This window comes from Protopterus annectens, chromosome 7.part0 (genome assembly GCF_019279795.1).
Source record: "Protopterus annectens isolate FY-2018-M chromosome 7.part0, PAN1.0, whole genome shotgun sequence".
NCBI classification, from domain to species: Eukaryota; Metazoa; Chordata; order Ceratodontiformes; family Protopteridae; genus Protopterus; species Protopterus annectens.
The window spans coordinates 1535236947-1535309035 of NC_056739.1; positions in this window are offsets into that span (position 1 = coordinate 1535236947).

Sequence of the window (72089 nt, forward strand, 5' to 3'; positions counted from 1 at the left end):
CCTTTAATAGCAAAATATGGTTGGATTTGCTAATAGATTAAATCCCGCAGCCCCACAGTCATCCTTAGATGGGCGCATGCAGCATTTAGCACCAACCAGACATGTACTGTATTGTTACTGTACCACCTATGCTTGCCATTTAGGCTGTGAAATCTTTAATTGCACTTCATATCATCTATCTTTCTGACTGGTATCTGTTGCAGCTACATTTATAAGCTGGTACACCGTGATTTGTGAAGATCTAGATTTTTGGTCTTCAGTTGTTTGAGACCTGTTTGCTTTAATTATCGTTTCCTCGGTGACTTCTTGCTCTCTGCTTATTGCTGCGATGTGTACAAGACTTGAATATCTGTTATGCCATTTTCTATGTAACCTAGAGGCCAAATCTGATCTGTAATGCAGTGATGCACAAAGATGACATAGGGGAAACTCTATCAACAATTATTTATTTTAACCCAAAAAGTAATAGCTGATAGAAAGTGAAGGGAAACCAAAAAAACTTAATCAGAATTAAACCAACTTGTATCACTTTCTTTTTATAGCCATCTGGATCAGCAACTATTCCAGTTCAGTGTTTGAGAACAGTGTACTGGTGAAGTCCCATGTATTATAGGAATGGAAGTGCTTAACTATCAACTATTTTTATGATCAATTTCTATAGTCTTTCATTTCAATAAATTTGCTGTGTTGAAGATTTTGTGTTCTGGTGCTGCCTCTGTACAGGAAACACTTCAGTACCATTTATGTATATATGTATTTATTTATGTATGTATGTTTGCTAACCGAGTCACTGAGGTTCACTGAGGTAAAAGGTTATTCTACAAAGGACTCAATTCAGTCACAGCTAAAGGCAATGCAAGGAGCTAGTACAATGGTGATAAGTAAGCATACACTGGATATAGTGAACATTAAGTAAGGAGACCATTAAACAAGCAAACTGTGGAGATACATAGCACATACAAATATATACTGACCATTATGGTGTCTAAGCTTACCTTATACAAATATACATTGACCATTATGGTATGTAAGCTTACGTTATACACATATACATTGACCATTATGGTGTCTAAGCTTACCTTATACATATTGACAATTATGGTGTCTAAGCCTACCTTATACAAATATACATTGACCATTATGGTGTCTAAGCTTACCTTATATAAAAAGAGTAGCATTTAGTTAAAAAAGGAGTAGTTAATGTTAGCGAAGTTTTAGCATTAAGGGTTGAGTAGCAGATGGGTTAGGGAAAATGTGAGGAAGAGGTTCAGAAGAAAACAGTTAGTGAAGACTGGTAGTAAATAATGGGCGGGACTGGAAATAGTGGTTTATGGAGAACTGTTACCTTAATGCCATATGGTTAAAGTAGTACTCCAACATGTGGGTCTTCGGCCAAGTGTGGGGGAGCCAATTGAGAGAGTCAACTGGATCATTACATTGTTTGGTTTGGGTAGGCGTTGACAGAAGCATTTACACACATACCTTTTTTTTTCTGAAGACAATTATATGGGGTCTGAACTGGCTGCAATCAGTAAAGTTGTGCATATCAATGGCCTTGGAAAAAGTACTTAGACTTCATTGGTTTATGACTGAGGTAGGTTTTTAAAAGTCTCTAAATTGTTAGTCTGTGATTAGGATTCACTGTAAAGTGGTTTATGGATCAGGCAGAGGATCATTTATGGGGGAGTAAGTTGGCACATTTAAGTACGTCACACTGGTGTTCATTTCTTGGGAGAGAAACATGAATTAGCAAATTTGTTTGAGAGCGCTTGTATACCACTGAGTTTTTTGTAGACACAGGCACGTAAAGGCTCTGCATATTCTTGTAGGGATCGTAGGACATTTTTAAATATTGCTTTCCCCATCTCTGGGGTGAAAATGCGAACTGTGGATACTGACATAGAAAGTGTGGCTGATGTTAGTATTTACGTTGTCAACTTGTAACTGTCTTTAAGGAAGGACACTGTAGATGGAGCGACAACTCTGACAGAACAAACTTTAAAGCAGTTTTGCAGAGTCTTTCTATTTTTGTCATTACAGAAGACAATTTAGTCAGAAATAAATGTGGAGTTGGTATGATTTAGTGACCTTAAAAACTCTATATCATTTGGCAAAATAAATAAGGAGTTGAGTGTATTTCCATATGGGCTTAGTGCTGTCTACATACTACCAGAGCTGCCATGTGCATTCATGCAGTAAATAAGGTACACAACTTATAGTTCTTTAAGTAGAAATTGGTTTAAATTAGTCTCTGTAACCACTTCAGGCATGGGAGATTAGTTCATCCTGAAACTCATTCTTTAAGAAAGAACAAGTAAAGGGAATTATGAATGGGGAAGCATTGTGGTTCAGTGGCTAGGATTGTTTCTTCAGAGTTCTAGTGTACAATGTTCAGTTCTGGTCTTCAGTTACTGTTTTTATGTATTCTGCGTGTTTTTCCAAAGTCTGCATGGGTTTTCTCCTAAAAGTGGGCTTTTTAATTGGCATCTCTAAAAAAAAAAAAAAAAAAGTGTCTGTGCATCTAATGCTGTTCTTATGGCCTAGTGTTTAGTGGTATAATTTTTATATGTACACTTTTCTGAGTCAAGGGGGGCGGGTTTGGACTGTGTACTTTGTAACCTCACTACTTCAATATCAGTTTTGCCATAGAGAGGCTTAGTGACCAACTTGGAAAGTGTCATTATGCACATGATGAAAAACGAAGGATATGCAGTGGAGAACAAGCCAGAAAAAACAAGAGCTAAACAAAACAACTCCAACTTAAAAGCACCAAGTTCTTTTTATTAAATCAAAAGAGAACAAAGCTTTCAGTAACAACCCTTCCTCAGGGTTAACATTCTATGAATAGTATCACAATTTAAGGAAGTGTGTAACAACCACATGGTTGGGGGTGGGTCACTGAACCTTTTTCGATTTATCTTCAAGCCATTATAAGTAAATTTCTTGTTCATTGTCAAAGTTTGTACAAGATACGGGTGATTTTTTAAATAAGCTTTATGAATGGTATAGTACTAATTCTGAAGGTGATTTTCTACTTGCTACTTTAGACATACATTCATTGTTCACAGTAATACCAAATGATTATGGCATTAATGCCAAACGTAATTGTTTTCCTTTACTATATGGATGCAGGCTAGGAAAGTTGAAAGCATTTGCCAGCTGTTAGATGTTCTGTCTAAGAATATTTTTATTTTTGATAATCAACCATATTTGCAGGTTGCTAGTGTTGCCATGGGCACCCCCATGGCTAACACCTATGCAAATTTAGTCCTTAATGTGAATGTGAGTTTATATACAGTGATAAGAACAATTTAAGGAATAATATTTTAATGTTTAAGTGATTTGTAGATTGTTTTTTAATTTGGAAATATGGATGAACAAAAGTCTTAATGAGTATGTTAGGTATTTAAACAATACAAGTTTTTTATACTTTAAGATGACCTAATCATCGGAAAGTATTACTTTTTAGATGTTAAGAAAACCTAAGGATTTGAGTTTAATGAGGACTAGTGTTCATAGAAAAGAAGTACATACTAAGAAAGACACCTTCACGAAAAAAATCTCAATAAACATAAGATGTCACCATCAAAAACAGGAACACCACTCCAAGGATGAGTATTTTATTCATACAAAATGTTCTGGTACCTCGGCTTCTTGCCTTCTAATGGAACACTTCTGAACACCACTCTCGTCCTTAAAAACACACACCACAATCATAATTACATCAATTAATCTATCAATGTTCCAATTAATTAATTAGCTAGCCAGTTAAACAGAAAATTATCATTTTAAATAGGTTCTAAATGTTTCTTAAAAGGGACATATACCCATCATATATAATACAAATCACACCATTATTTTTCATATGAAAACATATACACAAAATTTAATTTCAAGAGCTTTATATTCTAATTTATCACATAAGGCAACCTTACATTAAAAAAAAAAATACATATATATATATATATATATATATATATATATATATGTGTGTGTGTGTTATATGCAAAATTCACATTTCACCGATATCAGATATAATTTCATAAACATCAAATTCTAATTACTAAATCAGGCAACCTTATATGTTATATAGAAAATAGTTCTGATGCAAAATTCATTTTCCAATGTGCATATATAAAAAGAAAAACCTATACCTAAATTATATACAAATATATGGGGATATGTACATACATCCTTTCTAAATTTCAGAATGGGAAATAGTAATATCCCATATTCTATAGAATTAAATAATTCCATAGGCATCAAATTCTAATTACTAAATCAAGCAACCTTACGTATTATATAAAAAATAATTCTGATGCAATATCCATTTTCCAATGTGCATATATATACACACAAATAAAAGAACTCATACCTAAAATACATATAAATATATGTATATATGTACACATATGCATACATCCTTTCTAAATTTCAAAGCAGGAAATAGTGATATCCCATATTCTATAGAATTTAATTATTTTCCATATTCATTCTGTTTGGATGCAAAGTGTGAAAATTGATAATTAATCTACTCTCAAGTCTAGATAGCTCTGTTCTACAATTACATGTCATGCCATTAGGTCGTGCCAAAACAATGAAAAATAAGCTATCATCCATACCCTTGTGCTTGGACAAAAAATGTATAGCCACTGGGCTTTCAACTTTCTTTCTCCTAACATCCCCCAAGTGCTCTAAGATCCGAACCCTAACCCTCCTAGTAGTTTGACCAATGTACAATTGAACTGGAACATACTAACTTGTATTATTTTTTAAAAACTGTACAATTATTGTTCTTAAAATGTTTTGTAATACTTTGTAGCTTTTCTTCTCTGGCCTTCACTGAAAATGGGCTCCTACCCCACTTAGACTTTCCTAGTAATCAGTTGCAAGTAACTAAATAAATAAGTCCTTACTTTATCACTTACCCTCAAAAATGTGCATGCAAACACTAACTGTTGTAACACGGTCTTGAACATCTTCACACCAGCAACTCTTTGGCCATTTATCTTCCTGCATACTTTCTTTCCCTTACCATTTACAACATAAATTCAATCATATTATACTCAAACAATGTAGCATTCTCCTATATATGCAGTCATTCTTCTTTTACACTCACACCAACTGTTCAACTAAATCAGTATTAAACCATTTGTCTCTCTCTCTCGCTCTGTCTCTCTCAAAGCCAGAGTTTGAATTTGGTAACATGGCTACAGCATTGATCACAACTGACCCATTTATATATATATATATATATATATATATATATATATATATATATATGTGTGTGTGTGTATGTATGTATGTATGTGTATATATATATATATATATATATATATATATATATATATATATATATATCTTTGTATGTGTTGTGGTATTTTGATGACATTTTCTACAGACATAACTGAAAAACCTGTTTGTCAACTCAAATTATTTTGTCTAAGTTTACATAGCATATTTTGAAAAAAAACATATATATAAACTCTGACCAACAGAGCATGTCCATATACAGGTTCATAAGTACTAGGCTAGCTGCTCTCGAAGGCCATGTTAAGCTTAGCCAATTTCTCCTCACAGGTTAAAAAAAAAATGTGTACCTTGTGTCTGTGAGGTAAACATCTTAACCTTTATGTCATCCCCTCCCCTAGCAGTAGCACAGAGCACAGCATTCTCCAAAAGGAGAAGGATAGTCCTTTACTGATACAAGAGGCTGCAAAGGACCATACCTTCTCTCTTTGAGGTAAAAACATTAACCATTATGCCAATCCCAGAGTTCTTTATCTTTCAAGTAGAAAGTATAAATATAAATCCAGCTTTGTCTCCAGCTAATATGAATTTGTTGCAGGCTACATATGAACCTTGTCCTACTCAGGCAGTTGGGAATACTTTTCCTTCAAAGAATTCTTCTCCAGATATGAGGACTCGCCTTCAACTGTGGTGCAGTGACTGCTCCTGTTCAAACTCCAGTGCAGGACAATAAATCTCCCTCTGGAGACTCAAATGAATCTACTATACTGGAATATACCCCCCCCCCCCCCCATTGAAACTGTAGAAATGTCTGTGGCTTTAGAAAAGACTTTCTTTTGTACAAAAACATATGTAATCAGTTTCATAATGACTCATTAATCCCGTATCTAGGACTTTTTCCTCTGATACATGACTGCTTTTAAAGAATTTGTTCTATATATACCTTATGTGCACAACACAATGGCATTAAGAATATTTACAGCCAAACTACTCAGAATTATAAAATAAATGTCCATTAATATTCAAACACATGCACACAATGATGGGGCATCCGATCAGCATGCCTATTTTAAATCAAATATATCCCAACAGAATGAATTCTGGCTGTTGAAACCATTGAGCAGCCACCTTTCTAATGGCATATGCTGTATCGGGAAAGTAATGAAACATTTTACATTGTACAGCTCAAATATACGAGGAATATAAAGGCCAGTCTGCAAAACACTGGACAATGACGATTACTGGCAATACAATTGCTAGTATAATTGGTAACTATTCCTTTCAATTGCCCAAACTTTTAAAGAATGTCCCAGATTTTCCTCATTGTTAGCATTTCTACTTTATAGTTCGTGATTCTCCATTTTCATTCCCCACTGGAGTGCCTTCATTGCAGATATCTTTCCTTTGCTAAAACTGACATTCATAAGTTAGGATCTCTGCTTCAGAGCTCTACGTTCCAGTGCTGGGTGCTTCATTTCCCTGCTACATCCGACAGACATGCATCAGATTAATTGGCAATCTGTAGATTACCCCGAGCTGTGTGTATTGCTAGTGAGCGAGTTATGTAATATAATGGTGTCTTGTCCAGTACTTGTACTGCTGACAGCCCGGAACTGGATAAACTGTATTTCAGAGAATAAATTTAATTCACAAAGCATAACTCTTTACATCACTGCTTGATTTTCATGTTTTCATTCCATGACTGCCGTGAAAGTATTCAACTAAAACTCTCCAGGCTCTGGTGATGATAAAACCAATGGTTTATTGTAACTATTAAAATTATAAAACGTAGTTGAATGTGATGAGCGTTTTCATCTGAATTACTATAGACCTCTTCAGATCTTTGAATTAAACCACATGATCCTTATATAAATTATCAAAAGCACATGACTTTGCAAATTAAAGATACAGTGTTTCAATTTGTTACTGCAACATTGCAGTGATGACTGCTTAATCATAAACATTCTCCAAATAAGGAATATATCTTTAATACATGACCCACATGCATTTAAATACATATACTAAAGTAATGCTAATTATTTCTTTTCATCTTTCAAATGCCTTCATTTTTAGAAGGCTAGCAGTAGCATTTAAATAAACTTGCCACTATAGCTCTCTCTGCTCTAGAATGATTGTCCATGGTCAACCTTCATGACAAGTGTATTTAAACACCATGGCATCTCCAGGGCTAAATGACATTAAAGTGGGCTGATCTTCATTGAAACTTGAGAGGGAAGAGGAGACTTTGAATGGAGATAACTTAGGTGATGGATCCTGTGCTGAAACAGGAGCATTTGTCTTGGATGAAGAAGTGCTGTTTGAGTTGCATTCTGAATGAGCAATATTATACTGACTAGATCCTCTTATCCATGTGAGAATCACACCGTGCAGCAGGAACTTGTTCAATAAGAAACTATTCAGCTGCTGAAAATTATTTATAAGGTAAATTGTGGTAATATAGTAGAATAACATGTCTACTGTGAAATTATGAACATATGTCCATTGTACATGGTTATTGTATGTATGTATATGTCTTCTCAGTTCAAGCCTGATGCACACAATTTCGTTTAGACTGTTACTTGTGTAGCTAAATGACAATAACGTTTATTTTTATTTTTTTGACTTTTGAAAATTTCAGTTAATTTGCTTTGAAGAAGACAGAGGTCAGTGAGGTCAAATGCCTTTATCAAGTCTATATATAGGACACATGTAAGGAGACCACTGTCAAAGTTTAGCATGATGTCATCAATTAGGGACTAAAGTGCTGTCATAGTACTTCATCCAGGCTAGAATCCATGCTGTGGTGATGCTGGGTATGGAGGCAGAGTTTGTCCAAAACTGGGAGGATGGATATTGGATAGAAGTGAGAGGTATCTTTTGAGTTGGTTTGCTTTGGGGGTGGGGGTTAACTAGAGCAGTTTTCCAAATTTGTGGCATGATGTTTTGTGTGAGACATAGATTGTATATGTGATTGAGAGGAAGACATAAATGATCTCTGCTGTGCTATATAAAACAGGAGATTATGTTGTCAGGTTCAGGAGGGGTGCCAGTGGAAATATATTCAAGTAGAATAGAGACTTCTTTGGGATGTTTGTATTTTACATGGAAGAGGGGGATGCATAGTCTGTGGGGTGTGAGTTTATTGATGGGAGATTGCTAAATTCTTTTAAGAAATAATCTGAAGAAAACATCATATGGCTATAGCACTGTACATCTGCAATGATATTTACATTTTGTGCCAGATTAATTATGCAAATATACATATGCCCCATTTGCATAACATAGTTTATGGCCCCAATGACTTGATGGGCTATCTGGGTGAAGAGAAGTGATATCACACTTACATGTCTGCAGCAGTACTTACAGTAGATAGTTGCATTTTCTTCACAAATTTCATAAATTTGTTTTCACTATAACTGAATTAAAACAGACATAAGCATATCTTTTCCAAACATTTTACTTCATTAGCCTAGTCAACCTACAGGTAAGAAATGAGGCATGACCCAAATAGATGCACTATAACTGAGATATTGTAATTCAGTTTCATACAAAATTATGACTCATGAAAGAATGCACACAGTAGTCTGAAGCATATGCCCTCCCAGGCACAACTCCTCCCTACCAGCAAAAAAAAAAAAAAAAAAAAAAAAAAACACTCTGACATAGCATTCTGAAGTACATGCCCCTCCCTACTGGCAACAACACAAAAAAGTGGCATTCTTTACTGGCATTTCTGAAATGTCAGTATAGAATGAATGCTGGCATGGCAGTCAGATTGCGCCCTCTAAGAGGTTGCTCCTGTATACTACATAGTCTAGAATCTGATGAAATTAACATTCCGTTTATATACAGGTAACATAAGCATATAATATTATATTTCTTTGTACTTGTTCTTTCTATTTTAATCCACAATAGTTAATCTATCCATTCTTAATTAAGTTATATATAATATTTTCACTGTATTTCTGCAATATATACCTGTTCTAGAGCACCAATCATTTCCCAAATTCTAAATTGCCCCCCCCCCATATTTTTCTGTTTGTAATCTTTCTCCATTTAAGAATGTTGTATCTTCTAGTACAGTTACATCTGCATCGCATGTATTCCAAAACCCTTATTCTTCTCACTATGTTCTTATTCACATTTATAGAAAGTACTCTGAAATTATCACTTTTCCTTAACATTCTAGATATTATAATTTTATTTCTCATCTGTTTTCATTTGCTTTTCTTTTATACTCATCCCTTGAGTTTTCTTTTCCTGTCTTTTACCAACTAAATTATTTTCTTCTTTTACTAATTTACATTTTTTTTCTTCCTCATTACTTATGTCAGAACCTTTCTATATTTCTTCCTTTGTATTTTTTATCTTTTTATCTGATTTAACTTCTACTTTCTCACCTCAATTTACTTTTCCTCTCTCTGATCATTTCTTCTCTTTTACGCACTTTCATTATTAGTTTTAATTTTACAATCCATCTATAAATACCCAATTTTATTACATTTATAACATTTAAGTTCACATTTTTGCATCATGACTCTGTTCCCCACAGATATAACATTTCTTTGTCACGGTTATTTATCAGATGTCTCTTTTTTTCTTAGAACAAACATTTTTTGGGTTGCCTTCAGTATTTTATCACACTCTTATTTCCTTCAACATTCATCGTACTTAGAAAAGAACAGCATCATATATATTCCACCTTTAACACACCATTACAACCCCAACTACCAGTACGTACACCCCTTTTATCATAAACCGTTGCAATCCTCAGCTCTTCTTTACATAAGAATTTCAAATGTCCTTTTAAAGTTTCACTTTTTACTTCTGTTCATTATTGTACATGAATCTTTTTGTCTCCCTGTTAAATGCTTTTATTACATATAAATTCCAAGGTTTACAATTCTGTTCATATTCACCAAGAAAATGTTCTATTACATAAACAGTCCTAAATAATAAATCACAAAGTGTCTGTTTACAGGAATAAATACTCTTGCCTCTTGGACTTTTGCACTTAATGAACCATTAAGTTGTCCCAAGCTTCATATCTATCCAGTTATCATCTTCATTGTTTTGAATCTTCACCACATACTTCCACTTTGTATCTTCTGCCTTTTTCTTTTACTTCCACTTTTCGACATAAGATTTCCTTTCCACCTTACCATCGCCCTTTAGGCTGGACTCTGTTCTTCTTCTTCTTGTATTTTATCCATAATGTCTTCCCAGGAAACCTCTCCTTTATTCAGTGGTCACTATGCATTGCCATTTTCTTCAATAAATCCTCCCAGAACTTTACAATCTGGAGGGTTGTAGTAACACAAGCTGTTGATTCTTTTTTTGCAGCTTCAGAAAACACATTTTGCTGCAAAATTACGTCTGAATTATATATAAGCTCATTACTACTCTCCACGGCACTGCATTCATCTCTGTGCTTTCTGCCATCCACATCGTACATCATCCTCCAATCCATCTCTGCACTAGAAATGGGGAGGAGGTTCCCGATGCCCTGACCGGGTCTATATTAGATAATTGAACTATCAAAAGTTCAACTGTGATCTGGTCTACACCATATGATCGAACTTTTGAAAGTTCAAAAATCTAATTTAAAAAAAAACTAGACAAATAACCTACCTGAACATTTTAAGCAGGGGGGGGGGCAAGCCCCCTGCACCCCCACACCCACTGCTCTTTAAATATACCAACTCCGAGATCGCACTACAGTGCAGAAAAGGGAAATCTTCCCATTCTGCGCTGTATGGAGATCTCTGTTAAAACATTCGAACATTCAAAAATTTGATCATATGGTGTCGACAATATGACAGTCGAACTTAGGAAAGTTCGGTCATATATAGACCTGCCCTGGCAAAATATCCCATAGTAGCATAAATACCACCTTGGGTCTCTATTGAAAGGAGACCAATAGACTAGTGAAACTAACATGATCAACATAAATAAAAAAATAAAATAAAAAATTGCTTAGTACTAGAGCCAATCTTAACAGCACTTAGTTGTGCTTAAGAAAAAGCTTAAGGACATCTAAGTGCTGATAAGATCAGATATGCTGGGGACTAGCTGTGGACAGTGCCCACTGGCAAAGAACTGTGACAGAAGGTAAAACAGCTTTTAAAAGTTATGAAACCCTCTCTGTGCCATGTGTATAAACATGTGTAGAAGTGGTGCTGAATGAAATATCTAGCAGCTTTTAAATATGTTAGTTCTTCGGGGGGGGACTTTAGTTCTACTTAATAAATGCTAAATGCTTTGCTAGATTTCAAAGGCTTTGTAAGTCAACAATACACTTATTTTTTCTTGCATTTTTTCTGCAGCTAATAGTACATGCTATATATAGAATTATGATTGGATCTCTGACCATAACTAATTTCATGTTTTTTATATGGATGCTAAGTTTCACCTCTTGTGCTTCACATAAGAGATTAATTTCTTACCATACCTGTCTTGAACAAATAATAAGATGGTTTTGATCAGAGACCCAGTCATATTCCTCTTTATCTATACAGTCTCTTAGAAAAAAGATTATAACACATTTCCTTCTGTTTGACTGCCCATAGCAGTAGCAGTGCCATTTCACTAATCCACTGTATGAGAAAATGAAATATCTTTGATTTGTTTTCTTCTGGTAATGAATGATCATTTTGATCCTACAAAAGGATACTTTGCAGCAATCATAGTAGATTCTATGCTTATGTTTAAAAGAAAACAGTCCCTTTCCCAACATATGGTCGTGCTGTGATGTTTCAGGTTAAACATCCACATACAGCAGCTGTCTCCTATTAACAGGAAACATGATAGGCTTGAGCATAAAAAGGGAGGGGAAATTAATGCAGATTTTTTTTGACAAAATGTGCAGTTAGTACAATATATATTTATGTTGAACTGTAATATGCATCCAGTTACTGAATAAAAAAAAATAATTAACAAAGCAAACTGTCCCCCTGCAGAAATGGCTCCACTACACAGGTAAATGACTTTTAGTACTTAAAACGTTTATAAATTATATAAAACTACAAAAAGACCACGCATCAGTTGGTAAAATAAATTCAACAAAACTGCAAGGTTTTAAGGACTGCATAGTGCTCAAACTTGCTAATGCATACGTAAATTACTGTAGTCAGCAATTTAAAGGCAATTATATGTCAGCTTATATGAAATTTTTAAATCAACTGCATTTAAGAGATTGTTGTCATACTTAAAACACATATACAGCTTTAAGTGACATGTTATAGTGTCTTTCATGCTTTAAACTCATTATTCCTTTTGAATTTTAACAGAATGCTATAAAATATGATAATTTAAATCTATAGCAGCCATGCATTTGAAATGCAGTGGTCAGCTAGACTTTTCTAATAGTAACTGATTCTTAAAATCCTATCTCATGCACATGATTGGAAACCATTTGCTACATATTTAAGCAATGCATTAGTCCAATTACTTTTTTTAATTATTGCAATGTGCATACATAAATATCTTTCTGTTTACCAACATAAGTAATAAACATAAAGTCATCTATTATTTCAGTGTTTTGTCCTTGTCCCTGTTTATAGTCTTTCTTGTTGTGATAGAGGAATTTATAATCCCACCCTACATCATCAATTTATATGGGAGTATAGTTTACAGATCCAAACAGCAGCTGCCAATTAATATGACAGGAGTTGGCCTTCAGTGTGTGCAGAAAATGTTCATTGATTCCCTGAGTTATGACCAGCTCCTACTATGCCAATATAAGCATTACACAGAAAGGCAGTAGAGCAGAGTCATAATCCCTGAGCTGACAGGATTTCAAAAACTTCAGTCTGAGTCTAGTGCCTTCCAAGGCAGTCTCACTGGCCAAAAGTACCTTGCAATCACAGGAACGCAACCAATTTTTTTTAAAGAAGGTCTAACGATACTTTTCTAATTCCAACCACCCTACCCTGTCTTTGTAGAACCTCACTGCTACCAGCTAGACCAGTCTAACACACAAAGAACACAGTTGTTTACCCTTATAATAGAGCCATAATATAATTATTTGGTAGCTATAGCTAGAACAGTTAGTCATAAAGTGATGCAGAATTAAATACAAAATAAAAGTTTTGCATATATAGGAGGCCTTTAAAAATGGTAGCTATCAGCTATTGTCTTACAACTACAACTAGGTGAAGTGGTTATTATACTCTATCCATTTCTGGCACTTGAGTCATTAATAATTATAGAAAACTCACTAGCAGTAAATGGCAGAAATGAGCTGACTGTACAAAAGGAAAGTCCACTGCACAGTTCAGAAGCAATTTTAAGAGAAAAACTGCTTCAGGTTCTATCAGTTGCAGATACTTGCAAAATATCCAAAAGACCATCCTGGAATGAGGCTACATCTGGAAAATATAGTTAATGCAATACTGTATAGTCATCTCATCCTTTGTAAGAGTTCTAATGGTCTTATTTCCTTTCAAGTTCAGAATCCATAAGTAAGCATCCTGTTGTAACACTGTTCACCAATAAACAAAGCTCTACTCTGTTTATTGCAATCTTGAAAAAAAAGCTGTTGTAGTAAACATAATTGCTGGAGAACTGTTTTATTTGCAAATGCTTACATCATTTCTATTGATAAATTACTGCACAATTCTTTCTTAGCATTATACATATTGAGACTGCAAATTTACTGGATAGACAATTATGTTTATTTAACTTTGTATATTTTTGAAAAATAAACAAACCTAATTTAACTCCGTACACATTCTTCACATATATAATGGGAATGATTAGCAAAATCTGTTCAGAATCAAAAAAGATGCCTGAAGGGAGGAATTAAAGTCACAGCAAAAAAATTGCAATGTGTCTACAGATTGACTAAAAAGAAATATTGCAATTTTTCTATATAGCCTGAATGTTCTGTGTTCACCTCTGACTATTAATACCCACAAATAGCCAGGTCTTTGAAATAGCTTGGTTGAATATAGAGACAAATCTTAGATCTCCTCATTAGAAAAGTCAACTGTGATAACGAGAAGAAGCCTTGAAACTCTTGCTATATTCATACAATTAAATCTAGCACCAGACTTAAATGAATAAGAGGGAAATGCATGTGAGTTCTTGAGAATAAATATGGAAAACAGATAATAGAAGAGAGAGAAACTGGAAAAATGAGAAAAAGGTTAATACTCGCTGACTATATGAGATGTGACATTTCCTTCAAATTTAAGAAGTATAAAACAATAAATGATATCTTGATGGCTGCTGTTAAAATATAATAAAATAAATCACTATGTTGAAACAAAGGCACCATTTGGATGTCTAAAATGATTTCATGCCATAAAGTCCCACAAAGCTAACCACTGCTGACCATTTACAGAGGTCTTATTCAGAACAAATGTTATAAAAAAAACAAGACCGATATATTTAAACTTCCTAAAAACAATCAGCCAATAGAAAACAACCAATAAATAAGGCAAATTAACTTTTAAGGAAACCAATAACCTGTGCCCATCCATAGAGGTTCTACATGTATTAATATCCATAAATATATATTAAATACAAAGAAAACAATTTTTATATGCATTTTTCATGGTGAAACCTATTATGTAATACCTCCATGCTGCTATTTAACCATGAATATTATAAGCATTAAATAATAACTTCTACTTTAACTCTCTAAAATTCAACTCCCCTTCTCTGTCCCCTTTAAAATCATGTGGTGCATGATCTATAACAGAGAAGTAAAAGTTTTAATGATTTTACATAGTGAAATGTGTTTAGCAAATGCATTATCCATATTTTTACTTTTAATGGAATGTAGAGTAAGTGTTCATATATCCTTTTTTTTTTAACTGTCTACTCATTTTTCTTATGTAAAATGTGTTGCAGGATGAACACTTAACTAAATGTACCACAAAGATTGACTCACATTTGAACTTCCCTGGTACTTGCCATGTCTTATTACTTACACTTGCATTCAAAAAATGGTCCTTCTCCTATATACCTACAAAAGTTACAATTAAAACATTTAAATGTTCCTTTGATTCCCACTTTATTTCCATAATTGTCATTCTCTAATAGCTCTTTAAAAGTTTTTGCTCTTTTGTTAATAAATGAAGGGGTGGACCCTAAAACTAACTTTAAATCACTGTTTGGTTCCAGAATCCTCTAGTTGTTTTTAATAATACCTTTGATAGCACCACTGTCCACAGTAAAAACTAAAGGCATGGAGGTACACGAATCCTGTAACTTGTGATGGTTTAAGATGTTACTATTGCTGGCCATCTCACTTTGCAGTATAATTTTTACTAAAGTTGAAGGATACCCATTTTGCCTAAATCTATCATGAAATTCTCCCACAAATGTATCCAAATGTGTAAGGTCAGTGGTGAGTCTTTTTAATCTAACCAACTGACCCTTGATGATGATATATTTTACATAGATGGGGCGCATACTAGAATAATGCAATAATGTATTACTAGCTACGTTTTTGTAACTAATAACAGAACCCAATGTAAAACTTTAAACAATTTTAATCACCTCTGAATTAAAAAAAAAACAAATATTAGAATTGTCCTAGGTATGAGAAACCCCAAAAAGAAGTACTGCTATTCATACTATCCAAACAATTCTTTAAATCCACTACATCCCCTTTCCAAACAAAAACAAATTGTCAATAAAATGATGATTATAAATACATTTTGTTCCTATCCTGTAAACTTGAAAAAAATGAATGTTTCCCAATATGCCCTAAGTTTTTCCCCACCCACTCCAACCCCATTTCATGCGGGATGGAGGCATATAAAGGTCTTACATCTACTGTTACTAATAAATTATCAGGTCCTACCACTTTTTCTTTTATTTTTTTAAAAAGTAATGGGAATCCTTGATAAATGAATCACATTGTTGGACTAACTTTAGTAAAGCTCTATCTATGAACTTAAAGAGTGGCCCTAACTTAGATGCTTGTACAGAAACAATGGATCTATATGGAGGCTTCCTTTCATCCTTATCTACCTTCGGTATTGCAAACAGACACCCTATCCTTGGTTTGGAAACCTGAAAATAAGCAAACATAGATTCAGAGATAACACCTTCAACTAAACATTCATTCAACCATGAATCGATGTTCCTATATGCTTTAAACACTTCACCATTTAGATCTTGATGACTGCTGTTAAAATATGTAAATAGCTAAGAAAAAAGAGACGCACTTAGGTGAATAGAGATTCTGGAAAGCACATTCTTACCAGAACATCCATGAGAAAGGCCTTTGCTAGCATAATGAGCATGAACATAAAGGGATATCTTCACCATAAACCACCAAATAAAACATATTGAGGGTGTCATGCAATAAAGCAAGTAGTACAAATGTGTGCTTACACAGTGTCAGAGTATACAAAAATTTTATAATGTAAAAATGACAGTTAATACCAGAATACATAATGCAAGACTTTGCAATTTTAGATAGAATGTGTACTGTAACATTTACAGTTACTACATTAGATTTTTGCATGTATTATTATTATTATTCTGTTTTGACATTTTGACCCCAGCTACCTGTCAGTTGTTAGCCTTTTCTTGGACAAAAAGTTTAATTGTTTGCCATCACTGATGTGAAGATTGACTGAGAAGGGTCATCATGTAGGAAGCCAAGTTTACTGCTCACTCCTGAAAAGGTACTGTGTGTCCAGTGGGCCTGTCTGGTTAACAGGTGTGTATTATTACAAGTGTACTTTTAAAAGTAGCAAGCAGGCTTGTATTGGTGTAGAAAGCTTGTATGAAGTAAAATGTAAAGCTTAAACTAGCTATTTGTCTTGTCCTTCCTGGCACAAATAACACACCCAATTTGACAATCTGCAATAAAACTGAATACTTATTTAGCATATAGGTATATACATTACACACTTAAATAATTTTGTCTGAACCTTCTTATATTATATAGAATCTTCTCAGAAGTGCAATTATAGTCATATTTCAGTCTGCTTACCTCAAATATCAGTTATGACAAAACTTTGTTAATTACAAGATCACTGTGTTAATCAGCATTGATTATTCCATTCAGTTGCTTAGCCCAATCACTTACATAATTGCTGTTGTGCAGATCTAATGACTTTAGTTATATTGCTTGATAGCCTATCTTAGGGTACATTGACTGCTTGCCTTAGTCCCAGTCTCTGCTGGCTGTTCCATCTTAAGGCCATTCTCTACCAAATTAGCTACCTTCACCAGCTGTCCCTCACATCAAAAACGTATGAGACAATCATTCCATAGGCTTGGAGTGGGGGACTGAAAGGTCAGACACCTCAGAATCCTTTTCATAGGAATATGATAGCATATCCCATTCAATTTATTTTGTAAAGGCATCCAGTTGTTGAAAACAACCAATAATTCCAATGGAAGTATCCAACCTACCTGCACTTTAATGTGCTTCTAGGAGGTGTCAGCTGCTGCCCCCTGTATATCCCATTTGAACTTGCAACCTATCCAACAATATTTCTATTCACCAGGCCATATTATTATAGAACTGTAAATTGTTTTCTCGATATCTGAAGCCCTATTCTTCCATTCCTACTCAACCCATTCACCTTTCTTTTTTTAACTCCATATCATCAAAATAAAACAATGCTAACCACTGTAGTTTCGTTAGAAGTAACTTCCTGAAGTGGAATGGATGATCTACCTCCGTTAAGTGGACTCCACCCAGCCTATATCTGACCAGATCTTTACCCAACAAATTACAGGGGTGCAAGACTATAAAAGACAACATTTCTATTTTCCTAGACATTACCTTATCCATATTCTTGCTTACTTTCTCCATTTCTTTACTTACTTTATCCCTTTATAACTGGAAGCTTCAGACTAGTCTAGTGATGATTCTGGAGCAAATGATTACTACAGAAGTGAAAACAAGCTCTTTAAGTAACACATGCCATTCAGCATTACTTGCTCCATATGTCTTTTTGCCACTTAGCTTAGTCATTTTCACCTGGATGTATAAAAACTATGTGAAGTCTCTAATGTTCTTTCTCAAGATGCTGCATCATTGCCATTAGCTGACTCTAATGCATGCTCTTGCAGCCTTGCCATATGTTTTTTTAAACCTAGTACTTTTAAAACTAAGAGCTCAATACATGGTCCCTACAAAACCCTCTTCTAGTCCCAGCAAATGTAGGAATATGCCATCAATCACAATATCTTTGGATCTGAAATAGGGGACAGAGCTATTATACTTAATTGCAAGTGGTATCTATAACATTCTCATGCCCCTAACTTTTAGTATAACTCCCTCAGTGATATTTATGAAGTTCTTTCTGATATTACTCCCTTTGTTTCTATTTGTATATTTATGAAGTGCAATTCATATAATCTATTGAATCCTATCTCCATCTGGTCTTTGTAAATTCCACTGTAGAACTGTCCCGGTCCAAATCAGATGTCCTACCTGTTCTGAATCAACAGTATAAAAACCTGCCTGCATAAATACCCATTTGCCTCATGGCTTTATGAAGCTGCTGAGAATTCAAGACCAAACTTTAATTCTTTTGTGACTGGCCTATTGATTCATGTAATAAATCAGGCTCTGAGATTGGAATGCAAAGTTAAGTGGACCTTAAAGATCATGTGCAAAAGTTTATACATTTCTTTTTTGGTATAATTATGCCCTCATCATGAAAAGTGGGCTTTCTAATTTTAAAATGTATAGTTTTTACTTTAGTTACTTCATTGGACATATATTTATCAAGTTTGATAAACCTGTTTTTATGTTTTACTGTACGCTGAGTAACTGTCCAATTACTTCTTGATTCCATGTAATCAAGTCCAGCCTTCTGATGACGATGCAGTAGTGGGTAGAAACAGTTTGTAGTGGATAGGCATGTTTTCTGCAGTGAATTTTACTGAAAAGTAACCAGAATGCAAATAATATTAAAATAATAAATAAACACAGGTGTATTCAAGTGAAAGGGTAAATGTAAGAGGAACAGGATAGGATTCTTAATGAGGTGCATAGTGCATGGCTACCATGTAATACAACAGATGCAAAACTGTAATAAATAGTTGTCTAACAATGGCTTGATCATTTGGGATGTGTGAATCACCTCAGTGATACCTCTACTGTACAGTGAGTTTATGTGTTATAGTGCCAATGGATTAGAGCTGGACTGAAAATATTTGAAATAATTAGTACATCTGTAAAAATGAATAGATGGTAACATGATCATTCTATAGTAGACGGTTTACTTCAATGTGGTAGGAAGCTGTTTACTAAAGTGTGACTACCGTGTGACATTTAAGATTTTACACTCTGTGGCAAGACAATGCACTTTATTAAAAATGTAGTTGTAGTGCATGGAACATCACAGTTACCCCATTAACAAAAAAAAAACATATGTGCTTCCCTAGAGCAAGACTCAAACTTAATGGTGCTTAAGCAATGCTTAACAAAAGCTTGTTCATGAGACCTAAGTGCTATTAAGATCAGGTCTCATGCTAGGGACTACAGTGGACAGTGTTGCCCTGAGGCAAAAGGTTAAACAGCATTTAAAATCTGTTAGAACTTAAATTTTGCCAGATTTACAAACATGAAGTGTTAAAGTCACGAGTTCTACAGAGGAGTGTTTCATCTTGCCTCTGCTTATACCTCTCAGCTGTCCCTCATTTTGAAGCAAGTCACTAATTTAGCTTCTTCTGCTTGTTCTATCCCTCATAAAAGTTTTACAGTCAGTCAACAATGTCAGATATTAGAGGTTCATACTTATTGTTCAGAAAATGCATGTTGATTTAAAACCTGTTTTTTTTTTTTTTTTTTTTTTTTTTTTTTAATTAATGTTTTAAGTGAATTACAGCAGCATCTGAAAACTGATTCCTGACTTGGTCCTTTATCATCCCATATCTCCAGATGTGTCCAGAATTCATAATTTAAAAAGTTGAGAGGTATGCTGCTGTCTGTTCAACAGTGCTTAGTGCTTTACCAGCCTTCAAGGCTGGTAAAACACTTAATTCTCCCACAGTTTTTCTTTCTTTTTGCTCTTCCCTTTTTGTGGCCTGTAACTTGTAGAACATGGACCAGATAAAGCTCTATGTACTTCAAGAATTTTGATCAGGTCACTAGGCATAATTTTTCATTGTGTGTTTTTGTCATAGATGGCAAGATTCACCTCTTCAGCTTTTCTCTTGAGATGAATTTCTTGGCATTAATGTTCCAGACACATAATAAACTGGCTATAATTGGAGAAGCAATCATAATCCCCTACGCCGAATATGTATGGCTTAGTGGTAAGTCATGTTGTCTATGGTGTGTAGGGTCCTGGGTTTGAGCCTTGCAGAGGCTGTTTATTTGGGCAGTGAAAGGTGACATACTCTGGCTAGGCTTATAAATGCCTTTGGGCAGATAGCCTAGTACCTACCTATATTTATTTTATTTATATTTGCATACCAGGTAGTACATTGATCAAAACTGACCAATTATAAGCACAGCCTAGGAGAAAATAGTTTCACAGTTGATGCAAAAATGCAGAATGTTATTAGGATAAGTGCACAAATCCAGACAGTACAAGAAGTTAATGTAACAGAGGATAAGTTTTGCAGCATACGACTAAGATTCAGTCAAAATGAACAGTATTAGCATTAGATTGATATATTTCACAAGTCAGTGGGAAAACGGAGTAGAAGAAAAGGAATGCTGTAGAAATTAAGTGACATGGCCATTGGTGAAGCAAGTATCCAGGGTTTGTTTTAACAAGTATATTGTAAGTTTTCATCTGAAATTGGAGTGGGTATTTTGCTCTAGGTGTGCTGTGAGAAACTGACAAATTGTGCCAGCAATGGAAAAGATGAATGTTAAGTAGAGTGGAAATTAGCTCTAGGAGTTGTCAGTGGGAGCTCTTTGAGAATAGCACAGTTACAGAAAGAGTGTTTTTCATGGAGTTTAGCTCTCAGAGGTGAAAAAGTTTTGAGATTTAGTAGTTTAAAGTGCAGAGATCCTTTATTTATTTATTTGTTGTCTGAGTGAGTGACTGTGCTACGTTCTGCTGCAATTTGTTTTGAAATTTGCTGCAGAGCACAGAAAACATTCCTACTCACTGTTACATCATCAAAAGGTAGGGCCGTATGACACACATTCAGGAAGTTAGCTGTTTTGCATACAGAAAATACAAATGACTTTATTAAACTAAAGAAATATAGTTCCACTAAAGTAAATCAGCAATGGAACCCTAGCCCCAAATAAATGAATATATAAATAAAAGGAATGCCTTAAATGGGCTTGAACTAATAACCAATAAGAAACTCTGTTGAACAGTACAGAAATCATTGTTTGGTGGACAGAGTCACATAGTATTTTCATGTTTTCTAAGCCCCTGGCCCCAAGACCATGGCACCAGCAGATTAGCATCAGTTTTAACAAAACATCCTTTAATGACACACTCTCCTTTCAAGAACTTGGCCAGAAACGGGGCAAAACCTTCTGAGCTAGAAATAATTCCATTCCTACAACACACTTTCCACTTTCACTTTCAAGTCATTGTTAGGTATCTAGGCATCCTGACAGAATGATACACTATTGAAATCAACTAAAATCCTTCCATGTGAACAAATTCTTCCAACCAAGCTTGTCGCTCTAACTCTGTGGTAATTTAGGGACTAATCTTTTAGTAAAGTAACTCTCTCTCACAGACTCTCCCCGGGTCTACTAAGGCTCTTGTGAAATTTCTGCTTCGGACTACATACCAAGGAGGGATAAATTGTCCTCTCTCGACTTTAATTTTCTATGCATGGCATCAGCTTTGCTCTTCAGTAGCCTAAGTCTGTTCTGTGAAAGTATAAAGGAACTGTTAAAAATATCTACCAAGAAACCTAGTGAGTTTTTTTTTTGTTTGTTTTTTGCAAGACCCTCCAAGTTGTCTTCTACTTATGAGATAGTCTTCTCTCAATAAATTACATGAACAGCTTTCTCTCTTCATTCCGCTTTCTGTCCTTTTCCAATAATTAAAAAAATCATCTATGCAGTGGACAGCTTTCCTCCTTGGGTGAGGAAAGTCTACTGTAAGGCAGTGATGAATTTCTGAATAGTGAAACAGGCCACTAAACAACTCATAGTCATTGTCTTATCCTGCTAAAAGTTGCCATCTAGCCTCTTACCCAATTATTGCCACTTATGCTGCTGAATGGACAATCTAAATGTTTATTCTATGGCCAGCTTTGCAATCCCTGTGATCTGACATCACTTGTATTAAGTTGACAGCATAATACAAAGAAACAGGAGTAAGAGTCCTACTTATCAGTGATATCATGAGTCCCATTTTAGGAAAGAGAAGTGATGTATTGGTCAAAAGTCACCCAGACATTTCCTGGAAATGAAACCAAGAGTGTTAAACTTTAGCAAGCTTTATCAAATTATATTATATATTCAATAATCCCAATAAAGCACAATATCTGTCTACCTACTTGCATATTTACTATGTGCAGGTCTAATGACCTAATTGCTTTCATCAGGCATTGTTCATTCACTCCACTATATTACAGACCTCAGGACTTAACTCCTTACATCAAGGCCTACTTATTCTTTCACTTGTAGGTTCATAGGTGTTGACTAGGCTAATGACCACAAGGGCCTTTTTAAGCCTAGCCATGTATCCTAAATTTCTGATAAGTTCTGATACCCTTGATAAGTGTAAGCATGAGCCTGGGAGATGAACCATTTACAGGTTACTTGTTTGCTTCAGAGACATAGGTGCCAAACCAAGGATGAATTTCAGGTTTCCCATCCAATTGTCCAAGTTGCACTTGAATTGGATTAGGAAGGAACTCTGCTTCACATGGATGGGAAGCTTGTTCCATAGACAGGGTAGTCTCTGGGATACATACCTATCTCTCCAGCAGGTTCTATTTATATACAGGCAAGGTTTAAGTCTTTAGAATGGGTCATTCTGGTACTGTTTGTTTTGTGGATATGCAGGAGGTCCATCAGAGTGGGATCTGACAATGCCCTGTATGCCAGGCATAGATCTCCCATCAAAAGACTGTAGGGGGAGAGAATACAGGGACATGGCCTTGAGGTGGTCTGTATAGGACATATTACTTGCACCCTGTATTCTTTTAGTGAGGAACCTCTGTGGTCTGACATCACTTGTATTAAGGTGATAAATTCAAATTCATCAACTGTCATATTTTTACCTTGTCTCTGTTGATTTTTTGCCAGTAAAGACCTTATGTCCATCTCAGAAATACGTTTGAATATGGCAAGAGACTCATTAATAGGAAGGTTGAAAACACTAGATATACGCAAATCATTTGGTATAGCGGACTCATTCCCGAACAAAACTGCTAAGTTCATTTTACATATGTATAACTTTGTCAGTGATAGTTCTTGCTATATCAGCTCTCTTATCTGGTATGAATGTTATTCCTTTAGCCAGTAGCTCTACTATTTCGCTGCTGATGTACATAGAGGAGAAATTATACACTTATTAGTAATAATGTGTGGTACTTTATTTATCTCCTCTTGTGATTCTGCTTCTTCCATTGATATCCCCCATTCTTCCCTTGTTGTTGTGAATTCTGTTGGTTGCTTCTGACCACCTGAAAATCCTGGCTAGTAGAAGGACTATTATTCTGGCATTCATTTAAGTATTGTCCGTTGACTCTTTGCTTATTTTCTCTAGCCCGTTCACTGTGGGTTAAATGCAGTTACATCTCTTTTAATTTTCTTCTTTTTAACTTCAGCCGCTCTGTTTATTGTGTGATCTATGCTTGTAAAAATGCAAGCATAGTCATACCTGTATTGCTGGAAATCAGTATCTGATATTATTTGATGCTCCAAAATCTCTAAATCACTTCGCAAAGTGTCAGTTTGTGAAATGTATTGTGTGATGAGTATTTCTAAAAAATCAAAGCCTTGCTTATGAAATAAGCCAAGTAGCTCCAAATGGAAGGGTGATTTATTAATGAGACCAACTGGATAGCGCCATTGGCAAAGTCCCTTAGGTGCAATTTTCTTTGCTATACACTCCTGGAAGTAAGAAACTTCCAATTGTAGTTTCCGATCAAAACATTTCAAATTATTACAGATGGATATAAGCCGGGGCTCTTCTGCAGCATCAGAAATTGCATTAGTGTCGCTGGAGCTGAAAAATGGTGGAGCCCTTAAATAGTCAGACATTGTAGGAATTGAATTAGATGCCAGTTGTGTGGAGTGTACATTATGCATTGTACTCAATGTATTAGTGGCCCCTTCACCTTGAGAAGTGGGGGTGGTAGTCCATTATTAATATAATTAGTTAGATGTGATGCAGAAACTGCTGCATAAGTCAAAATGTTACTGCTTACATTTTGGTTGTTAGAACCAGACCCAGGTACTATTCCACTAATGGTTGTATTTGATGAATCCAGTCTCCTGGAAAGGTTATCCACTCGCTGGAGTAGTTGCTGTACTAGGAGGGTTAAATTCCCTACTGCATTTGCCTCAGTGTTCGACCCTCCTGGTGTACTAGCTCCATCTTGGGAAAAAAGTGGCTGAGAATTAGATGCAGCTTCACTTGCCATACCAAACTGAATGAACACAAAACAAAAAATAAACTTGTAACCAAAAACAAAACATTGCACCAATCTGTAGAATTCCAACCAGTTTATTGTTAGCGCTTTCATTCAGAAAATACATGAACTTCTTCAGACAAAGTAACTCCAAGTATCCTCAGTTAAAATCACACTATCAATTAAGATGAGATAATTAATTATAAAACAAATTAACATAACTTAAGCTAACAATAAACTGGCTCTTGAATTTGATGGAGAGTGCAATTTTTTGACAGTAGATATAAAGGATTTGTATACCATCATACCTCAACAGGTTGGCATTAAATGGGTTAGTGAATTCCTATTTTTGAAAGGGATGGACCAGCAAGAGATAAATGTAGTTGCATCCTTGTTAGATCTAGTTTTGAATAACAACTTTATGTTTTTTGCAAAAAAACGGGGTAGCCATGGGCTCCCTATGTGGAGACCGTTTTGTAAATTCAGTCGTGGCATTTTGGGAAAGACATTTCCTATTTCAGAACCCCATTTTTAAGGAAAATGTAAAATGGTACACAAGATATCAGGATGACATGTTTTTTATGTGGAAAGGAAGTATAGATTTAGTAACAACTTTTATTAATGAAATCTCCAAATTCACAGACTTCCTTGATTTCTCTTTTGAGTTTAACACAGACTCCATTAATTTTCTGGACATGTCACTATCTAAAGATAGATCCAACAAAAGATTTAATGCTAGTATTTTCAGGAAACCTACTTACTCAAACACTTTTCTACACCTTAGTAGTAGCCACCCTTTCCACCAGAAAAGGGCAGTTATTAAGGGTCAACTGGTTAGGGCAGCCAGAATGGTTTCATCAGAGACTGACTTTCTGTTTGAATGTAACACATTGAAAGTCATGTTTTGTGAAAGGGGCTACCCAGAACAGCTTTTTCAACAATTGTTTGATGAAGTTGCTACTAAAAGGACTACTGACCATTTTAAACCTATTCTATGCAGGGGTTATGGAGAAACAATAAGTGATACTCCCCCTGATGAGCATAGGGAGAATAGTATTAGGAATTATGATGTCAGCAGAATAAGCTTTCTGACTACTTTCTCTACCAATGCATATGCTATTAGGAATATTATGAATAAAAATTGGGCTATAATATCATAGGGCAGTGCTATTAATATGAAATTGGGAGATAGACCACATATTACCTATAGAAGAGGCCTAAATATTAAAGATTTGTTGGAAAGGAACAATCAAAAATGCCCCAACAACTGGGGGATGAGAAAGTGTGGGAGATGTCAGCAGTGCCAGCACATTATGGTAACTAATAAAGTTTGCATACATAATAAAATCGACATCATTAATGGAAAATTTAACTGTGAAACAGCAGGAGTAGTATATGCTGCTTTATGCCAATGTTGCCAAAGCTACTATATTGGTAAAACTGAAAGAATGTTTAAGCACAGAATTTATGAACGTCAATTCCAAATTAGTAGGGGTAATACCACAAATGCTTTGGCTAGACACATTCTAGAATACCCCACACATAAATTGCAGTTTACAATATTACAACAAATAGTTTGGAACATTAGAGGTGGGCCCTGAGAATTAAAACTTGAAGAACAGGAACTTGTTTGGCAAATTAAAACTTATGCACATGTTCCATCAGAGCTTAATGAATACTGCTCGATAAAATGTATTTCGAAACTGAAAGCTCTTCAAAGATGAAATTTGGTTGTATAACAACTTTTCTATTAGTTGAATGAATTTATAAATATTTATTTATACATATTTGTCTTTATACATTCATACAAATTTTATATTTCCACTTGTTTGAGCTGTTTAAGTTATCTAGCATTTAGCATTATTTAGATTAACTTATCCACATAAGAAAATTAAGTAATAAGACTGATGTGTTGCTGATTTAAAAATATATATATATTTATTCACATATATATTTTCCCTTGTATAACACTGTCTCTTTAAATTTCTTAAGTTATGTTAACTGGTTGTATAATTAATTATCTCATCTTAATTGATAGTGTGATTTTAACTGAGGACACTTGGAGTTTTTTTGTCTGAAGAAGTTCATGTATTTCCTGAACGAAAATGCTAACAATGAACTGGTTGGAATTCTACAGCTTGCTGCCTAGTTTTGTTTTTTGGTTACATGTTTTAGTGGAGAGCCAGTATTTTTAAAAGAATGAGAAAGATTGAAAGGGGGTGGGCACATGTTCATCGTGTTTCACTGCTGCAGTCATTACACATGGGTTATCCTGCTGGCAGGCTACCTGCAGTCAGCCTGAATTCCAAAGTCCTGGTCCAGCGTCGGTTGCCATCACCTCTTCCCTGACGTCTGTGCATCATGGGTATATAAGACGCAGTCAACGCCATTTTCTTCAGTCTTTCTTGCCGTGCGGTGCCCGAAGCAAAAGCATTTCACAAATGCCAGTTGGCCGACTCCTGAGATTTTCGAAATTGAATTTCAGATCCGAAGTCTTCAATAAAGCTAAGTACCCCATTGGGGAATCTTTTTCTTGCTCCAGACCGCTGTCAGTAAAAGTTAACAATTGTATTTCTTGTGAGAAACAAATACCTCATAAGGATTTTCATTCTTACCGTATTCCTTGCCTAGGCCCTGACCACGTTGTTGCTAGTTGTCTGTTTTGTGCTAGTTTCAAACAATGCACTATTAAGCATCGGTTCGATTTTGCTTTACATTACTTTGGCCGAAGGTTTAACTATATAATGACGTCGGAACAACCGATGACTGGAATCCATAAAATGCGCAAGGACAATGAAAAAGACAGGCATCCAAGGTCCAAAACCAACAACGAAGCCTCTTCTAGGCCAGTCTCCAGTTCGCCTGTTTTCAGTGAGGTGCTTTTGCAGCCCCTGACACCCGCTACCTCAGAGCCTCAGGCCACCTCCGACTCCCACGTGGAGACAGCTAGGCCTTTGGAAACTCAAGGTATTGGGCCTACGGAAACAATTCCCTCAGATGGGTCCAGAGCTGCTGAGCAGGCATTGGCTTCTGAGGGTGTTTTCAGACCTACACAGCTTACTATAAAGACTACTTCTGCAGCCAAGGCAAAGTCTAAAACACCTTTAAAGGCAAAGAAACAAGTACAGCATTCTCCTGGACAGTCATCCATGCCAAAGAAACAGATGCTCAAAATGGCCGAGGACCTAATTACTTTGATCAGGGGTTCCCATCCCCCTCCTGATAAAAGGCCTAGGCAAGACACTGATTGTGACTCCTCTGACCAGGTTTCTATTTCTTCTGATTCCTCTTCAGAACAGGGATATTCTCTTCCTCCCTATGAGGACTCTGATGCTGAGGAATCTATCCCTTCAGCCTCTCCTCCTGAGAACTACTCTTTTGGGGAAACCCTGCACTCCATGAGGGAACATTTCCATTGGGATTGCCAGGATTATTCAGAATCCAAGAAAAGGCTCAGACACTTTCTTTTATTGCCTCAGCACAGGCCTCTTGCTATCCCCCCTGTACTAGATATTGTTGTTGTTTTTTTCTGAATCCAGTTTGACTCCTGATTCTTTACCCCCTGCACCAGTTAAGCCAGATAGGTACTACAGGCTTCCAGATTCACATAAATTTCTTTATAAAAACCCTGCTGCTGATCCAGAAACAATTTATCAGGGTCCCAAAGGGGTCAAGGCTTCCACTGCAAAAAACCCTGTTCCCTCTGATAGGGATTTTAGAGCACTGGACAGATGGGGGAAGAAAGTTTACACCTCTGCTACTTTAGCTGTAAGGGCTTTAAACTGCCAGTTTCACATGCTTAAATATCAACAATACTTAATGTCTTTGCTAAAACAGAAAATGCTTACAAGCTCTGAATGTCCTGAGAACAAGGAAATGCTGGATTTATTGCATGCAGCTGAACAAGTGGGAAAGCATACTTTGCAATGTGGTTTTGATTCATTAGAGGCATCTTGCAGAGCCGCAGTTACAGGTTCTGTCATTCGAAGGCATGCTTGGTTAAAAGAACAGAGTTTACCTGATCATGTTAAAGCAAAATTATTGAATGCTCCACTACAGCATGATACTTTGTTTGGTGCTAAGGCAGATGAGGTATTAAAGAAAATGGAGGATAAAGCAAAATCAATGCAGACAGTAAAGGATTTCTTACAGGTTCAGCCACCTAGATTTAGCAGGAACTGGCCTTCTAAAAATTAGGTAAAAAACTTTCTTACACTGTGAAGGACACCAATGAGGAAGAGAAAAGGCAAGCACTACTAAAAACTCCTGATGTCCACCACAGCAGTAAAACTTAATAGCAAAATCAAAACTTTAATGAAAAGAATATAACATAAAATAAGCAGTCCTCAGCCTTCCGATAAGCTCTTTCGGCAAATAAGCCTTCCTCAGATCGTATATACGATATTCTTTTCATTAAAGTTTTGATTTTACTATTATGTTTTACTGCTGTGGTGGACATCAGGAGTTTTTAGTAGTGTTGGCCTTCTAAAAATTGGTTCTTTCCAGTGTCAGACAGGCCACAAAGAGGCAGAGATGCCCAAGAGGCAGATCTCAGCCCCAAGCCTCCTACAGACCTAAACAATGGGGTGCTTCAGCCCCCAAAGGCAGAGAAGACAAATCACAACCTTATAGGAAACAGTCCGAATGACTTTCCTCTACAAATACCAAGCACTTAACTTTTGGCAGCACCCTTGGGGGGAAAACTAGCAATTTTCTCACAAAACTGTACATGATCACCCAGGACAAATGGGTTCTGAATATTGTTTCTCAGGGTTACATGTTCCACTTTCACACCCTACCAAGGTCAAAAGGTATGCCAGACCTGCCACACAATCAATGGGCAAAGGCACAAAAACAAATTTCTGCTCTCATGGACATGCGGGATATGCAAAAAGTCTCACAGCAAGAGCAGTGGCAAGGATTTTACTCAAGACTTTTCTTGGTACCCAGAAAGGACAAAGCCTGGAGGCTAATACTGGACCTCTCTATTCTAAATACTTTCCTAGACATTCCAAAATTCAAAATGTTGACACTGCAGCAACTTCTACCCATGCTGGGCAAGAAGGCGTGGCTAGTTACCTTGGACCTCAAAGAGGCATATCTGCATGTCCCAATCAGACAATCTTGCAGAAGATACCTCAGATTCATAGCTGGCTCGATGCATTACCAATTCTCTGCACTGCCCTTTGGCTTATCTACTGTGCCCAGGGTCTTCACAAAATGCCTGGCACCAGTAATTGCATTTTGCAGACAAAAAGGAATTCAAATATATCCCTACTTGGACGACTGCCTTATTCAAGCAGAGAGCAAGGACATTCTACTAAAGCATCTGGCGTTTGTAAAATGATTACTAATTTGCTTAGGGTACACAGTAAACAAAAAGAAATCAAAACTAGTGCCCTCTAAAGAGATAATATTCCTGGGTGCAAGCTTAAATACAACTTATCTCATGCCAGACAAGCAAAGGCAACTGACTCAATACGTTCAAATGATGGCAACAAAGACCCAGTTACCTGTAAGAAAAATTCTGCAGGCTTTGGGCTTCATGGCATCCTGCATCCTGCTAATTTCATATGCAAGACTGCATATGAGAAAGCTACAATGGTATCTAAAAAGTGTTTGGACTCAACATTGCCACAGCCTGGAAGCAATAATAACTCTTACCCCTGCCTGCAACAGGAGTTTCGATGGTGGGCACTAGCCTGTCATCACAACAAGGGACAACCCTTCACTTTACCACAGCAAGGCAGACACTAACAACAGATGCATTGGATTATGCCTGGGGGGCACACATGGCAGGAAAATGTATTCAGTTCACGTGGCCAGCAGACCAAATGCATCTTCATATCAATCAAAAAGAGATGCTAGCTGTACAGGATGCCCTGGCAGCCTTCAAGGATCTACTACGTCCAGGACAACTATTGCTAAAGATGGACAATACTACAGTTATGTGGTACATAAACAAGCAAGGGGGCACGCATTCCTACCCCCTCTGCAGGCAAGCCATGACTTTATGGAACACAGCACTGACCTATCAATTACATCTGCTGGCACAATTCCTGCCAGGAAAGAAAAATATTCTGGCAGACAAACTAAGCAGAAACCTCATGGACCCTCATGAGTGGAAACTAGATCCACAGGTCTTCAGCATAACAAGGACATGGGGATGCCCAGACATAGATCTTTTTGCCTCCCCTCACAACTGCCAACTACAGAGATTCTGCACAAGGACTTATCACTCACAAGCATGGAAAGTGGGTGCTCTATCATTCAGCTGGAAAACCCTAACAGTTTATACTTTTCCACCACTGCCTCTCCTCCCCAAGGTACTCCTAAAAGTCAGACAAGAGAAGCCAAAAATGATTCTGATTGCCCCAGACTGACCACACCAGCACTGGTACCCAATCCTAAAGAGCTTGTCTCAAGGTCCAGCCTGGACTTTACCTCAAATTCCTCATCGTCTTACTCAACAAAACAATCAGATCCTACACAGCCAACTCAAAACCTTAAATCTGGCTGCATGGCAAATAATATAGCCACTCAGAACATGCCTCTATCTAAGGCTGTTATGGATGTCATTTTAGAAGCCAGGAGGCCCAGCACCAGGAAATCTTATGCAGAAAAATGGAAGAGATTCTGTGCTTGGAACCAGGCACAAGGACTTGAACCACTTGTTCCAAATATTCCTCAGATTTTACAATACCTAACTGAGATGCTGAACAAAGGCCTATCCTTCTCATCAATTAAAATCCATGCCTCTGCTATTTCAGCTCATTACAATACGGAACCTCCTATTTTCTCACATCCACTGCTAAGACAATACCTCAGAGGGGCAAAAAACATAAGACCCCCAAGGAGAGCACCGATACCTACATGGGACCTCAACTTTGTCTTGGAAAAGCTCACACTGCCTCCTTTTGAGCCAGCCAATACAGCTGATATAAAATTCTTATCATGGAAAACTGCTCTGCTCCTAGCAATAACTTCAGCAAGAAGAGTCTCAGAGTTACAGGCATTAATGGCAGTGGAACCTTTTATCATTTTTCATCCGGACAGGGTTTCTCTAAGGACAAACACAACATTTATGCCAAAGGTAGTATCCATTGTGGCTCTTAATCAAACCATTCATTTGCCAACATTTTATCCAAATCCCCAGAATAAAGGGGAGAGACTACTGCACTCTTTGGACATACACAGGCAACTACGCTTCTACTTGGACAAAAAAAAAGCTTTCAGAAAAACTGAGCAACTGTTTGTAGCATATGCTGCAGGATCACAAGGAAAGGCTATTTCAAAGCAGACTATTTCAAAATGGATAGGGCACTGCATTTGTTTCTGCTATGCACAGCATGGCAAATCAGTGCCTAAGAATATTAGGCCACATTCTACCAGGGCAGCAGCCAGTTCAGCAGCCTTTCTCAGAGGAGTACCAACCAAGGAAATTTTGGAGGCTGCAACTTGGAGTTCAGTGCACACTTTTACCAAGCATTATCACTTACCTCTTTACTCTAAATCCAGAGGAGGCTTTTCCACTTCAGTTCTGCAGGACCTCATAGCCACTCCGAATTCTATTTAGACCCAGCCGCCCTACCTCAGTTTTGGGATTCAATCCAAGTGTAATGACTGCAACAGTGAAACACGATGAACATAGTACAGTTGTGTACCTACCATAAATGTAGATGTTTGAGTGTATTCACTGTTGCAGTCCCGGTTACCCTCCCACCACCCCCCTTTCTTTGCTCGGACTTATCTGTATTTCTCTATCATATACAACCTATGTGGTGTATTTGCTTGTAGATGAAGCAATTGTTTTATTTTGGTGTATGTTTTTATAAACAATATGTATTGCCTACCTTCTTGGGGGCACCTAACATCTGGAGCAAGAAAAACTGAAGAAAATGGTGTCGGCTGTGTCTTATATACCCCTGACGCACTGACGTCAGAGAAGAGGCGACAGCAACCGACGCTGGACCAGGACTTTGGAATTCAGGCTGACAGCGGGTAGCCTGCCAGCAGGATAACCCAAGTGTAATGACTGCAACAGTGAATACACTCAAACATCTACATTTATGGTAGGTACATAACTGTACTTTTTGTATTCTGGTACTATGGAAAACAGAAGGATGGGCAATAAATTTAAATATTTGAAGGGGAGTGATTTCACAAAATGATAATTTTGTGCTTCCTCACCCCAGCCAGTAAAATCTGAGATGTAATGAGATATATGGCTAGATTAACATAAGGGCAGACAACTAGAAATACAGTGGTGTTTAAGAACACAACGGTAACAGGGTGGAAGGGTGGGAAAATTTCTGTCTGGCTGACAAGAGACAGAGCTGTGGTCTCTTTTCAAGTTTTAATGTGCAGTTAAAAACAGAATACAAGTAAAACACAGTGTAAAGAAAAATCACAGTATAGAAAATAGAAAAAGGCAACAAAGTAATACAAAATGCAAAAAATAGAAAGCAAACTAACCTTTCCCATACAGCAAACTGTGGCAGAGTCTGGGTGAGCCATTCCAATATAGCTGGAGTGATGCAAACACTAGTTGCAATGTGTGAAATTTAAGTGGAAGACAGAAAAATAACTTGTCAACATCTCTGTTTGTCCTGTGCTGGAGATACTGCTAGTTTGATAGAATTTGTGAAGATATGCAATATTTATATGCATGTTAATATTTCAAAAACTAATGTTTGGGAATAAACCAATTTTTCCAGAGACACTTTAAGTTGTTAGATGGAGGAAAGGTGAGGAAAGGGGGTCTAATGATTTGGTGCAGGGGAAGATGTTAGGGCTGAGTGGGAAATGGAAAGAGTTTGGGTAGCAGGGTTGAATTTGGATGGATGAGTGCTGTGGCAGAAGTGAGGTAAGTGTAAGGAGGAGCTAAGTGGGTTTTATGCAAGTGTAGCTGAGTTAGCAGGTCAGATTTAGGCATGGTTGGTAGAGAAGAGGGCCAGACTTGTTCTTCTGTTCCCCCTCTGCTGTTGTGTGTTGGACTCAAAGAGAATGGTTGGGGATGAAAGGGAATGGTGGTACCCTGCTTTGAGTGAGAGTAGGTGAGCTGTTGAGTCAACACTGCTTATTTTGGGACAGGGTGAGTGGGATACATGCCCTGGTAAATTGTTATGTGGATGTTCATGCTGGGATTAATTAATTTAATAACATTGTTCAATAAAGCTGCAATTAAGAAAGTTTTAATGAAGGTCGACAAATGGTGTGGTGTAAATTATTTGAAGGGGATCGGGACAAACTACCTTACACATTGTAGTTTAACACCAGTGGAGGCCTTAGACGGATTGTAGAAAATTGTCATTGACACTTGCATTGTAAGCTGTACAGCTTGAGAGATGTTCTCTGTTATGTAGTATTAATTATGCAGGGGAGCATTTTTTTCATATTTCCTTAACTATTGTAGTAAAGAAGTAAGGAATTTCTTGCTATTGTGTAAACTCTGATATCATAAATAAATCTGGTGCTGACACCATATGTCTAGGTTGCAAATTTTTAACATATGAAAGTTGTTTGTGGAACATTAGAAATATATAATTCTGGATTTTTCTGAATTATAATATATTATAGCATTTTTTGTAAAAAATGTAAATGCAGTGACTTCTGTGGGTACAGGCTGAGTAATCTTCAAATGTCTGAGAAGTGCAGAACAGATTGTCAAACTGCTATGCCATGTAGTTATGGTTTCCCACACAATATATAGTTGTGGTATGTTTTTCAATGTTATATATCAGTTTTTTTCTTTATCATTTTTATTTTTTTGCAAAACAAAACATTTTGAACTAATGAGATAAGCTCCTTGAGCATTGTTTTATCCAATAAATTAAGATTATTTTACATTAGTCTGACAAATTAAGAAACAATTTGAGAAACTATATCAATGACTTGGAATTATAATTTATCTATCAGTCTGTCTAGGTCAGTGGCCTCTTTTCAGCGGAGACCCAAGGTGATATTCGTACTGACTATAATGGAAATTGGGTGAGAGCACCAGGTAACTTCCTCAACTCATTTTGATGAATTTTCATGGGACATTGAACATTGGCATGAGCTACCACAATTCAGGCATATGGGACCTCAGTAGTTTACTATCCCATCCAAAGGACCGCACACACCGGAGCACCTCCCCCTCCACAGTACTACACTGCAATATCAGTATTGGAAAATAAATCCAAGTACCTGGTGTGCAAATACACCCCACAGCCTTATGGGATAGGCATGCTAGCTGCAGAGGTACTGAAACATTAATTCAAAGAAGGGTTTGCTGAGCTCAGCAATGCAAACAACATCAACATTAAGTTTCTGGTAATGATTCTGAAACTGGACAAGTGAATGTTTGTGGCAGTAAAGTGTCCCTTGTGGGTTTTTATATTATTATTATTGTGTTTTTTCCAGTCGTTGCTTTATTTGGCCTTTCAGTTCCAAAGAGATATTCACAAAGATATGGACTTGCCTGAACAATTAGCCCAAAAAAGGGAACAGCAAACAAGTAGCCAAATAAAGTAGAAGCCAGCATAAGAAAAAAAATAGATTAGAAATATTAAAAATACACAAATGAACTTTGTCAGTTAATTGAGCAATATCATACATCAGTTGAATGCAAACCAGTACACTAGTATTCCTTTAGTTCCATGTGTCAGGCACAGGGAAGCAGCCGTGGCATAAATGCCAAATGCAAGGCTCAAGTACTCAGTCATGTCAAAGGTTCATAGCTGAACTGAATTTTACTTGTTAAAGTATACTATGGCTGAACTTAGAAAGTGATTCTGTCACTCTAGTCTTCAGAATCATGGACTGCTGCCAGCTGCCATCATAAAAATTCTTTATTTTTGCATTTTCAAATATTTTGTAGCATATGACACACATGCTAATAACAAGCTCTGTTTCACTGCCGGTTATGAATGGTATCTCTGACTTACAAGCTGTTCAATGAAGTCTTCATGCCAGAATCCCATAACTTGTGGCTTGCTCTACTTTTAGCTGACAAGCCTTTTCATCCCACTGGCTGCAACCAGGGTAAGATGCAGACAAAACATGGAGAAAATGTAACGGCAAAAAGAAAATGGATATCTAGGCAGAATACTTCATTTTCATAAAAGAACACGTGTCAACCCTGCAATCAGCTCTCCTCAACCCTAACCAGCACACCTCTCAACTGCCCAGATATTCACAGAATGTCAAGATTTTTACCTGTAATTTTTGATCTGTTCCTCATAAAAATGGAGGTTTTCTGGCAAATTATTGAGGATTGACATCATAAAATACTGACAGGTATTTGAGTTTCAGATGCCATATCCTTCAGAAAATGTATGATAATACAAAGTCTGTTATTTTAGCAAATGTTTACATTTATAACACTAACAATTAAAATCTGTTACTATTTTTGGGCCACTGCCCCCTCATTATTTTTGGCTTTGTCCAGACTTCTTGTATTAAGAGGTTGAAACATATGCTAACCAGCCAATAATGTTCTGCAAATCGCAGTCAATTTATCATGTCTCTTGTTTAAAGTTTGCCACAGAGTTATATATAACTTAATGACTTAAAATATGGCTGAGTAGTGATGCATATTTGAGATAATCAAAAAATGGCAAACCTATTGATGCATGTTTAAGAGGTAAGTCAGTTGCCATCAGAAAAAAAAGTGGGTACTTTTCCTTAACTGAAATATGTGATCATTCATTGTGTAAACAGTGCAGTAGACACTGATATCCATTATTGAGTCATTTTATGTGTGATAAGCATGAAGTAAAATGTAAACATATGGTGCTGAAGCAGTTTGCATGGCTGAGTAAGGCCTTAGTAGTAATTCATATGAGCAGAACCACAAGTTAAATGAAACCTAATAACAGTACGATGATGAATTTTCATGAGGATAGCTTTGTGCAAAATGCCTTCCTGCCTGATGAAGACATTTACATGAAAAAGCATTCTGCAACCCAGCTGATTATAAACCTGGGAGGAAAGCTGTAGGAAAAACAATCTAACACAGTGTAGTCATTTATCTTCAGAAAAGAGAAACGCAAATGGGATGTGCCAGCATGTTTTTCAAATCTGAAAAGGGGCATTTATTAGATGCAGCATACACTCGTCATCTGACTGCTGAAAGGCTGCAGAATAACAATGCTCATGTACTTAGGGAAAACAGCATCATCTGTTAGGCCATTACAAGTTTTTGGCATATTTGAAGAGCTTACTTACCAAATCTTAATTGTAATTGGCATAGTTTATTCTTGTTGAAGTTGCAAGCACAGGTTTTTACTTTCCCCAAATACATGCATGTGCTGAAGACATAAACAATAATGTTAAGAGTGCAAGGGGTGTGTAAAATAAAATGTATACTATTTATTATCTGAAAATGGCTCAAAACAGAAACAAGTTGCACTCAAGTGCATTTGAGAAGTGAGGCAGCAGGGAGAATGTAAAATCTTACACTAGCAAATTTGGTATATTTCTAGCTTAGTATCATTCTAGTTTAAAACTGAAAACATCCCTGCTTCCCTTAAAGCAAATATTTCAGTCTCTCTTCCCTTGTTTTATAGTGTGTATCATCAATATTAGTAAGAATGAAACCTTAATATGTGTAACCTGGAGCTGATCTCATCCCACTCAAATTCTTCAAATAACATATTCAGTTCTTACCTTACCTGCCGCAGTTTTTGTAGTCATACCATAGCAGTATTTTATATGTTACAATTCTGGAAAAGAAAAAAATCAGCAATTCTCCAATGACACAAAGGAAGCTACAATCCCTTTCTCAAAGCCTATGTAAGTACTGCATTCCTGCCTGCTCTCAGCCCATTTGTACAGAAAATAATCCACTTACAGTTTATCTAGCTAATACCTAACAATGTCCTAACTAACTCCTTGTACATATTCTGTACCACTCTTACATACTTCTCTGACACTCGTGACTTCCTCATACAATACCACAACTCCTCTCTAGGCACCCTATCATATGCTTTCTCTAGGTCCACAAAGACACAAAGCAACTCCTTCTGACCTTCTCTGTACTTCTCCATCAACACTCTCAGAGCAAACATTGCATCTTTAGTGCTCTTTCCTGTCATGAAACCATACTGCTGATCACTAATCATCACCTCCCTTCTTAACCTAGCTTCTACTACTCTTTCCCATAACTTCATGCTGTGACTGATCAGTTTTATCCCTCTGTAATTACTGCAGCTCTGCACATCACCCTTATTCTTAAAAAATCGGTACCAAAACACTTTTTCTCCACTCCTCAGGCATCTTCTTACTTTCCAAGATTTCATTAAACAATCTGGTTAAAAATTCCACTGCCATTTCTCCTAAACACCTCCAAGCTTCCACAGGTATGTCATCTGGACCAACAGCCTTTTCTTTCCTCATCCTCTTCATAGCTGTCCTGCTTTCTCCTTGCTAATCCATTGCACTTCCTGATTCACTATCCCCACATCATCCAACCTTCTCTCTCTCTCATTCTCTTCATTCATCAGCCCATCAAAGTACTCTTTCCATCTGTTCAACACACTCTCTTCATAGGTTCATAGGTTCATACTAGGCTATCTGCCCTAGGGCATTTATAAGCCTAGTCAGAGTATGTTTGGCTTTCGCCACCCATTTTAAATTAATTTTGCTATGCCCTTTTTCGAGGTTAGTATACTGTGCCTCTATCTAACAGTGACACAGAAGTGATACCCGGGGTAAACCTACGATCTCCCATCCACTCATCAAGATTCCTCTTGAAGAGAGTCAATGAGGGACTCTGCCTAACCTGGACTGGGATTTTATTACAGAGTGAAGGGAGCCTCTGGGTTATGAATCTGTCCCTCCACATGTCCTATTTATTTCAGTGCTGAGGTTCAAGTCTATCGAGCGTGTAGCTCGATGGGATTTGGATTTTTTGAGGTGCAGCATGTCCCTTAATTCCAGGTTGGACATGGCTTTATACGTCAGGCACAGGTCACCTCTGAGCAGGCGGTATGCCACTGAGTAGAGCTGGAGTTTCTTTAACCGGGCAGCATATGGCATCTGTTTGAGCCCTTTGATCCTCTTGGTGAGGTACTTTTGGGGTCTTTGCAGTTGCTGCAGGTGTTTGGTAAGGTACATCCCAAAAGGGGCATTGTACTCGATTATGGGCCTGATGAGGGATGAGTAAAGAGGCACGATGACCTCCCCTAATCTAGATGTGAATCCCTTCATGATTAGGTGGGCTATATAAAATGTTTTTCTAACCACTTTGGCCACGTGGTTGTCAAATGAGAGACTGCTATCAACTTGGGTCCCCAGGTCCCTAATTACTTCTTCTGTACTTAATGGATTACCACCTATTTGGTAATTTGTGGGCACTTTGTTTTTGCCAAAGGGGATGACTATACACTTTTTGGCGTTAAGCTTAAGGCCATGGCACTGGCACCAGTTGTCTGTTTCTATGAGGCCCTTTTGGAGGATGCTTGTGTCGGCTGGAGAGTCGATTATGGCGCCCAGTTTGCAGTCATCTGCGAACTTTGTCAGCCACAGTCCTTCTGTGTTGGCCTGTACCTCCGAGAAATATATACCGAACAAGAGGGGTCCCAGGACTGAGCCTTGTGGGATGCCACTTGTAACTGGTTTGGAGTCTGACATGGCTCCAGCAATTCTAACCATGTGGGTTCTGTCCTTGAGCCAGTTTGCAACCCATCTAGTGACATGGGGTTTATATTTAAGCTGGTGAGCTTATCTATAATGCCCGAGTGGGGTATTGTATCAAAGGCTTTTGCGAGGTCCAGGTAGGCTGTGTGGACCACCTTCCCTTCGTCAATGGCCTTGGTGAATGTTTCAAAGAAGTCGACCAGGTTTAAGAGGCAGGATCTGCCCTTAACAAAGCCAAACTGGGTAGGATCCAGTGTCTGTAGGTCCCCAATATCTTTATTTATGAGTTCCATGATGATCCTTTCCATAGCTTTGCAGACCAAGCTAGTCATGCTTATGGGGCGATAGTTTCCAGGGTTCGTTGAGGCACCACCTTTGTGGAGAGGGACCACTGTTGCTGTACGCCACTCTTTGGGTACATATCCTGTAGTAAGGCTGAGATTGAACAGTAGTTTTATGTTTGGGTTTAGCTCTTCTTGGAGTTCATGTAGGACGCAGCCCGGGACACCGTCTGGTCCCATCGATGCTGTGTTTTTTGCTTTGGAGAGGGCGGCTCTTACCTGAGCATCTGAGATGTCAGGGGGGCAGCACTCTGCTGGGATAGATATTTGCCCTTTTGGTGGGGGGGGGGGAGTTTGCGCTGAACCTGTCAGCTAGGATGTTGGCAATGTCTGTGGGTTCGGTGTATTTTTTGTTATTTTGGACTAATTCTGAACATATTTGGGAATTCCCACCCAGGTTCCTAACATAACTAAAGAAAGCCTTGTGATTATCCTTAGTGTCCTGTGCAATTTTTCTCTCAAAGCTGGCCTTAGACGATTTTATGAGTGCCCTTAGTTTTTTGCTAATACTGATCAGAGATGCTTTCCCTTTTTGGGATTTTGCTCTATCATGTAGTAGCTTCCTCCATCACTTGTGAGTACGTTTCCCTCATTATCCTTTATCACCCTTACCTGCTGCACATCTTTCCTAGCTCGGTCCCTCTGTCTAGTCAATCTGTCAGGTCCTTTTCTCCCTCCTTAGTGTCCAACCTTTCATACAACTTTTCATATGCCTTATCCTTAGCCTTCGCCACCTCTCTCTTTGCCTTGCGCCTCATCTCCTTATACTCCAATCTACTTTCTTCATCTCTCTGACAATCCCACTTCTTCTTCACCAACCTTTTTCTCTGTATACTCTCCTGTACTTCCTCATTCCACCACCAGGTCCCCCTGTCTTCCTTCCTCTGTCCAGATGTCACACCAAGCACCTTTCTAGCAGTCTCCCTTACTAGCTCTGCTGTAGTTACCCAGCTGTTCGGTAACTTTTCATTAACACCAAGTGCCCATCTTAACTCTTCTCTGAACTCCACCTCACAATCACCCTTTTTCAATTTTCACCATTTGATCCTTGGTGCTGCCCTCACACTCGTCCTCCTCTTCTTGATCACCAACATCATCCTACAGACCACCATCCTATGCTGCCTAACACGACTTTCCCCTACCACCACTTTACAGTCTCCAATCTCCTTCAGACTGGCCCTCCTCCTACAAAGGGTATAATCCACCTGTATGCATTTCCCTCCACTCTTGTATGTCACCCTATGCTCCTCCCTCTTCTTAAAATATGTATTGACCACAGCCATGTCCATCCTTTTTGCAAAATCCACTACCATCTGACCTTCTGCATTCCTTTCCTTAACACCATACCTACCCATCACTTCCTCATCCCCTCACCAACATGCCCATTGAAATCTGCTCCAATCACCACTCTCTTACCCATGGGTACAGTCATCACCACTTCATCCAACTCACTTCTATTATTCTATTTTATTCTGTCTATGATTTTACAAAATAGCTTTGACAAAGTCCATGCTTTTTTCATAGGGAGCTACAAACACCCTCCTTTGGGGTCTACATTGACCCCTCTCCAAAATCAAAAGTTTTAGTTATATCCCAGCAAAGGAAAATCCCTAAATTATTTTAAAGGTTTTTAAATGCATGCTTCCTTTTGCTAAACTGTTATATATATTTATTTCAAATCTCTATCATAATTTTTGATAAAGATATGCAATGACTTTAGTAAAACATTTTTTTGTGATTGCTTTATTCTTGGGAATAAACACTTGCACTACAAAAGTCATCTGCTTAATATAGCATGCATGCTTTCTGGCTGCCCATTACCTATACAGTGTTTCATGCATGCTTTTTTGTTGCCCACTACCTACATATTCTAAATCTTTCAAAGTGAATACCAGTAGATGCACATTCACTGACCACTACTTTATCCATGTAATACTCTTGGTTTGTTAAAAAGACCATGTACACAGATGGTAGGGGGATGAGTCCATTTTGTAGTAGACATCAAACCTGTTTCTCTTTCTTTTTATCTAGTGAGTATCAGTGTAGGCTTCCCACAACCCTGAAATAGATTGTGTGTAATCAAAAATGAATGAATGAATGAATGAATGAATGCAGGCCTAATATTCATCTTTTCCCAAAACTCTACCCATATTTTTTAAATGATTGCCACTGTATCATCCCACGAGTCAGATTGAATTGTTATATGCCTTTTGGGAATGCCAGTACATGCTGAATCTCCTTATATGGCTGACAGCTGATATATCATACATACTTGCCATGCTATCTTTTAACCAGCCCTACAGGGAAGGCCTGGAACCAGCCATCTGAAGGACTTTGAAGTGGACTCCTCACCCTACCATCTGTGTGTTTTTTTGTATATAAAGAGTGATACTAATATATGTACACTTACTGGTTTTAAATCATTATACTTGTACCTTGACTTGTCTACAAAAGCAAACAATGGAAAACCTTCCTAAAGATGTTTGCATAGTTTCTCCCTGAGATTTTTTTGCTCCACCATATTTAACTATTCTAGTTTAGTTGCTGTAACGTTGATAACAGCTTCTCACTAAACCTTCTAATTCCTACTCCACCGTACATCATCTGTGCCAAGGAAAACCTAACAGAGTGTGAAATGCTACCCTTAAGTATAATGTCCATCTTTTACAGTATTGTATATTATATTTATCGCATCTTTTACAGTATTGTATATTATATTTATCGCATATTTTACAGTATTGTATATTATATTTATCGCATCTTTTACAGTATTGTATATTATATTTATCGCATCTTTTACAGTATTGTATATTATATTTATTGCATCTTTTACAGTATTGTATATTATATTTATCGCATCTTTTACAGTATTGTATATTATATTTATCGCATCTTTTACAGTATTGTATATTATATTTATCGCATCTTTTACAGTATTGTATATTATATTTATCGCATCTTTTACAGTATTGTATATTATATTTATCGCATCTTTTACAGTATTGTATGTTATATTTATCGCATCTTTTACAGTATTGTATATTATATTTATCGCATCTTTTACAGTATTGTATATTATATTTATCGGGCAGTATGCCCACCCTTACTTTTCAACATTTTTTGTGAGTAGCACTTGCACAGAGGCCAAGCAGTCAATTACATGCACATGTATGAAAAGCACATTCACTGAAGGAAGTCATTGTGGTTAGGGTCTGCCCTTCCCCAAATTGCAGTAACCATAGAGTTCATTACAGGGTACAGGGAGTCTGGCTTTAGTTGAGAAAAATATTCAGTATCTGTCCTTGTGATTGACTCACTTTTACATGAGGAATTCAAAGGAATGCCATAGAACTATATTTTGCTTTCTTCCTCTTTATCTTTTTTCCTTCTTTCTGTATCTGCTTTCACATATTTATTTATCCTTTGTTGATTAGGTTAGTCCAATTAGGCTATTGGCTTCTTTTCAGGTAGGAACCAAGATGATGTTTCTAGTCAAACAGGAAATGTAGCCAGGGTATCAGGGAACTTCTCCACTCTTTTTGACAGCTGCTCTGGGATTTTTTTTTACATTCATCTGAACTACCAGCAACTCAAGCAGATGGGATTTAATGTCTCATAAGGAGAACACACTGAAGACTACAGTACCCCTTAATGCTGCACTCCAGTCTTAGCAATTCAATCACCTAGAGTGGGAATAGAACTCACAGATTGGATCTGCCTTTTGTGTCACTGACTCTACCAATCATTTCATATCCTTAAATATTGATATTGTTTAATTAGTACTTGTACAAATATTATTTTTGCATGAACATCTCTCTAACAATGTCATAACTTGTTTATTAACTAGTTGCTTATTTTAGTATTACCGTGGATTTTAGAATGATTAATGGGTCTCTGTTCAGCAGTTCCCTAGGAATTATTTTGCATGCTGTTGAAACATTTATTTTTAATAGCAGGACCACGACACTCAATGTTTCCTATGAAATTTTTAAAAAAAATCATTTTGAGAAGTGTTTATTTTTTCTAACATATGAACTGTTCTGCACACCTCTCCTACTCAATAATAGTTTATAACCCATCCTTTTCCTTTATACCAACTTTAGCAACCATTACTTCTATATTAAAATGTGCTGTTACCGCAGTTATTTCACGTGATAATTTTACAATACCCTTGCATGTTGTCATGACTCATTGATGACAGAAATTACAAACAGGTATAGCTCAGTGTCACAGTACCAGTTGCACATTGTCTGCTTGATTATTACTGCACATTTCTGTATTCATAATGATGAAACCTAGCACTTAAGTTTTATAAGATTATTTTATCTACACTTTAAGACTTTTTTTTTTTAAAGTGGATTTATATTCCATACAAGATGGGCTGTTATTTGTGTCAGAATGGCTAGTCCCGTGAACCACCAGGAATTCTTAACCTGCACTGAATGTTCAGGCTCAATTAACAACTTACATTTTGAAAATAAGTGCCAACCTGTCAGGAAGTGCTTTTGGCGCAGTAAGATCATTTTAAAGATAGTGTCATCCAGGTATAAAATGTGTTTATTCTAAGATGCAGAGTCGTCATTAGATTCTAGGTAGAATATTGTTCACTGTATTGTACTTATTCTTCAAAGACAATAAACAAACTAAAAAATATAACACCAAACAGATGTCATCAGTGAGATCCATGCTTTAATATGCTAGTACACTTGACATACACTTGGCATAATGTCATTTGCATAGATATGACTTGATTTGAACTTACAAAACGGCCTTAAAGATGAGACTTTTAAAAGCAATCATGGGACTCTGATTCATCTCACATGATCACCCAACTTAGAATAATAATAAAATGAATTTTGTTACTGAAAGACATTACGTTAATTTGAAAAGGAATTTCTTTCCCATTAGGGTAGCAAGGCCATGTAATAAACTACCTACTAACCTATGATCAACATACTCTCTTAGAGAATTAAAAAACAAAGTATATAAATCAAACATAAAAAAACAAAAAAAAAAAACAAAACAAAACATGGATTCATGACAAAACCATCTGGTTCTGGGTTCCTGCATGAACTCTGAAGAGGCAGTGGACCTGATAACAAAACACTATAAGACCAAACCGCAGCAGCTAGGATCATCAGTCACTCCCTTCTGGTGGAGGTGTTGTATGAGGCAGGGGGCTGCTATAGATGCACATGACAGAGGTCGCTTGTTATGGCCCTTACTTCTCTTTGCATACTCACTACACCTTGGGAGTTGTCAAGTGATGTGTCATTGCAATGCACAACTACTCCCTGATGTCTGATGAAGTCAGATGACCCTGCCACCCCATGACAATGGGCACTGGCCTCAGATGACTGTACCATCCCATGGCAATGAGCAATTGCATGTTATCCTTGGTCTCAGATGACACTGCCCCCCCCCCCAATGACAATGAGCACTTGGACATAATCCTTTGTCTACACCAGAGATTCAACCAGGGGAATGTGACCCCCAACCACATGTGGCCATCTCTGCTTCCAAAAGTATACAGCAGTTTAAGGGTGGTCATTGCTTTCATCCTCTATGCTACCTATAGCATGTACCTGAGCTACAAAACAAGCTTAGGTTACCTGGATCATGCTTAGGCGTTATCCTTCTATGCCAAAGGAGTGTCTCAATACTACATTTTGGAAAGAAGTCTTCAAATTCTCATCCCTCATTTTCAAAATCCTAATCTTATGGTACTGCCCATGATCAAGGTGCAAACAACCCATTAAGGAACTGACCTAATCCCTTAACCATACCTCCTTAGTTAGACTTCTCTAGTAGGGGAAAGATTTTTCTCAAGGAAAGAGCCACCTACCTGGAAACACCTGTCTGCTGATGTAAAAAGACATACCCTCATACCTTACTGGAATTCAAAAAGGTCCTTAAACTGCCTGCATACGAAAACTGAGTTCACTTAGTGTAGAGAGACGGGCCAAGCAAGCAGACATGCAGGGAGTGACTTCTTCCTCTGGTTCAACACCTATGACAGTTCTGTTCCTTTCCACTTTAAGTCTATCTGCAACTCATTTGGTGTAATATAGACATTTTTGAGCCAGAAATATTTGAAAATGTGAGTGTTTGTAATGCAGTGATACATTTCATGGCATACAGTACACCACTAACATTACTGTGAATTGTATGTATGAAGGGAACTTAGCAATAATTTCCTTTGCTGTTTGTGTAACATGTTTTCACTTTAACGAGAGTGCTAAATTATTAAATCAGATCAAATTTCACTAATGTGCTTATGAAAAAAAAAACATATTTTGAAACACACACAAAACAAACTTGCCAGTACAGGATAAACTGATATTAAATAAGGTGGTAAAAAAAAAAAAAAAACCATTAGTGCATGTGTTGTGTGCATGCATCTTGTGATAGACTCTCACACATTTTGAATGCCCAGAAAAGCTATGGTTTCTCCATAATCCTAGGTAGGATAAAGCGGGTATTGAAAAATGAATGAATAAAGAATACATTACTAAAATTAATTGATGCAGCCTCACTCCATAGCATGGAGGGATAAAACTCTGACTATAACCAGCACAGCTCTCTTCAGAGGGTGTCAGCACAGTAGTAAACTGGACAGCCTCTCACACTCTGGGGTGGATGAGCTGAGCTCAACCATTCACTCCCACCTTCACCCCATGGATGCCTGTATAACAGCTGTGCAATTAACAGCTCTTCTCAGAGGAAAGGAAACATCTGACAGTGGTGGTTGTGATGGTGTTTAGATGATCAAAAGGCACAAGGATGAGAGAGAGTACAAAAATTGATCACTGCATGCAGATAAGTCAAAGTTATTCATCACTGCTAATATACTCCCTATGAAAAAGGCAAGATTCTAACTTGATGTGGAGAAATATACTCCTGAGTCCACTGAGGTAACAGTTTCAAAGGCAAACTGACTTAGTATGTGAAAAGCCATGTTAAACATTTGTCCACACATTTGGAACTAGTGGCAGCCCTAACTAGGGATTAGCACTAGCTTCGTAGCAATAAATTACACAATGAATCTGACTATTAAGATGATCTGAGTTCTTTTTATAAACAGTTACTGTGTTTCAGAAAAAAATGTAGATACATTTTTCCATGAGAATCAGAAGTAGAACTATTAGAAAATCAGTCTTTGCGACAGATGTTTGAAATCTGCAAGCTGTTCGTTTTTACCTTCTTATAGCTTTGCTCAAATGGCTAAACAAACAAGAGTAATGTAGAGTTACAGACAGGTGTAATGAATTGTGAAAATGATTGCCTTTTAAATGTTTATAGTTGTCTATGGATTAGGCTTAGAAGACAAGTCCTAGTAAATTCAGATACTTAAAAAAGTAAGAAAAAGGAAATAAGCCTGCATTAGTTGAAAAACTTAATGCCTCTATTTTTCTGCCCAGACATAACCAAGGCATTTCATCAGTTAAGTGAAATATACCAGAGGTACATTATAAGCAGCATGCTGACGATGTTTGTTAGAATATTTGTTCCTTCACAACTGCATTATTCCATTAATACATCTGGAACAAAGCATTATATTATCTATCTAATAGATAAATAAGTCACGGAAATAGGTTGCCTTAAATCTTGCTAATATACATCATTTAGAACACATATTTTGATTAACTTGTCAAAGACATACTAGGTACTCTTAGCCGGTCTAGTTCACAGCTAAAGAAGCAAGCAAATAAATGATAATGATTACATTTCACATTTGTCTTCACAAGATTAGAAGCTGCAGCATTAGTGATGAAAAATGTAGTCATTATCATTTATTTATTTGTCTGTTTGGTCTGCGGGTGGTAATTTGGTTGACACTTCAGTAGGAGCTTTTGCATATTCTCATTATTGTCATCTGTGTGTTCCAAAATTAACATGCACATTGCATGCTGGGACTATTACAAAATGGAGTTTAAGCAGCATTAGTAAACTTTGAAAAAGATTGTGTATATGTCTTCTTATGCTGCAAGCCACATGCTTTGCTTCAATCTTAATATAGCACATAACATATTGGCAATATCATGCAATAAACTTTAACATGTTACTAAACTGTGAAAAAAGCATCAATGTTCATTTCTGGGTGCAGTTGTGCATTTCTGTAAAAGAAATGAAATAGTATGTGTGTGTGTGTATATACATATATATATATATGGTTCTACCTGACTTCGTCGACAGCGCAGAAGAAGACCGACGAACACTGCTCTGTCGCAGAAGATCGCGATCGAAAGAAGACGACGAAGAAGAGTGGCAGAACATCGACAATGCAGAAGACCGACACGACGGATGACAAACACCACGCCGAGGATGCGACATGGGGGAAGGCTGTGTGAGTATCGCGGTAGTGACGTTAGGGTTGCTAGCAGGTAAGTGTGTGGAGGATTGACGGTCTGTGGGGGTGGGTTGGGTGGGTTAGGTTAGTTAGGGAGGGGATAGGGTGGGGGGGTGGGGTTTAGGGTTAGGGGTTAGTAGGGGGGTTTAAGTTTAGTTAGGTAGTTAGGGGGGAGTTAGGTGGGTTAAGGTTAGGTTAGGGGGGGGGGCGGTTAGTGAGGGGTGAGTTAGGGTTAGGGAGTGGGTGTAAGTGACGGACCTTAGGGTTAGGTAAGTTTTAGTGGGTTTTGGTGGATTTGAGTTGGTGTTGGGGTGTTTTGTGTTGTGTGTGTGGTTTGTGGAATGGGGATGTTTTGTTTTAATTGTTATTGTGGTGTGTGCAGTGTATGGGGTTTCGTGTTTGTGTACCGGGGTGTTGTGTGGTTTCGACTATGTCAGGTAGAACCATATATATATATATATATATATATATATATATATATATATACACACACACCTTAAATACTTTGCGCTGTCTGATAACTGTTTCAAATTTTTAATTTAACAGAAAATGCAACTTTCTAACTCAAGAAAATGTTGAATTTACAAGGCTCTGTTTTTTGTGTTTGAGGGTACTGTGTCAAAATTACTTCATCTGGCATCCGTTACATTTAAATCTATCAAGGGTAAGTCTTTTAGAGTAGGTGTCACTCGTTACTTAACTGGCTCTAAAACATAAACTATTTAAGGGACACACTTCTATGCGTTAAATCTGTTGACCTAAAGAACACTAGGGACTGATCTCTGCACTAAATAATGCACTCGCTGCACCAATGAACTTAAGCAGTAAGTCTCCACTTATTCCTCTGATCCAGAAAAGCATAGATATTGGAGTAGAAATGATATACAGTTGATTCAAAAAACAGTGGGCTGGTGAAAATGAATGCAATCAGCAGTCAGTGCAGATGCAGCCATTGTAGACATGGTGAGCAAATAACTCCTTTGTGCAGTGAAGCTGCTATTAAGAAGACTATCCCCAGATGAGACATTATCTTCTTATGGTTATGGACTATGTGGATATACTGCAAAAGACTCCTGTGTTAACATTAACAGGTTAGTTGACTGTAGCATCAGTAAATGGAATTGCATGCTTTTAACAAGATTTGACTATCACAGGATTGTGTGATGTTCTACAGGAACAGTAGTATTCTGGGCAAAAGAGCTATCACTTCTTCTGTCCAAGCCAGCTAAAGCTGCTATAGGCAAAGGAATACTCTTTTCTCAGCTTGAATAGGGAGTATCCATTATAGCTGCAGCCTCAAAGAAAAATGCCACCACATTAAAAAATCTGCCAGTTCATTACTAACTCTTCCATTAATTAACACGACTGCCTAATTCTAACCAGAGCTAAGTGGCTGCCATTTCATTTGAGAGCCAGCCTTCTACTAGGATCACTAATTCACGAAGCCTTTCTCCTGAGACATCTTCCCCTCTCACTTATAAACTTTTCACCAAACCTCCTCACACACACACACACAAACACAAAATCTCACGAATATCTTACAATTTCAATCCACTCAACTAACTGCAAAGTTTATTCTTCATTGCACTGACCATGCATTCTCCATCCTAGTCCACAAACATTGTGAACTCCATTCCTTTCTCAGTCAGAGATGTCCAATATACTTGGAGTTCAGACAACAGCTCAAGGAACACCTCTTCACCCAGACAAAGTGTAGCTGTAGTCACACAGGTTATGTTGCATGATCCTTGTCTCTCTCAGACCCCTTTATTCCTGTTTCAGCCTTCCTTATCTCATTTTCTCATTCCATCTCTTACGGCCTTTTATACATCCTACCATCCTCTTCTATTTACACCTCTCACACTTCTTTCCTTTCTACCCTTTCCTCTGCATGACTGTTTCTCCCCATAGTATCCTTTCCTGCAGCTATTCTCACTTTTTCTTCTTGTGTTTTCATACCTCTCTATGGAATGACATGCTGCTTACCCCTGTAGCATAAGCCATTTCAGTCATTATGGCTGCATTTTATCCAAAAAACTTTGCAAAGCATAATTTCATTTTTCCATCCATGTTTTATCTTTATAAGCTGCTTCTTGAACTAAATGCTGTACCATATTTTTGCATCTGGAAATCTGTATATTTTATATAGTACATCCTTGTATTTGTAAACACGTTTTGTTCAGTTCTTATATGATCCTGTTCATCTGTGCTGTGCCTGTAAATAGTCCATTGAGATCAGTACACCAACCTGGTAAAGACAGATAAATTTATTATGATTAAGTTGTGTTCTTAAATGATAAAGCCTTTTTGCATTATTAACCTAGGTAAGTGAATCTCACAGTGAAAGTGAAATAACATTATTTGAATATAACCGGGCAAGGGGGGGATGATAGGATGTCAGTGCACCAGGCTCCAAAAATAAAGTGGAACTCAAATTAATTGTTATAACAGGAGCATAAAGAAAGGCTTGGTCAATGTCCAAGAATACAATATTTAGGAAGTGCATTTTTTCTTTTTGTAAACAAAGGGTAAAAAGATTAAACAACAGACCATTCAGTAAAAACTGTAGGAAAAACTAAACCAAGCCTAGAGTTTTCACTGTAAAATACCTTAAACCACCTGTAGTGGAAGCCCATGGGATATATGCAAATGATCCATTAAGCACAGTCCAGTGTTTCAGACATAGGGCTTTCAAATGCCAGAGACTTTTTAACTCTTTATGGGTACATTCTGGCAAAAAAAGCCAAACCCCACTAACTGTAGACATGCCGTGTTACGAAATTTACCTCGTCAATACAACATATGTGGATATTTTGGATATAGATTAGAAGTGCAGGGATTAAAACCCTGCTTAATGCCCATAAATATTAACCTGCCAGTCAAATATCCCACGCAACATCCTAACATAAATGAATTTGTGACTGCACCTTACTTTAATTACCTAATGACCACCACTAAAATCACTAACAGTATAAACACTCTTTAGTTATAAAATATTATTCTAGCATGTCCAAAGGTCAGTTGTCAATCTCCTCTCCGGTCCAGCTGGTGAATCTGGGAATCTTGAGGCAATGTTATAACTGCCTCATGTACACAGACAACCCTCTCCTCCTCCCACATAACACAAATACTTGCGAGAGATGCAGCTATTTATCCAAAGGGGAGGCTGAGCTCTCAACTCAGGACTGGCAAGACCAGACAGGAGGAGAAGACAACTACACACACCACAAAACCAGCCTCACATAATGCTACCACTCCACTGAATCAAACACATAAACACACAAAGACATACTCGGAGGCTCTGAGTAAAAATTTACCTAAACAGCAGAGGCCTCCAAAGCAGACACCCAAACAACTGCTACCTCAAGACACCCCACAAGCAACACATAAACCACAAAAGCAGTGTGCAAAGCAGTCACAGCCCTTAAGGGCAAATACAACACCAAACATACTTGTCATAGGTGACTCCATAGTCAGACACACTGACGTCCCACTCACCAGGCTGAACAAGGAGAGGGTCACAGTAAGCTGCCTATCGGGCGCTAGAATCCGCCACATAACACAAGCACTGGTCACTCCACGGCAAGTACAAATATGACACAGTCATTGTCCATGCTGGTGTGAACGACCTGAGACGTACCTCCCTGGACTACATGAAAAGAGACATAGAGGAGCTCTCTGATTATGTAGCCCAGGCAGGTATGACCCTAACCCTGAGCAGTATCCTTCCTTCACCAAGAATGATGCCACAATATAGAGACAAGATGATCAGCTTTAACAATTGGCTTAATGTCTGGTGTCATTCAAAGGGGATCCAGTGTCTGTCTGCCTGGGATGACATGCTTGACAAGCCACGATGCTTCGCAAGGGACGGCTTGCACCTGTCACCCCTGGGATTCCGGATATTGGCTAAGGCTCTTGCCACCCCCATAGTGCCTTTTTTAGGCAAGGCTCAAATTCTAAACCTACCACCCTAGAAAACAAAAATGGGAAGAAACTGAGGGTAATGCTTCTCAATGCCAGAAGTCTAAATCTCAAAATGCACGCACTCAAGGCCCTTCTCAGTATGGAGAACATTGATGTCTGTGCTGTAACTGAAACCTGGTTCAAGGCTCCTGAGAGCACCCCAGCACTATTAGGTTTTACCTCATATCATGCGTTCGGCCCCAAAACCCGGACCACACCACAAAAGGAGGGTGTATCCATATTCATAAAGGATACCCACACCTCCAGGTTGGTGGCAACGCACGCTCGGAAACCATCCAGGTGCAACTAACCATAGGCAAAACTGCTCTACAAATTATAGCATGCTACAGGCCACCCTCTCAAACTCAGGAACCCCACACAGCCTTCCTGAAGACACTGGAGGGTATAAATGTATCTCCAAACACCATCATATTGGGTGACTTCAACTACCCGAATATAGACTGGGAACATTACTCAAGCCCTAACTTTCTAGCCCAACGGTTCCTGGAGTTCATAAATTCAAATGCCATGGAACAGCTAGTCACTGTTCCCACGAGAGGAGAAAATATACTAGATCTCATTGTCACAAACATGGGGACAAAATGCTCCACACCGCCAGTATATCCCTCATTGGTGAGATCTGATCATAAACTAATCTCACTGGAAATCCACGTCCCCCCACCCCAAACAAAAGACCATAGTGAAGAACTTCTCTAAAGCAAACTTCACACTACTCAAGACTGGTGTGGTATCCTTCAAGGCCCCTGAGCCAGAGGAAACCACAACCCAAGCTGCGGAAGCCCTTACAAATGCCTTCTATGAACATCTCCAGGACTGCATGGATCAGGCAATCCCAAATAAAACCAAGACTCTTTCCACAAAGGGCAACGTCCAGTCTGGTGGACCCCAGCCATTAACAAACTTTACAATAAGAGGAGAAAGCTATTACATGATAGAACAAAATCCATAAAAGGGAAGTCACCCCTGATCATTATTAGTAAAAAATACGAGCACTCATAAAATCAACTAAGGCCAATTTTGAGAGAAAAATTGCCATGGATTCAAAGGACAATCATAAGGCCTTTTTCAGCTATGTTAGGAACCTGGGTGGAAACTCCCAGATATGCTCAGAATTAGTCCAAAATGATACAAAAATCACTGAACCCACAGACATTGCCAACATACTGGCAGACAGGTTCAGTGCAAACTTCACCCCTCTCCCCTAAAGGAGAGATAACTATCCCAGCCGAGTGTAGCCTCCTGGACATCTCAAATGCGCAGGTGAAAGCTGCTCTCTCTAAAGCTAAAACACAGCATCAATGGGACCGGATAGTGTCCCCGGCTGTGTGCTACATGAGCTAAATGAGGAATTAAACCCGCACATAAGGCAGCTGTTTAATCTCAGCCTTACCACAGGATACGTGCCCAAGGAGTGGCGTACGGCAACTGTGGTCCCACTCCACAAAGGCGGCGCCTCTACGGACCCTGGTAATTACCGACACATAAGCTTAACAAGTCTAGTCTGCAAAGCTATGGAGAGGATCATAATGGAGCTCATAAACAAAGATATAGGGGACTTGCAGATATTGGACCCGACCCAGTTTGGCTTTGTCAAGGGAAGATCATGCTTTTTGAACTTGGTTGACTTCTTCGAAACAGTCACCAAGGCCATTGATGAGGAAAAGGCAGTCCATACAGCCTACCTTGACCTTGCAAAGGCTTTCGACACAATACCCCACTCGGGTATTGTAGAAAAACTTACCAGCTTAAATGTAAACCCATATGTCACAAGATGGGTTGCAAACTGGCTTAAGGACAGAACCCACAGGGTTAGAGTTGCTGGCGCTGTGTCAGACTCCAAGCCGGTCACAAGTGGTGTCCCACAGGGCTCGGTCCTTGGCCCCCTATTGTTTGGCAACTACTTCACAGAAGTACAGGCCAACATGGGAGGACTTTGGCTGACAAAGTTTGCAGACGACTGCAAACTGGGCACCATAGTGGAAAGTGCATCGGACACGGATATCCTTCAGAAGGGACTCACGGAAACAGATAGCTGGTGCCAGAGCCATGGCCTGAAGTTAAACGCCAAAAATGTATAGTCATACCCTTCGGGAAAAACAAGGTAACCCCAAGCTACCATATAGGTGGCAATCCACTAAGCACAGAAGAGGTTATCAGGGACCTGGGGACCCAGGTTGACAGTGGCCTTTCTTTTGACACTCACGTTGCTAAAGTGGTTAGAAAGACCTTCTACATTGCCCACCTGATCATGAAGGGATTCACATCCAGATCTAGTGAGGTCATTGTTCCCTGTACTCTTCACTTATCAGACCAATGATCGAGTACAATGCCCCATTCAGGATGTATCTCACCCGACATCTGCAGCAATTGGAGAGACCCCAAAAGTTCCTCACCAAAAGGATAAAGGGACTCCAAAATCTGTCATATGCTGCCAGATTGAAGAAACTCCAGCTCTATTCAGTCGCATACCGTCTGCTCAGAGGTGACATGTGCTTGACATACAAGGCCATGTCCAACCCGGAATTAATGGACATGCTCCACCTCAAAAAATCCAAATCCACCAAAACCACTAGAGCAAGCAACTTAAACCTTAGCACGGATATAAATAGGGCGTGCTGGAGGGATAGATTTATCACTCAGAGACTCCCTATGCTGTGGAATAAAATCCCGGTCCATGTGAGGCAGAGCACCTCGCTGACTCTGTTCAAGAGAAATCTAGACCTGTGGATGGGAGATCGTAGGTTTACCCCGGGAATCATCTCTGTGTCACTGCTGGACAGAGGCACAACAAACTAATGGGCACAGTATTTTTTTATATAAGGGGTGGCGTAAGCCACAAAAATTTGGGCTAGGCTTATAAATGCCTTAGGGCAGATAGCCTAGTATAAACCTATGAACCTATGAAACTTCACTTGATTGTTCTCAGTCAGGGTACAATATTAAACAACAGATAAGCGATAGAACTCTCATTTGTTATATTATTACCTAATAAATCTACTGACAGCCATTATCCTTTTTATTCCATAGGCTCCATACAAAAACAAGCCATCAAATTGTACAACTTATTACCCCAAAAATACTCCGTATGAATCTATAATCAGCATATGGAGTATACTTCACAAGGATAGAAAATCAAATTCTGAAACAGTCTTTCCCAGATTTAATTCAGTACACTAAATGATAGAGTTTTTTTAAGACCCAGTTCTTTAAACAGGAAAAATATACAGATACTCTCCATATAAATGTTATACTCTAGCTAGTGGTAATGTACAGTAATTATAGTTTCACAGTTACTATTTCACATTTTGTTAACCTTGTGCATGCAGGTTCAGTATCCAACAACCAGTTAAAACATCTATATGTTCATAGGTTTTTACTAGGCTATCAACCACCAGGGTTTTTAGAAGCCTAGCCGTGCAACCCATCAAGTTTTGTCCTTGAGTACATTGGACACCTATATGGTAGGGGTCTGTTGGTAAGGAGGTAGCTAAGGGTTATGTGGGGGCTATGATAGTTTGGGTTTAGTTAAATTACTGTTGGCCTCTGTCCATCAGAGACATGGGGGTCATTGGTTAATAGGTTTGTACTAGGCTGTTCACAGCAGAATGCAGGTTGAAATATTTTTATTTATTTAACCTTTGTTTACCAGGGAAGTCCAACTGGGACAGAGCCCATTTTCAGTGGAGGCTCAGGGAGAAATACTCCAGATGTATCTCTTTGGAATGTGGGAGGAAACTGGAGCACCCAGAGGAAACCCATGGGAACATAGGCAGCACATGCAGAGTCCACACAGAAGGCACCCCAGCCAACATGACATAATTCAGTTTAGACAAATTATCTCTAAATGAGCTAAGAAGGAATAACTAAGACTATATCAATGACTGCCAAGTCCTGTAATGATTTTTGGATAGAACCATCAGCAGCACTATTGCCTAATACATCAAATATAAAGTCTGTGTAATTACTGTAAATGAAAGATGAAAGTGAAACTTTCTTTATTGTGCAATAGAAACTACAAACCATTAGAAGTTTGGTGTATTAAGCTGACCTGATAGTTTAAGGGCAATTTATTAATCTACAGGATCAATAACCAAGATTCAGAAGTTAACCGAGTTTTGAAGGGTCAAGTTACATGCACATGAATTAAGTATCTGATGGACTGATCTCACCCAATGATGGGATATTTCATCACAACCCCAAAGAGAAGTTAAAACCATTAACTAGACTAGCACAAAAGGAGGACACCCCAAATCAGGTAGCCTGTACCATGTGTGTAAGTAAATACAGCAGAAGCTACAAAACCTGCAATGCACTTCTTCCTTGAGGGAGATATGGTTACAAATAAACTTATTCAGTGGCCACCAGCAGGAGAAAAGGCTGAAGTGAAATCTGTCCAGGGACTGCAGGCTATGTAGTTACAAAGACCAGAAAAATGTATTATTTGAATAAAAGATGTGTTAGTAATAAACTAGAACACCTAGACTTGTGGCTGCTTTAAGAAATGCCAGACTGCTTAACAGTCCTAGAAACTGTTTGAAACCAAATTACCATCTTATTTCACATGTTCTTTACAATTATCATAAATACTGCAGTGAACAAACAGGTACAAAGATTGGAAGAATATTACTGCTAACACAGCTGCTCTTTCTCAGATATTTTTCAGTACTATTTTTCCTTAAGGAAGGTCATTGTTAATGCCCAGAGCTCACGTATTAGGTTGCAATCTGTCATGATATGAGGTAGTGCCACCTATACCAGAGAGAGTAGGGCAATGCATGTGTATATGCCAGCATACCTAGCAGGAGTTTTGTAAAGAATTTTATGTCATTTATATATCATTGTACAGATGCCTGTGTTAAAATGTGTTTGTAAATGTGCTTGTGTTAAAAATGTATTGACAGTGGGTCCTGCTGGACAGAAAAGAAATATACATTTATGTCAGGCTGTATTGTGGTAACTGCTGAAATGTATATATGTTAGAAGAGGATGCTAGAAGGGATGGGGTTAAGCTCAGCCCAATTTACTTTAGGAAAAATGTCTTCAAATTAAATGACTTGGTTTAGGCCATAAAGATTTTATCTGACAGGCCTGAATGCAACCAGAGACTCAGTGTCTGGGCTGGGATCCTGCTCTTATTGTCCTTAGTGGTGAACTAATTACTACCCTGGGGTGCCAGAGAATGGCTGGTTAGTCTCTACAAGAAGGATAAAATATTAGAAATGTTTAACAGTCTCTAGATGGCTTGGCAAAGCTCTAGGTGTATATTGTGACACATATGTGCTAGATTCTGGCTCAGCTTCTAGACAGGGGGCAGTGTGGGAACCACAGAGTCCGGTGACCAAGTGTGATGTCATTCTGTAGCCAGCACAAAAATTATTTTAGGTATTAGTGAGAGATGTGATAGTGACACCCACCAGTCTGTTACTGCAGCTGACAATAGACACTCATCCACTTCATCTTGCCTTGCTTTAGTGAGTAACCAGGGAATTGTAATTGTTCAGCCAGTTAGGAAAATCATGAGATTAGCTAAAAGTATTGTTTTTTTCTGTATTTAAGTCTATCTGTTTTTTTTTTTTTACATTTCCTCTGAATTGAAACACTGGTGTTTATTGCAAACAGATATCCTATATTTTCATGTTTTCTATTTTATTAATCAATATTAAATATATCTGTACCTTTCATTGTAGCTGGTCTTTTAGAAAATAGTTTAACCTTTGAGAGAATTCCATTCATTTGGTGGCACTGTAGGCTTCACAGTCCTGAAAGTCTTGCAGTTTGGCCAACCATTACCACTTGTATAAGTATTAACTTTACTAAGAATAATTATGAAGCCTGGTAAGAGTTTTAAAATAGCTGGGTGGTGGCACTGAATCTACCTTATAGTCTGGATGGAGGTGGCAGAGCTGGTAAATCTGTGCCAGCCTTTTCCACGTATGTGTGTATGCATAAAAATCAAATGTCAAAGAGTGTGCTTGTCAGCTACTTGGAATAAGGACACAGAGCACTGGTTTCTGCAGAAAGAAAAGTGAAATCTTATTTGGGGCCTGGAAGAAGAAGTCCAGCCCCAGGACTGGTTGTGCTCTCTGAAAAAACTGTGTGTATCCATTTTTGTTCTAAGTGAACGTTCCCCAACTGTGTCAGTGGTGAGGACTGAGACTCTTTGATTAATGACCCATAGGAGGGCTGTCACACAATCCATAGTCTAAATTCAAAATAAAAAAGTCAGCAAATGCCTCAAAAGAAAATATTCACCATAATCCTTCAGTTTCTGACGCATGCTAACTATCACATGATCAAAATACTCCACCTAAGATTCTAATACAAATTGTGCTTATTAAAGTAGAAAAAATATTTCTGGCATGAAATAATATGCATATTTATCTACCATTTCCAAGTTAAAACAAACTCTTGATTATATTAACCTTTCAGAAGTTAAACAAATTTAGTCACTTAGGAGAACTTAATCTTGTATAACAACTTAAAACTTCCAATTTTTGTTGATTCAAAAACCGTAACACTTTCAAAAGATGCCACTAATGACATTTCCTTGTTAATTGTCTACTTAATAACTTCAGTATTGCATTACCAGAATATTATAGTCCAAGAGCTCTAAGTGTCAAGCAACTAATCCCTTCCCTTTGGTCACCTTTAATACCAGAAACAAAACTTACTTTTATCTCAGTTTGACCTTTTTTTCTGCAATATCACCTAACAAGGTTTCACTCTGTCAGACTAGATACATTTCAATAATAAACCAAATATTAAATTAGATTATTTATTTCAAACTATGTTAATAAATATTCAAAACTATTTGTGATGCAGTTAAATAAACTCAATGGACTGTAATGTTTGCGTGCTACTACAAATAAAAACAGTCTTGAGAAACATAAATAAAACCTGTTACATGAAGAAAATGTTACAACTTCCATAGACATTTTAGACGCCTTATATCTTGATCTAAAGTACAAACTACAATTAAATCAGTACATTGGCAAAATGGTGCTATTATTTATGAAGGCAGATTAAATAAAAACAAATCCAAGGCAAACTAAACAAATCTAAAAACACATGCACCCAGTGTACCAACATAAGATTGCACACATTTCACAACTTTCATCTACTAGAAAAATGTCACTGGGAGATGTCATGAGCTGCTTTTATTCTTCCACCTTACATACTAATAATAACCTTCCCTCTCTTCGTAATTCTCAAACCAACTAACACTCAACCTCAGTATCCATGGTAAGTATTGATATAGCACTGCCTGCCATGAACACTACCTACTAGATTTAGATTTTTCTTTAAAAATGCTAACTCTTTGGGTTACAGTGTTGCTAGGTCATGTTATAACTGCTTAAGCTTCCAAGAGATATTCATCCATGTTTTAAAAGAAAAGAGGTATTGTACAACCCTCACTTGCTTTTCCAGCCTCTCCTTAGCTGTTATGTCTAACCCACATGACTTCAAGACCTCTGTTAAATCATCTTTTCCAAAATGGAGTGGTCTGATTAACCTAGATGATTCTTAATCAATAGATGACTCTAAACCAATAGCCCAAATTTTAAGAAACTTTTCCTGTTATTCCTGAAATAACACTTAGAATTTTAGAATGAACTAAGTTAGGGTGCAGAAGCTTACTGCTCTAATGCTGTAACAAATACAGTATTTAGTAATATTGACAGTGGACTGCTAATGATTGCTGCTTTCATTGACTAAAAATATCACTTTTGAATTTTCTGGAAAATACTGCAAAATTACAGAATCTGGAGTGTCAGCATGTTGGAAAATCAGGTGATTTCATAGAATGTTTTATTTCAGGTCATAACACTCATTCAAAACCCTTTCATTTTTCCGTATATATAGTAGGAGGTTACTAGGCTTATTGGCCCTAGGGTCTTTACAAGCCTAGACATGTTTTAGCCTTGTTCCTTCATAGCGTGAGAGAAACAGCCAATATTAGCCCATGAATTTATGATCAGCACCAGCTGATCCTAGCCAAGAGAGACATAGGTGAAACCCTGGGAGTGAATTTACAGTTTCTCATTCAATTCTCCAAGTTACTATTAAATAGAGTCATTGAGGAGGTCTGTTTAACTTCAGTTGGGACTTTGTTCCAGAGGAGTGGCAGCCATCGGGAAATATGTCTCTCCAGCAAGTCCTGTTTACATTGGATGTACTGCGTTTCCATTAAGGCAGGGCCCAAGACTGCTCTGTAGGCCAGACACAAGTCACCTCTAAGCAATCTATGTGATACAAAGTATAGTGGCAAAGTCTTCAGGCCGTCTGTGTAGGTCATGTGATAAAGGCCTTGAATTTTCTTAATGAGAAACTTCTGAGATCTCTCCAGCTGCAGGCATCTGGTGAGGTGCATACAGAAGGGAGAATTGTACCATCTGTTAATGGCCTGATGAGGGATGAGTACAGAGGAGTTATAACCTCCTTTTTGGATACCGTTCCCTTACTTATGAGATGGGCAATGCAGAAGGCCTTCCTCATCACTGTGTACACATGATGATCAATGTTAAGGCTGCTATATCAACCTGTGTTCCCAAGTCTCTCACTACTGGTTTTGAACTTAGGGGGTATTGTTAATGTTGTAATTTGCTGAGACTTCACCTTTACTGAAGGAGATGATGATACATTTTTTTATGTTAAGTCCGTGGCTTTAGCACCAGTCATTTGTCTGTGTAAGCCCTTTTTGTAATACTATGACATCATTTTGAGAGTCAATGCTTGCACCCAGTTTGCAGTCATCAGCGAACTCAGTAAGCCACAGGCCATGTATTTTCACTTGAACTTCTGAAAAATAGATCCCAGAAAGACGTGGACCAAGCACAGATCCTTGTGGAACACCACTGATAACAGGTCTACTGGTAGATATGGTTGCCACTCATTCCCATTGTCAGCGGGACACTCACAGGTTGAGCTGCCTCATCCCATTGCCTGCTGTTCAAAGTAGTGAGACATGAAAAGTCACGCTTTTCAATCGCACTGAATTGATGTGGAAAAGCCGCAATTACATCCGGCTTTTCCATGGCAATTCAGTTATGTCACCAACCCGGATCTGCAGGCAAAGCTGCTGCCTATTAGGTCTGGGTGCTTTCATTTTTGCAGCAATTGTCTGCAATTCATGAAAGGGGTGGGGATTGGAGCAGGAAGAGCCCTGCAAAGATCGCGGCTGTAGGAGCGCTTTGTTTTAAGCGCTTCTACAGCCACTAAAAAAATGACCTAGATTTTTTTTTTTTTCTAACAAGCCAGCCATCCATCCATTCCTCCAGCCAGCCATCCATCCATCCATTCAGCCAGCCATCCATCCATTCATCCAGCCAGTCAGCCATCCATACATTCATCCAGCCAGTCAGCCATCCATTCATCCAGCCAGTCAGCCATCCATTCATCCAACTCGCAAGCCATCCATTCATCCAACCAGCCAGCCATCCATTCATCCAACTAGCAAGCCATCCATTCATTCATCTAGCCAACCAGGCATCCATTCATTCAGCCATCCATCCAGCTGTACTCCCACCAACCAGCTAGCCACTCAAGCAGCCAGCCAGACAGTCAGCTAGCCACTCCAGCAGCTGGCCAGCTAGCCAATGCAGCAGCCAGCCAACCAGCCACTCCAACAGCTAGTTAGCCACTCCAGCAGTCATCAGTCATACCCATAACAGCATCTCCTTCACCGATCATGTAGTGACATCATGGTAGAGGGTGTGGCCAGTGTCATATTGGCCACTTCTCCATGTCCTACTTTGGCCCGCTTAAAAGGTGGCAACCCTACTGGTAGAGGTGGAATCCCCTATTTTGACTGTATGTGTTCTGCAAGTGATCCAGTTAGATATGTATCTAATGACATATGGGTTTATCCCCAGCTTGGTGAGTTTATCGATGTTGCCTGAGTGGGAGATGGTGTCAAAGGCCTTGGCCAAGTCAGTATAATGATGTACGATTTAACCCCAGCTGGGTGAGTTTATCAATGATGCCTGGGTGGAGAAGAGTTTCAAAGGCCTTGGCCAAGTCAGTATGTACTGTTTTGCCTTCATCCAAGGCTTTGGTGACATTTTCAAAGAAATCTCCCAGGTTTAACAAGCATGATCAGCTTATAACAAAGCCAAACTGGGTCAGGTCAAGAGTTTGAAGGTCTCCTATATCCTTGTTGATTAGGTCCATGATGGCCATGATGATAGGTTGAATGGCGCAATGGTGCAGCAGTAGTGTTGGCGCCTCACAGCAGGAGGTTCTCTGGTTTGATTCTCAGCTGGAGTGCCTTCTGTGCAGAGTCTGCATGTCCTCCCTGCATTCCTGAAAATTGGCTCCAAGTTGGACTTTTCCAGTTAACAAATGTAAAATAAATGAATAAAATGATGATTCTTTCCATGGCCTTACATATAAGGCTGGTTAGGCTGAAGGGTCTATAATTTCCAGGGTCGGTTGAGGGACCCCCTTTGTACAAAGGAATTACAGTTGCCGCTTTCCAATTGGGTGGGACAAAGCCAGTATGTAGACTGTGGTTGAAGAGAGTACCCAAAGGTTCTGCCAGCTCTTGTTTTAGACCATTGAGTAAGCAGCATGAGGTGTCTGATCCCATAGAGGCTGTGTTTTGGCCTTGGAGAGGATGGTTATGACCTGCTCTTTAGAGATGCTAAAGGACTCATGACAGGTATATTTTGGGGTATGATTAGTGGGGAAAGTGGAGTGAAGTTTTCTCTGAACCTGTCTACTAGCAGGTTGGCAATTTTCCAAGTTCCATGTGAGTTGTACTATCCACAACTAGTTCGGTGCAAATAGCCAGGGATACTAATTTGATTTTGTAGTTAACTTTGGAGGACTTAACAAGATGTTTAATTTGATTATTCAAGCTGTAAAAGGTGTCTTTCCTCTGCTGAGACCTTTCCCTTGTTATATAACCTATTTATGCTGGATGTCCACCAGGGTGGTTTGTTTTTTCATGAGGATCCTGATTTAATCCATTCAGGTATGGCTGTCTATATACTTGTATAGGTGTTTATACAAGGCAGTAGAGCACTCCTCAGTATGGGAGTCACTGCTTTCGGTGGTTTGAAACTATTTATGTCATCACATAGGAGGCTGTAGTTTGCTTTGGAGAATTTTTTTTAACCTTTTTACGCAGGGGGGGGGTTAGTTGTCATCATTACTTTGAACGAAACCGATCTGTGATCTGACATTACTAGGGAGAGTCCCACACACAGGGTGGTGCAGTGATCTCCCATGTTGGTGAGCAGTAGGTCATGGATGTTTGAGCCCCTTGTGGTGGTGCTGACTATCTGTTTCAGAGCATTTGTGTTAACAAATTACAGGATCCTTAGGGTGAACATGTTAATACTTCTATATGTTGCCCAGTCGATGGAGGGATAGTTAGTCACCCATGATTAGGCTGTTTGCCTGTATTCTGAGTGACTCAAGTATGTTCAGGTAGGCAGTGTTGTTTACCTGATTCATGGTGGGGGGGGCCTATAGCTAACAATAACATGGAGGGGGGGGTCTTTCCTACAATTAGCTGGACTTGGAGTAGTTCTAGGGAGTTGTACTGTTTAACCAGTCTTGAGGTGTATTTGTCTTTGATGGATACATCATTACCCTTTGGTTCTTTCACATTCACTTTGCATTCTGAACGTGTGGAAAGCATTGCAGCCTTGTATGGCTGGGGCACTGTCTGCAGCCTTGAACCATGTCTCTGATATTGCACAGACATCTGTGTCTTCCAAAGTAAGGGGTATTTCCAGTGAGTGCATTTTCTGATTTAGACTCCACTAGCATTAAGCAGCATAACCTGAGTTTGTCTCTAGAAGATGTTTTCACGTTGGGAATTTTGTTCTTATGACATTGCCTAAAAAGATGCTATGAGAGAGGCAAGTCCCTTAGCCAATAATTGAAAGCCAAGATGTAACAGGTGGAGACCACATCTTAGCTTTTGGTTACTGGCTAAGGAACTAGATATTTATATATGTTCTTTATCTAGAATCTGTCTTAATTTTGATTAGATACAGATGCACGAAAAATGATGAGACTCATGATAATGGTCAGAAATTGCATTTAAAAACACACACACACACACACACACACACACACACACACACACACACACACACACACACACACACACACACACACAGAGAGAAAAACACAGAGACCATTTCTAAGTGCAGTAATGCATTCTAGGATTGGCATTAATGGAAACTAATAGTCTTTCCAGAGGTTGGGGATACCCTCCAGCTGTGCATTAGGTCTCATAGTGCTCTGTGGCAGTTCATTATTTCCTGATACCCATGAGGTCCCATGAAGATTTTGTAGCCCTTGTAATTCCAATATGAATAAGCCTGACCAGGCAGAACCATTACATGCTACCTCTTCTTTAATCGGCAAGAGTACTACTCCAAGAATGAATCTGTAGTTTCCCAAACATTCAACCAGAGAGAGAGAGAGATTATTTGCGAGAAATTTAGCAGTAGTATTGTTTGAATATAGTTTACTATGATGTACTATTGAGTACTTTGTTACTAGCAAAGGCCCTGTTTACCTTTATCCATGTCTATATCTTTTTATTTTGTTGATGGTGTCCAATTAATTGTAATGATACCTAAATGGATATGTTGAAAACTGAAGGTGCATATTTAATAAAATAAATCAGGTCAGAGATGCTGTAATACTCAGTTCCCACAATTCATTTTGCATTCACTTGATTCCTGTATGTCAGTTTTTTTTAACTCTTTCATTCATAACCTCATAGCAGGAAGATTGGCTTACAAAACATATTTATAAATACCTTGTTATTCAGTAATATAATCTTTCTGGTTAACTGAATCATAGTCACAGAACAAGACAGGTATAAATATTACAATTAAACAAGTCATGGTCACATAACAAGACAGACAGATATGGATATTAAAATTTAACAAGAATCATAGTCAAAGAACATGCCAGGTAGATAGGGATATTACAATTAAACAAGAGTCACGGTCACAGAACAAGGCAGATAAGTAAACATACTACATTTAAACAAGCGTGTTGGTCATAGAAGACAAACAGGTGTATTACAGTTAAACAAGAATCATAGTCTTAGATCAAAGTAAACCTGCATTACAATTAAGCAAGGGTCATAGTGACAGAACAAGGTAGATGAACAGGGGTATTACAGTTATGACTGAATGACAGTATCACTCACACACAAAGATTGTTCAGAACTTGTCTGTGATAACTTAGAGCATGCAAAGATAGAAATCTGTTGTTCAACATTACACAAACACAGAAAACATGCTGTTGTTTTTGTGCTATATCCATGGAAATCTCTCTTGAAACCATAAAAATACTTGACATTTTTTAAGCTGGGCCTCTTAAAGGAAAATGTTTTTAGTTATTGCAGATCCTCATTTGAAGTGGATAGATCTGTAATCTACAACATTGTTGACCTTGGGCACAAGTACTGAAAACTTTAGGACAAGTTTCACTATTCAGAGTATAGCAGAAAGGATTGTATCTGACAATGCAGTATCCTTTTTAAGTTAGGTGTCTTCTGAATTTACAAGGAAGAGCAGAATTATGCACATTACTTATATTCCTTCATTGAATGCATTAACCGACCAAGCATACATATGTTCCAGTACATGAAAAAGAGATAGGTGGATCTTTTGAAAACACCATAGCAAATGTTATTTTTTATTACCAAATTGCACTATGTAAATGTCTTACGTTCTCAACTCATGAAATGTTAGTGGACAAAAAAGTGAGGTCTACAATGGGATTCAGTCTGATGAATGAAAAAAAGTGGTTCCAGAGAAGTATCCTCTTAACAGTGAAATGAGTTACATTTGTGGCAAGTGACATGGTAACTGAGAGAGATTTTATCTGGGGATGAATAAATGAATGTTACAGATCCTGTATCCTGCCTATACTACTGAACTTGCTAATGAAACATTGTGAGAAGCTATATGTTGCTTAGATTGCTGGGATTGTTGGAAAGTAGCAGACACTGGTAACTTTGGAAGAAAACTATTCTGACAATGCAGTTGAAGAATTAATAACCCCAGAAGAGGTGAATGTTCTGGTTCTGAATGAGTGCATATTGACAATGAGCAAAAGAGAGGATGTTTGCTGTGGAGTGCCTCCTGAACACAGCATCCTCAGAACTGTTGGAAAATTAGGGTTGAGCCTTGTGTATCAGCTATTGTTTCTCAGTTAGAGGAGAGGAGGTTTGACAGAATCAGAAGATCATTTGCATATCTCAAAGACTATACTGATTGCACAGAGTTCCAGTCTAGGGTTGATGGATGCAACCACCTGTAACATAAGAGAACATGGTTAATTTAGGCCTGTATTCGTTTCTTTCCACATGCCTATGTTATTCTAAAATATTTACGTATAAAAAGTAGAGTCAGTCAGTCTCTATGTATCTTTGCAAGCTGTTAGAAACTGTGTTGGATCCTGACTCCAGGTTTAATTATACATAAGCTGCTGCTGCTGTTTGGAAAAAAGAACCTTCTCTATGTATTTATTTTGTAGTATTTTCAGTTCTTGGAGCTGACACCAACAAGAGGTATTGCAACTAATACATGTGTAATACTTAATTACTTCATTCAAGTTTTACTTAACAGCTCCTTGGATAAACTCTCAAAAATTCAAAAGAAAAGTCCTGTAAAAAATAAATGATTTAGAAAAGTATGTAATTATCATTGTTCTGTTATTGTTGGGTACTGTATCATATATCCTTACATGATAGCAAAGCTGAAATTACTATGCAGACTATGAACTGAGATGTGATGCAAGATTGCTGGTCAAGTATTCTAGTTTAAAATATCCATTTTAAATGGGAATGGAATTTGAAAGTCGGAGAATGCTAGATCCTGGAATCTGATATATTTAATGTCAGAAGCTCTGCAAAAGCTTTTGGCTATGGTTGAATGATCTTTGTTACTTGGTGACAATATTTGCTAACAGGAAATGCAAACAGTATGAACTAGTAAGAACTTCATATGTGCAGCCATTATTAATGATACTGGGGAAGATATTACCTGTTCCCTAGGATACGTTGTTTTATAATATCCTGAGAAGTTTTACTTATGCCTACTACAAATGTAGACATGCACATGAATATGTGCATGCACACACACACGGTATCTCCTCTGCTTATCTATTTAATAGGAAAATATGTTTAGTGGTTCACTAGATACAGCAAGTATATTCTCAACTGTAATTCCTCTTAAGTATTGAAAAAGAGGGTTCGCTAGCCTTTTCAAGCTGTTAGTTCTGCTGAATGACTTTTATTCAGGCTGGGCAGCAAGGTTATTTTTCTGAGTTTTGAACAGGAAAGCCAAGAAAAGAAAGTTAATTAGTTTAACAGGAGAAACAACGCTGCTATGATTTTATTCTTAAAAGCATCTAAATACTTTGACATTTGGTGCCTACCTAAATTCCAAGAGCCATAACTGTGAACTTCAGAATGGACCGAAGTCTGAGGTTAACATTATCTGTACTTGCTGTCTAAAAATCTGCATGCTGATTGGACAGAACAATCAAAATGCTTGTTGTAAATTGAGCATTACTTAATGGAAAATGTTCAGTGTGAACCACAATGTAAACTCCAAACTGTCCTCTCAAGTTGTAACAGAAAACCTGCTGATACAGACGATGTAAACACAGCAAACAAAATACAGAAGTCATCAGCAGGACATACCACAGCTGATCACACTCTCTGAACTCCATGCAGTCACTAGATACAAAAACAGTTTTATATCCATAGAAAGCATGGAAGGAACTGCTAGAAAAATGGTCAAAACCGGTGAAACACAGCAAAACAATGGTCAAAACCGGTGAAACACAGCAAAACATGTGCTGACTAGACAAAACATTGCACAGGAAGAACAGTGCACACCATGACATTTACATTGCTTCTGCGTAGTCAGTGCAGCTAGGTAAAAGAAAGCAGTTTCCAGTCCACACGCAACATGGAAAAGCACTAAAGGAATGAAAAGGCACTGTAAGCATACCATGGATTCTGTTTGACCATACCATTACATTACAAAACTTGAACTAAATATTTGAAAAAACTAAATATACCAAAAAATGGGCTTAGAATGATCTATTTGTACAGCAAAGTGGAAGAAAAAGAAGTAAGCAAACAAAGAAAAAAATACAAAAACTATGGAATATATGCCCAAGCTAAGTTGGTTGTGGATAATGCCTGGTTTGTCTGTAGTTGGCTTTGCTCACACAAGCTTCTCCCTTGTGACCAAAGCACTGCAGCCTTGTGTAAACCAAGCATAACCTACACCCAGCAATGGATTATTGCACTGTTCATATCTATATATACATATATATATATATATATATATATATATATATATATATATATATATATATAGATACATAGATCTATAGATATGTATATTTATAGATGTGTGGCATTTGCTCAGTGTCTGAGGCCTGTACTGCAGGAGTTAGGTCAGGACCTTATCATTCTGTAGTATAGGACTGATGAACAATGTCCAAAACAGCAAGGAAAGCAGAGCAAGTATTAAGATAATGTCAGTAAGCTGTTCTATATTGCTTAAAGGTAATACATTTAAACAGCAACCCATCTATTTCAAAATAAAAGCTATTTACCATACATTGAGAAATGTTTGGCATGAGCCTGCGAGAGCATCATTTTAATTAGGTAATATTACTTTTGATAACTGAGCATTGTTGCCTCACAGTTGGACGTTGCCTGTTCGATTCTCAGAGCGTCTTCTGCATGGCGACATGCATGAACGGGCATTCCTTCGTTGAAGGTTGTGCTTTAGGCCCAGCAAGCCAGCACGTAAAACTCTACTGCCAATCGTTAGCGGACCGGAGTTCCACTGTGGCGACCCCTAACCGGGAAAAGCCGAAAAACACAAAAAACTTTTGATAACTGAATTGCTACTCCCAATTTTTTTATTCTTCTTCTTTTCATTTTTGTGAGGAATTATAATGTATAAAAAAGAATAAATGTGAAACAGAAATCATAGAGTTGAGGACAAGTTTTTGAAATAAAGGCAGAGAGAGAAAAAAATGAAAGGCATGGAGTATGTGTGTGTGTATGTGTGTGTATGTGTATGTGTCTGTGTCTGTGTGTGTGTCTGTGCCTAGAAGACCTCATTCTGACCAACAGCGTAAATAGCAGCAGAAGCTATTAAGGAATTTAACATATAATTTTGAGTAGAGGATAAATAGAAATTGCACTATGCAAAATGCAATTTAAAGCATTCTGCAGCTATTCAAATTGAAAAGAAACTAAAACCCTACATTTACATCTTTAAAATAAATGGAGAATGAAATAAATAGTAGCTGAGTTGAATGCTGTGCTTTAGTGTTCTAAAGAAGTAATAATAAAGTAATATTGTACTAATACATAATGACTGGAGCTTTGATCATAACTAAATTATTATGCGTTGCAAACACAGATGACAAGAAGTTCACCTTGAGGGTACAGTGAAGCAAAGTTGAAAGCTGTGACTGGAGAGACCCGTTTGTAATTCTCTGCAGTAAACAGACTTGCATGTTCTTTGTGCTTCTGGTTACAGAAAAAAATGTAAGTGTGTTAGATATTTTACAGCGTTGACAGCCATAAAACAATGCAGCCATGCAGACATCGGGCATATGTGAAGTGCCCATCAGATGAGCAATGAAGCTCCTAGCAACTTTTAATCCTGTAAAATGGCTTCAGACACTGTTCTGTGGTGGCTGTGACCTTGCATGAGTCTAATCCTTAACAGCACTAAAGGAGGCTTCACAAAGTGTTGTTTTTCCCCAGTACAGAGCAAATTTGAGGCGATGCATGCACTACATACAATGTGTGTCTAGAATCCATATAAATGGATTAGTGTTGCAAATGCCCTTTGTCATAATATGTCTGATCCTCTCGAAAGGTACACCAGCAGACTGCATAGGGTGAGGCCAAGGATGGCCTAATAGACCATGCAGTTCAAACCATAATTAATACCCCAACACATTGTGTTTGCTCAAAAACTCGGGTAGTCTCTTCTCCAAGGAACTTCGGAATTTTGTAGGTGATAATTAACCTTGGATCACTGTCTCAATATTCTCAACTGTACAGATTTTTGCAGAATGTCCAGATTTTTTTTCCATCTATTTTTTGAACCATTTTTCATGAAATTGTAGTTTTCTGGCAAATTAGTGGCAAATCATTAAAGAAAAAAGTTAGAAAATAATGAAATACATATGAGTTTCAAACTTCATTCTCTCCAGAAAATTAATGCTAATGTAAAATATGTTATTCTATCAACTCTATACATTTATAAGATCAACATTTAAAAATTGTCCCTATTTTTGAGCCTTTGTCCCACTTTTATTTATGGCTTTGTCCAGATTTCTTGCTCTATCAGGTTGAGAGGTATGACTGTCTTCTATATTCTCTTGTATCCCCAGTATATAACAATTATTCCTGGGGGCCCTGTTCTGAAGGTAATCATGTTATCCAAGCTGGTTACTCGTTAAAAGCTTTGTGCAAAATTAACTTTGGAGTTGAAAGTGCTATTTATTGTGTGTAATTTCCTGTTGTACTGTGAGCATTGAATGGTGTGTACAGTTAGGCTTCGTAGTTAACCTTAGCAGTCTCAGTTAGTAATATATCTGCTGCCATTAACTGAAGCATTTTCATAAAAACATCTAATGTTTCTTTAATACATATAATGTCACCCACAATGTTGCTTGAGTTTTCTGCCATTGTTCCTTCAAGGAAAGTGACTGAGTGGCAGCTAAAATGTATTCTACTAAAAAAATATATAAATTACTAAACCAGATTGGAAACCACAACTACAGAAGTTTCTCTGTTAATACAATTCCAATCAGTTTGATTGTATTTGAGGTAAATTAATGCACTAAAAATGCATCAACTGTAAACACATGCCCAGGTGTGCCCCCCCCCACTTTTTTGTGTGTCCAACCCCCCCCCCCCATGGTTTTTTTTGAAGGTGACATTGGTTACTTACTCGAACCTCGGCTGATGACACCGATCCATAATCCACAGGGAGCTGCTGAAGACTGCTTCAATAACATCTTATCCCAGATGTGTATAGTCCTTGAGAGAGTATTTAGCCTGATCAAAGCTGGTTTCCATTACCTGGATGAGTCTGTGGTGCCCTTTAGTATGACTACTGCATGCAGGATGTTTCGTGGTTGCTGCATTCTGCCCAACACGATCATGCATCAGTCTGATGTGTATTGCCACAGCCAGTCACAAATTGTGGCAGAACAGCTCCATCTATTATTCCTTCCATCAGTGAAGATATTGATGGTGGCCAGCCAGTGGCAGTAGCATGCCAACCCCTGTGGCAAAAACAAAAAAATGGAGCATGTGTCTGTGCAGCTCAATGAAAAACAAAGAAAATGCAGAAGAAGCTCACACAGTGTAGTTGGAACCAAACAAGCACACTATCTTTAGACCAGTTTACGTAATAAATTCACAACAACAGTACCTTCCCAAGGAAAGCCTCCTCTAGAGAAGAAACAAGCAGTTGAGTGTTGAAAAAACAAGATGGAGTTGTAGCAACAGATTTAATTTATTTGGAATAAAAATCTTGGTTTACCCCTGTGGCAGTTCATTTGTGGTATACAGCTGAGCAGCCAAAGAGGTGGCATCTAGTCCAAAACTGTGGGCCATCTCATTCACTTTGTGAAAGTGGATAAAAATGCACACATGCAAGTTATAAACATTAACACACAGGTATGTTTATCTCATTATAATGTTATGTCTCTCCATTTCTTGCCTCCTTATCTTTGTCCTATGCTTCTTCCTTGGGTCTTGTGCAGAGAAAGTATCTTATCCCTAGTCTTTATTTATCCATAGTCACACTATTAAGAAAGCACAGCAAAGACTCCACTTCCTATGCAGTTTGAGGAGAGAAAACCTCCAATCTTCGGTCCTCACAACCTTCTGCAGAGGGACCATTGAGAGCATCATGGCAAGCAGTATGACAGTTTGGTATGGAAACTGCAAGGACATGGACTGTAAGGCTCTCCAAAGGTTGACGAAAGTGGCAGAG